We start from the raw sequence: 72,089 nt of genomic DNA on the forward strand, positions 1-72,089 counted from the left end.
CAACCTGACATCACCCTACCGAAAAAGCCATTGCCACGCTGGGTGAAGCAGCTCTATGACCACAATAATCCTATGCCTGCATCTGTTGAGGAGAAGCCAGATGGACCAAGGAGGTCTCAGAGAATAGAGGAGCAAAGGAGGGATTCTGCTCACATAGTCAATATGGCCTTGATGGTTGATATTAGGAGAGAAGTAAAGGAGCCAACTGACTTAGAAGAAGCACTTGCAGATCCATCATGGAAGGCTGTTATGCAAGCGGAGTATGACAACATAATGAAGAATGACACTTGGGAGCTAGTGGATTGACCAGGAAAGCGGAAGGTTATTGGCACCAACTCGATCTGGAAGGTAAAGTACAAGGCTAATGGTACCTTAGAAAAGTACAAAGCTAGACTGGTTGCCCAAGGATTTTCACAAGTTGAAGGGTTTGATTTTCAAGAGTCATTTGCCCCAACTGCCAGAATGACCACTATTTGCACGGTACTTGGAGTGGCTGCCACAAGAAGTGGCCAGTGTACCAAATGGATGTTAAGTCAGCGTTCTTAAATGGTGACCTCAAGGAGGAGGTGTACATGGCTCAGCCACCAGGGTTTGAGGCCCCCCATTCTGAGAACAAAGTGTGTAAGCTGAAGAAGGCATTGTATGGGCTGAAACAAGCCCCCAGAGCATGGTACCAACGGATAGAGAGGTTCTTTTTAAACCTAAACTTCAAAAGATGTGCCTCAGATGCTAACTTGTATGTTTACAGGGATGGTAAAAGTCTGTAGTGATTGTCCTATATGTGGACGACCTTCTTATTACAGGTGACTATGAAGATATGATCAACCAAACTCGAAAGGCTTTGAGTTCTGAGTTTGAAATGACAGACTTGGGCTTGCTGCACTATTGTTTGGGGATTGAAGTCTAGTAAGAGCCAGGAAAGATCTTCATCTCTCAGAAGAAGTATGCATGGGAGATCTTGAAGGCATTTGGCATGACTGAGTGCAAGGAGATAGCTACACCTATGGATGTGAATGCAAAGTTATCCGTCGAGGATACATCAGCACTAGTAGACATTGGGAGGTATAGGAGGTGATCTACTTGTGTAACACCAGACCAGATATATTAGTTTTGCTATTGGTGTATTGAGCAGGTTCTCAAACAAACCTCATGAGAGTCATTGGAAGGCTAGGATGGGGGTGCTCAGATACTTGAAGGAAACTCTTGACTATGGTATCACATACAGTTTCGGAACTTTTCTTGTGGGGAACTGTGACTCAGATTGGGCAGGAGATAGTGATTCCAGGAAGTCAGTTTCTGGTTATTGTTTCTCTTTGGGTTCAGGAATTTTCTCTTGAATTAGTAAGAAGCAGCCAACAGTGGCATTGTCTTCTACCGAAGCAGAGTACAAGGCAGCTTGTTTTGCTGCATGTGAAGCAGTATGGTTGAGAAGGATTCTATGGCATATGGGAGTGCAGGATGAAGAACCAACCATGTTGAGATGTGACAATCAGAGTTGCATCGCCATTGCCAAAAATCCAGTGTTTCATGCAGCACCAAACATATAGAGATCCAATATCACTATGTGCGTGATTTGATGGAGGATGGGATAGTGGAACTGGTCTACTGTCCAACAGAGGAGAATGGAGCAGATATCTTCACCAAAGCACTTACGAAGGATCTGCTTCAAGTTCATCTTCAGAGACTCGGCATTGGGCCTAGGAGATAGTTCACCTATGGGTGGACATTGAGGGGGGGTGTTAGATATGATCAATGCCCCACCCTCATTAGGTGCCACCAATGATCCATGGTGCTCAAAGTTGTAAGGCCCCCATTATGAGGAGAAGCCAAATGTGAGCCCAGACATTGGTTGAGTCCTGACTTGTATATCAGATGAGGTCTATGTGACTGGGTGGCAAAAAGGTGACCGTTGTGGGTCTAATCTTTGGGTTAGATGGAGTGGTTAAGCTGCCTGATGGTAAAGGGAATATTCCCTAGAATATTCCTTGACCGACTAGTGAAGGCTTATATGGTAGGTCGGTCAGGCCGACTTAACGGCCTGCGCGGGCTATAAAAGCTAAACCCCTTCACAGCCATTCATCATTTCATCTTTCACCCAGTCAGAGTTGTTGTTCTAGCTAGCCTTAAGCTCTTCACCTATCTTCTGTCTAGATCACCATCTAAGCTTCACATAGTGGAAGCGCACGGGTGGACAGAGCCATCTTTGTATCAGTTGTTTGGAGCTAAAGAATTTACTGATTCTCCTCTTATCTATTGTGTACTCTCTATCTCTTTCTCAGATTCTGCTCGCTGCGCTGTGTAATTTTTTACATGGCTTCCACATTCTCGCCTTTCTCATCAAATTCTCGAGGTTTGACTTGCTTCAAAATATTCCTTTTCTCTTGGGCTTCATTGGGAATTATTATGGGTGCAAACTTCTGGGAAAATTTCAACAATTCCCAAGTTAAAGTTTACAAAATTTATATAGTGTTAATATTAGAGTTTGATACTCAAATTATTTCTCGCTTAATTTATTGAAACCATTTCAAATAAAACTCTTTTCCCATTGCTAAAGTTAAACTGCAATTTTAGAGATTCTAAGGGAAAATGAGATTCCATTATTTCCCTGATTGATAAAGTCTCAATCAATCTTTATTACAACGGAATTACAAGGTAATTAGATAGCTCGCAGGTTCATCTTTTTTTTTTCAGAAAAGGATTCCCTACTACAATCTAAGTATGACATTCTAATACATTCTTTATGTAGTAACTTCGATTTTGAGAGTAGATATCTAGGAATCTATATTTTTGAGGGAGTTTAGAAAAAGTATTTTTTTAGTTGGTCAATTTATCGTTGTCTTCCTATTTCTATTGCCGATCTAGAAAAGCTCCCAGTGAACTAGGAACACCCTATCGTTGGATGGACTTGTCGTGGCTTACACCCACCCTCTTTTCTTTGATGACATAATGATCTTTAGTTTTTTAATTACCTGCAACACATTTATTGGAACATATATAACTAGCTTCCTTAATTAGTCCAGGTTCTTTCACATAATTTATCTCACAGATACACATACAATTCAAACAACCCTTGAGTAAAACACATTTCTTTATTATATTAGAAGTTTATTACATTTTTCATCTTTTCGACCCTGTGGAAGGTATACACAATTCCACGAGGGTATTCTGCCCACCAAGATTCCACCCTTGTAATTAGTATTTAGGGTTCCAGGATCCCATCCTAGGTCACGAAGGGGCTTGTCAGATTCTAGAAGTAATGCAGAATTTATGGCCAGATCCCATCTTAGCACCCACATTTCCTACTGCTACATGAGGCTATCCCTACCGACAGAACTTTCACTATATGGAGCTGGTCTAAGCCTCTCAAAGCGATAACCATGACCCCTGTTGAGATGGCAAGCTCAACACATGTGGACATGGATGATGGACCGCCTGGTTAGATGGGTCCACACGTCTACACTTAGCACGTCGGTGGTCATTATGACTCTCACATGGCCACTGACTCATTACTTATTATATTCAGGTTGTTACACCTATTTACAGCTGGCATAGTTATAGCGCCAGTCGACTAGTGTAGTCGGTTATGCATTGTTTGACTTAGTAGGCCACTTTCCTTTTATGTTGTATCTTATCTATACTTTGTGTACATTGTAAAGAGTGTGAAAGAAGAAGAAGAAATCAGCAAGAAAACGTTTTGGCCTCCATCTCTCTTCTTGTCTCTTGAGTGAGCTTCTCCTTGTGCATTCTGTGTGTGTTCGGCGCAGCATCTTGAGCAACCCCCTCCACCACGCGATTCTTGACATGGTATCAGAGCCGGCCATTGAGAGAGGCTGATTTCGAAGGTTGAAGCAAAGGAGAAGAAGCAAAGTTCGAGCAAGCAAGCTACGGGTAAGAATCTCTCCCATTCTTCCACTCCTTCTCTTGGATAGTGCCTGTGGAGGCACTGGAAGCAGGACAGAGCAAAAATCTCAGATTGCAGTGAGATTTGGTGTGCGCGAAGAGCGCTGTATATTCTGCAAAAAAACCCTTTAGGGCTATTCCGCAGTGATTTTGGCCATTTGAGGCCGTTTCAGGGCCCGTTTTAGAGCCGCAAGGTTGCGGACAGCAATTTCGGGGTACACTGTGACTTCGACTGTATTGACCGAACGTGGGTGCGCAGGTTACAGATTTCAGATCTGTAAGTTCAAAAGTGTTTACCAGTGAATAAACACAAGGTTTATCTGCAAAAAAAGTTGCAGATTGCATGTATTGTTGAGCAGACAGTTAAAAAGGCTGTCTGGTGTATTGCTGTGCACTACAGGTCCAGGGTTGCAGAAGATTTACTTGCTGTTGGTATTAATTTTGTGATAATGGCAGAGAATAGTGGAAGCCCTATCATTGAGAAGCTCGATAAGAACAACTACCCTTCATGGAAGTTCCGTGTCACGAACTTCCTTATTGGAAAAGGCCTCTACGAGTTTGTTTCAGGTGAAGAAAAGGAACCGGAGATGAGTGATCCTCCAACTGCAGAAGAGACAAAGGCACGGAAGGAATGGAATGCAAAGGATAAAAAGGTCATGTATTGGTTGTCTGCAGTAATTGACAATAATATGCTGGGACACATTAGAAATGCAAAGAATTCATATGCAGCTTGGACCATACTTGAAAGTATGTTTTCTGTAAATACAAAGGCACGAAAGATTCAACTCAAGCAAGAGTTGAATACATTGAAGAAAGGGAAGATGTCTATCAATGAGTATGCACTGAAGGTAAGAAGCATTGCAGATGCATTGGCAGCGATTGATGCAATGCCCGATGATGATGATTTGGTGTCGTCTACCTTGGGTGGACTTAACAATGACAAGGCTTGGAAGTCTTTTGTAACTTCTGTATATGTCAGAAAGCCATTTCCAGATTTCGATGAGTTGGTCTCCCTTATGATCACTGAAGAGATCAACATGCAGAGTGAGACACCTGAAAGAAGTGGTGAACAGGTCCAAGCTTTCTACTCCAGTTCAGGAAGGGGACGTGGCAGGTTCTCTTCAAGAGGCCGTGGTACAGGACGTGGTAGTGACAACCAGCAAAACAGATTGAATCAGCAATTTGGCGATATGCAGGTTTCAGGAGGTCGTGGTAACTTTAGAGGCAGGGGGAGCTTTAGAGGAAGAGGTGGATGGCAGAATAGAGGTTCTAACAACTCTGGTATTGTGTGCCACTACTGTGGCAAAACAGGTCATATTGCAGCCCAATGTTATGCTAAGAGAGATGATATCCGCAGTGGTAAGTTGCAGCAAGGAAACTATGCATCGTCTTCACGACAGAATGAAGATAAAAATGAACGTTTGTTCGTTATGCAGCATATGCTGAATGCTGTTACAGGAAAGGGAACACATGAAGATGTTTGGTATGTTGATTCAGGTGCATCCAATCATATGACTAGCCATGCAGAATGGTTTGGGGAGATGCAGGATTTGCAGAATGCAGGCTATGTGCAGACGGGTGATGACTCATGCCACCCAATTTCACACATTGGAAAAGTTCCCTTGTCCTTGCATGATGGTAAGACAAAGAGTCTTTCAGATGTATTGCATGTGCCATCTATTACAAAGAACTTGGTGTCAGTCGGTCAAATGGTAGAGCAAGGGCTGCAAGTCAGATTTAATGCAAAGGGTTGCTTTGTAGAAGACTTCAATGACAAGTGCAGGTTGGTAGCAAAGGGAAGTAGAGTTGGACGTATGTTCACTCTAGATGCTGGAATTCCTACTATGAATGCTGCTATGTATGCCAAAGGAAAAGGTGTTGTTGCAAACATTGAAATTTGGCACAAACGCATTGGACATGCAAATGTACAAAGGCTGAAATTAATGCAGTCCAAAGGGTTGGTTACAGGTTTGCCTACATTTAAAGTTGCAGAATTTCAGAAGGTATGTGAAGCATGTCAGTTTGGTAAGCAGGCAAGACAACCCTTTTCACATGACAGAGATGTAAGCAGAAATATCCTTGATGTTGTGCATACAGACATTTGGGGGCCTACACAAAATGTATCTCTTGGAGGCAGTTCATACTTTGTCACATTCATTGATGATTGTTCTAGAAAGCTGTGGGTATATTTTATGAAGGAAAAGAGTGAAGCTTTTGAGCACTTTAGAACTTTCAAGGCTGCAGTTGAAAGAGAAACAGGCTTGAAAGTAAAGTGCCTGAGGTCAGATGGAGGGGGAGAGTACCTCTCAAATGAGTTCAGTGATTTTCTGAGGTCTCATGGGATAAAGAGACAGTTCACATGCAGGTATACCCCATAGCAAAATGGGGTTGCAGAAAGGAAAAACAGGCATATTGCAGAAGTTGCACGCGCCTTGATGGCTGAAAAGAATATGCCTAAGCATTTTTGGTCTGAGGCTGTTCATACTGCTGTTTATATTATGAACAGAACTCCCACAGCTGCAGTTCATGGTATGACCCCCGAAGAATGTTTTACAGGTAAGAAGCCTGATGTTTCACACTTGAAAGTATTTGGCTGCATTGCGTATGTTCATGTGCCAGATGAGTTGCGGAAGAAACTGGATCCAAAGGCTGAAAAGTGTATCTTTATTGGATACTCTTTAGAGCAAAAAGGGTATCGCTGTTACAACCCTGTCACATGTAAGTTCAGAGTGAGCAGGGATGTCATCTTTGATGAAATGAGCAGTTGGTATGCATCTAGTGGTGATGCATTGGATGTTGATGATGATCATGACACTCATGTGCAGGCTGAAAGGCAAGAATCACGGACTCTTAGTGGACCAGAGACATCATCTGGTAGTCCTTGGTCTGGGAGACTAAGGAGTACCTCTACATCTTCGAGTACATCTAGTAGCACTACAGGTAAAGACAAAGGAAAGAATAAAGTGTCAGAAGGCATTGATGCAGTTCTTGATGGAGACTCCAGTGGCTCAGAGAGCTTGGATGATGAGCTTGGCATTCCTTCAGTGAGAACTCCAGGTGTGCAGAGAGCACGTGTTAATGCAAAGACTCCATTGAGTGATCCAGTGGTACGCAGGTCTAGCAGGGTGAGATACCCTGTTAAAAGATTTGATTTTGAGGGTTATGCAGCTCACCATTATGCTTATATGGTGAAACTAGTTGAGGATGTTGAGCCCACATGTTTTGAGGAGGCTGTTGGTCATGCTCATTGGGATGCAGCAATGGATGAGGAGATGGCTGCATTAGAGGCCAATAAGACTTGGGATCTAGTATCATTGCCAAAGGGAAAGAAAGCTATTGGATGTAAGTGGGTTTATAAGATTAAGCACAATGCAGATGGTTCTATTAGCAGGTACAAAGCTAGACTGGTTGCAAAAGGCTATGCCCAAACATATGGCATAGATTATGATGAAACCTTCAGTCCAGTTGCTAGGATGGCAACTGTCAGATGTGTGATTGCTTTGGCAGCAGCCAAAGGTTGGAGGTTGCAGCAAATGGATGTAAAGAATGCCTTCTTGCATGGTGATTTGCAGGAAGAAGTGTATATGGATCAGCCAGCAGGTTATGAAGATTTAGAGCATCCCACGTATGTGTGCAGGTTGAAGAAGGCACTCTATGGGCTCAAGCAAGCACCAAGAGCATGGTCTGACACGATCAGAGAGTATCTTGTCAATATTGGCTTTTATGTTTCTGATGTTGATCACTCACTTTATGTGAGAAAGGGAGATGCAGGTTTGGTCATCATAGTCATCTATGTGGATGACTTGATTATTACAGGTGATAGTGATAGTGGGATTGCTGAAGTCAAGGGCTATTTGAAGATGAAGTTTGAGATGAAGGATTTAGGTGAGCTAAGGTACTTCCTTGGCATTGAGGTGATCAGATGTGATGATGATATATGGCTGTTCCAAAGACAGTATGGCTTGGATATGTTGTCCAAGTATGGTATGACTGCATGCAAACCACTTTCAGTCCCGTTGGAGCAGAATGTAAAGATGAGTGCTGATGTTGGGGATGAGATAGAAGACCCTACTATGTTCAGGAGGATAGTGGGGAGTTTGATCTACATGACCATTACAAGGCCAGACTTGAGCTATGCTGTTGGTCTTGTGAGTCAGTTTATGCAAGTACCTAGAAAGCCACATTTGGATGCAGTCAGACGCATATTGAGATATGTGAAGTCCACATTACATTATGGACTTTTCTATGAGGCAGGTACAGATGTACAGGTGTTTGGATACACAGATGCAGATTGGGCTGATAGTATGTCTGATAGAAGATCTACCAGCGGATACATGTTCTCTCTTGGTAGTGCAACAGTTGCATGGAGCAGCAAAAAGCAATCTACAGTTGCTTTGTCGAGCACAGAGGCTGAGTATAGAGGTGCTGCTGTTGCAGCATGTGAGGTAGTATGGCTGCAAAAGCTATTGGCTGATTTGGATGTCCAGGTGGAAGGTCCAGTTGTCATTTATTGTGACAACATGAGCAGTATACAGTTGGCTAGGAACCCTGTGTTCCATGCCAGGACAAAACATATTGAGGTACACTACCACTTTGTGAGAGAGAAGGTACTAGCAGGTGAGATTGACTTGGTGTATGTCAGCACACAGGATCAGATAGCTGATATCTTCACGAAGGCATTGGGTACAGAGAAGCTTCAAAAGTTTCGAAGCTTACTTGGAGTTGCAGAGATGCAGTTGAGCTTGAGGGGGAGTGTTGAGATGGCAAGCTCAACACATGTGGACATGGATGATGGACCGCCTGGTTAGATGGGTCCACACGTCTACACTTAGCACGTCGGTGGTCATTATGACTCACATGGCCACTGACTCATTACTTATTATATTCAGGTTGTTACACCTATTTACAGCTGGCATAGTTATAGCGCCAGTCGACTAGTGTAGTCGGTTATGCATTGTTTGACTTAGTAGGCCACTTTCCTTTTATGTTGTATCTTATCTATAGTTTGTGTACATTGTAAAGAGTGTGAAAGAAGAAGAAGAAATCAGCAAGAAAACGTTTTGGCCTCCATCTCTCTTCTTGTCTCTTGAGTGAGCTTCTCCTTGTGCATTCTGTGTGTGTTCGGCGCAGCATCTTGAGCAACCCCCTCCACCACGCGATTCTTGACAACCCCCTTGGAGTAGGGTCTTGCAACTAGCTCGGGGGTAGCCTAGCGTGATCTTTTCTTTTATCCTATTTGTCAATGTTTTTAATCAGAGATCTAGATTCTAGCAAACATAAACAATCCTTTCAAATAATGAAATCACACCATCGTGTAGCTCACAGCTTCCATAGCCAAGGTAGACCTTATCCTAAGGTAACCTTACATTCTAATGAGGATTATCCTCCCCATAAAGAACTGTTGAGTACATCTCTTACAACATGTTAAGCTAGACATGAATTTTCTGTTTGGGGCTAACTTACCCAACATAAGCGAATTTCCTTTAGAAAATATTGCGACAATAATTTAAGGAGATGATTTACAAGACCCTTAAATAGACATTCACTTTTCATAGCAAGCGTCAATCAACCTTAACCTTGTTGCATTGACAATATATCAAGTTATTTTATTAATCTTGAGTGAGCATATAATCTTTTACTCATTTTGTGCAATATCCTCTTGCAAGAATTTCCATCATGATCTTACGAATTATAATCTTGATTAATCTAACTACAAATCATAGGTAGCAGCTAACCATTTATGCATGTATTAATACACTCTCTAGATAAAATTGTCAATTTGTGTAAGTGAAAAATATAAAAATGATTTTTTTTTGTACTTAATTCTTATATGGATGCTGTCCATACAATCTAACAAGTAGATCTTGTACCATTTAATGCAAAAGCTAACATTTTATGTAAAATTTTGGTAAAAATCTTATTATTTTATGTGACGATATGAAAATAATAGCTTGAATAACCTGGTTTGGCACGATGACATTGGGAATTTTGTCTCTGCTTGCACTTGTGTTCGCCACACCTGATGTTCTGTTGGTAGTGGCAACTCCACCAACCTCGAGCACTCTCGTATCTTTGAAAATACGTATTCTTTGATTGGTTGTGGTGGTTCTCATGGTCTTTTCACCTCTTCGCTTTGGAGCCATTGTTCGCAAGTGGATTCGAGAGATAAAGAACAAGGAATGAATTTGGGATAGGAGAGTGTAAGAGAAGATGGCTTAGTTGAAGACCGAGACATGGGGAGGTAGCTAACTCTCTCCCTCTCGTAGCCTCTTGGGTCTTGGGATAACTCCTCTCTCTCTCTCTCTCTCTTTGTGTGTAGCTCTGTCTCGTAGCCTCTTGGAGGGGTATTCTTCTACCTCCCTCTCTCTACCTCCCTCTCGTAGCCTCTCAAGGTCTCCTTATTCTCTCTAAACTGCTCCCCATGCCTCTTATTTATAGTTGAATCTGTAAGGTGTCTGCTAGTCTCAATCCATGTTACACCTTTTAGTAGTCCATCAGTATGTTTTCCGTAAATGATGTCACCCGTTTTTCCCTTGGAACATCACGGCATTTGTCACTTAGGCCCTACCAAGTCTACTTCGTAACGGGAGAGTTTCGACCGAACCCACTAGGATCGACCTCAAGATTTGGGTTCCTAAAATTGGATGGGTCTCCTAGTAGCTAGCTAGAGTCAGTAATTTCGAGTCCCACTTTTAGAGGATTACCCGATCTGAAGCGGACTTGCCATTGCACTTGGTTGTAACATTTCTTCGCCCCCCCTTCGTGACCCTGTGCCCTTTCCCATTGGAACTCACCCCCCTTTTCTCTAAATTTTTTTAAATTTTCTTTCCTTTCCCTCCCCCCCAACAATATGTTGGGGATAGAGGGAGAGGAGTGATGTGGAAGAAGGGGAGGGGCATGCCGCCCAGGTGGTGGCATTCAACAATGCCCCCCTCCCCCCTTTAAAAGGCCCCCCCTCCATCGTCTGGAAAAAATCCCTCGGTGCTGCAGTTTCCCCCCCTCCTCCGTTGCTGCTGAAGTCCCCCCCCCTCCAACGCCTGTGTAGGAGCCGCCCCACCTGGCGTGACATCAGAAATCCCCCCCCCCAATGAGCAGAAAGGAGGTGAAGAGAAGGAAGAGGGAGAGTAAGGAGGTGAAGAGAAGGAAGGGAAGGAGAGGAGAATGAAAGAAAGGAGAAGAGAAGAGGGAGAGGGAGAAGAAGAGAAGAAGGAGAGAAGAGGGAGAGAAGAGAAGGAGAGAAGAGAAAGAAGGAAGAGAGAGAAGAGGAGGAAGAGAGAAGGAGAAGAAGAAGAGAGAAGGATAAGAAGAAGAAGGAGAAGAGGGAAGAGAGAGAAGTAGTGGAAGAGAAGGAGAGAAGAGAAAGAAGGAAGAGAGAGAAGAGGAGGAAGAGAGAGAGAAGAGGAGGAGAGAAGGAGAAGGGAAGAAAGAGAGGGAAAGAGAAGAGAAAGTAGTGGAAGAGAAGGAGAGAAGAGAAAGAAGGAAGATAGAGAAGAGGAGGAAGAGAGAGAGAGAAGAGGAGGAGAGAAGGAGAAAGGAAGGAGAAGGAGAGGGAAAGAGAAGAGAGAGTAGTTGAAGAAGGAGAGAAGAGGAGGAGGAGAGAGTGAGAAGAGGAGGAGAAGAAAGGGAGTTAGTGAAAGAAGAAGAAGAAGAGATTTGAAGGTTAAGACCATCCAAGTGAAGGGGCCAACACACCAAATGTCCCTCTATCCCCAAATTAAAACCAAGTTTTTTTAAGGATCTAGGCTCTATGCTTACATATTTTAAGATCTTACATTCATTTAAGGAAACATGAGAGTAGACTTACATGATAGGGTATTGATAAGCTTGCATGCATGAAATAATGAGAAATGGATTTTGGCATGGGTCTACACACATGAAATGATAGGTTTTTACAATATTTCACATAAAATAATAGGCTTCCACCCAATCTAGTACATGAACAGTTATCTAGGATTCATGGTTCGCGCTTGTGATTAGAATAAACACATGAAATGATAGTTCCCGTTCTTAGCATGCAAATGTACAAATGCATTGAAATTTAGGCTTTCATGTACTTAAGCCACACAGATACATGCATATTAGGATTAAAAAATCATTGACTAAATGTGAAGGAAGTTAAGGATCGTAGATTGTGTCACTTTATTAAACGACCCTTCTGCACGGGAGATGAGTTTGATGGCAAAATTCTACATTGCATCGCGCTAAGAAAGGATGGAAAGAATGTAAGACAAGTCTTGCAATATATTTAATGTGTCTTAAAGATTACCAAGTATGTTAAAAGACATGCAAGGAATCGAGGATTCACAACTTGGAACCCTAAGATAAAACCCAAGGGGAAGAGAGATTCAAAAGAAGTTGAGTCATTAAACACACATGCTTGTGAGTTGTTTTTAATGATCTTGTCTTAGAATATTGAAAGTGGATATCCTCCTAGTTTAAGCTAGGCTAGTAAGCTGACTCTAAATGGAATGTTGATCAAGGCTTATGCTTGGTTGTTTTGAAAGGGATATTTCTAAGTGAATTGGCTGGTTGCCTTGGTAAGAGGAGATTCTACTAAGGACAAGTGGTTTATAAGCAAAGTGATTGCTTGATGTAGAAAATGATATTTCCTTGATTGGAAATGATAGGCTCGTTTTGCCTTAGTTGTGATGGATTCATAAAAGGATTAATTGAGGAAGGGTGGCACTAGCTACCCCCCGCGAACCGCCAAACCCTAACCAAGGGGGTTGTGAATCCATGAAAATTACTTGGTGTAGGAGGACGCTTGGGTGCCAGTGGGGGCTCTGGCCAAAAATCCCAATGCCTTCGGGCCCTACACAAGTGTTCTACATGACTCGAGATGGGATCTCGAGGCCTTGATACTAGTTACAAGGCCGAACCTTGGAAGGATGAATCTTCGAGTTTTATTACCAGAAGATGGAAGGATTTTCTACAAAGGCAGAAAGGAGCACTTAGTTCTCCTGTATGGGCAGGAGACACACATTAATTTGAAGATAAGTTAAGGAAGTGTTTGATCTTATTTTAACCTGTCTTCGTGTTTGTGGCCTAAATTACGTAAAGGAACTTGTGACTAACGGGTTAATTAAGGAAGCTGCTTTTATATATCAAGCATAACGTGGTAGGTAATTAGATAAATAAAACAACCCTTGAGGAAAGTGTGGTGGATGTGACCAATAGGTCTATCCTACGGAAGGGTGGTCTCGGTTAGCCGAGAGCTTTCCTCAAAGGAAACGTTAACGAGAAATGTAAGGAAAAGTCAATCTATGACCTTAGACAATGTTGGCTAGGAACCCGGACTTTAGGTTGATCTCAGTGGGAATGGCCGGATAAGTTCCGTTGCGAGGAAGACTCAAGAGGCCCTAGTTGACAAACCCCATGTCATTCCTTGGGAGTGTCAGGTGGCGTCCTCTAGATTAATCTCTCAATGGGCTGCTAAGACGTGTCCCGCAATTTGAGGGGCAGGCACGTTACATTGGTTCAAAGAGAATGGGAGACGGAGGGGAGTGCAGTACATCAACCCTTCCTATTTCTATTTCCGATTTAGAAAAGCTCCCAGCTAACCGGGACCACCCTACCATTGGACGGACCCGTCGGGGGTTACACCCACCTGCTTTCCTTTGATGATGGGTCATCTTTAGTTTTTTAATTACCTACAACACATTTATTGGAACATATACAACCAGCTTCCTTAATTAGTCCATTAAGTCACAGGTTCCTTCACATAATTTATCTCACCAACACGCATACAATTCGAATAGTAAAGCAAACTTATTTATTATATTGGAAGTTTATTACAATTTCCATCATTCCATCCCAGCCGAAGATACACAGAATTTTATAAGGATATTCTGTCCACCAAGATTCCACCCTCATAACTAGTATTTAGGGTTCCAGGATTCCATCCTGGGTTACGAAGGGGCTTGTCAGATTCTTGGAACAATGGAGGATTTACAGCTAGAGCCCCCTCTGGCACCTACAATTCCTACTGTCCGAGGCTATCCCTACTGACAGACTCCAAGACACTTGCTTAGAAAGCTCTCAGTTCACTCCTTTTTCTTTTCTTTGTTCAAAGTGATGTCTATTGCCTCTAGACTGCGATCGCGGCGCGCTCGATTTCGCCCATCACTTTTCTTTATTTTTCTTTTTATAAAATCTTCAAACTAACTAACACATCACTTGTTTTTTCTTTTAAATGACATCTAGTTCTAGAAATCTCCATATCTTTTTAAAAAAAAGGATAGTATCTAAAATATCTAAAATATTCTAGTCTTGTCTAAAAGTCTAATATTCTTGGACCATCCTTACTGTGCACATTAACATTAATGATTAATATAGCTCATATCTCTTGTTCACGTTATAACTTCCATGAAGGGTGGCTACGGTCCTTGTTAATTCATAAGAAATATCGAGTTACAACTCTCGGTTTATTTATTTATTTTTAATGTTAGTTAGTTATTAATGTTAGTTAATTTTTTACTTTAGTTAGTAACCTTACTAACTTATTAATTGAATAACTAACTTTTGAACTAACCAACTAACTTTTATTGCCTGAGAATAGTATAGAATCAGAGAAGAAGGGTTATGGCTAAGAAGAAGAGCTCTTTATGGAGGGGATCTCGGCAAAATTAGCAATTTGAAGCTTTCAAGATGCAATCTGATGCTCAAATAACAAATTTGATGGTTTTGTTGGCTTCAAAAGGGGGTAAAAACCCAAGATGCATGATAAAAAATCTTCTAGATCACTCCTTTTTCTCCCTGTTTAGAGTATTGTTTGCTGCTTCTAAATTGCGATTGGGACGCACGCAATTTCACTAATCCTTATTTTTGCATTAAATCTCCAAAAATGGCTGAAAAAGCCACTTGCTTTTTTTACATGACACCCTGCTCTAGAAGTTTACATAGATTTTTAGGATATTTATAATAAATAATATATAAAATATAAAAAATATGCTAGCTTTTGTCCAAAAATTTAGTATTTTTTGGACCATCCATACTATAGACACTAACACTAATGACTAATATGGTTCATAACTCTCGTTCATGTGGTAGCTTCCATGTGTTGAGATATCGAGCTCCACTCGTGATATGCCAAGGTGACCGTTGTGCATTTATGTCACCGACTTGTCAGTTGTGCAGATGCGGTTGGTTTACCGCCCATGAATAACAGCTAGATGATAGCTATCCTTATCTACTCTAGTTCGTGGCTCAGTTAGTATGCCACCTTAGTTAGTTGAGTTTGGTTTGAGACCCATATATAGGGTTCTTCTATTTTTATGTACTAGAGTTCTTTTTGGCTTACACAACTAAGAAGAGGAAAACTGTTTTCAGCCTCTACCCTTGTGTGTATTCCCTCATTGTGCAAGCAAGAAAGCTACAAGTGAGACTCCTTCCTTCTCTCCCACAATCTTGACATGGTATTAGAGCCTTGTTCGTGGTAAGGAGCTCAAGAAAGCAAGCCAAGCTCGTGGCGTTCTGGTAAGAGGAGCAGTGTTGCTTTCATTTTCTGTTTTGGGAGCGGATCTTTGTAGGTAGCACAGCCGAAAATTGCAAGAGTGCATTGTCTCAGGTTGAGACGCCCTTCGCGGTAAAGCAAGAGGCCAGTATATGCTGTTCTGGAGGCGGAAGTTTTCTGCACGCACTCAAAAAAAGGCCCAGTTTTATGCTGTGCAACCAATGTTCTACAGGTCGGTGAAAAGTTACTGTAGAAATTGCATCGTACGCCTGTGCACAGAGACATTGGGAGTTACAGAATCATCCTTGGTTCTTGTTTATGCAAAATCATCACTAGGAAGTGACTGTGTGGTCAAATACCACTTTCGCCAGTTTTGCAGATTTGCCCTTGTGAGGGTGAAGATGTGTTTTTTGCAGTGACAGAATTTTTTGCAGTGTTCTGTAATGGCGTCTGATTCTCTTTCACAGATTGTAACTGAAAAGCTTAACAAGAACAACTTCCAGGAATGGAAGTTTAGAATGACGAATTTCCTTATGGGAAAAGGATATTGGGAATTTGTTGCAGGAAATGAAGAAGAACCAGTTCTTCCTGATATTCCCAATCAACAGCAAATGCAGGCATTTAAAGCATGGCATGAGAGACCCAGGAAAGTTATGTACTGGCTGTCTATCAGTATTTCAGACTCTATGATTGTGCATATTCAGGATGCAAGTACGCCAAAGGAGGCATGGGATACTTTGTCAAAAATGTATAGCACAAATACGCAAGCCAGGAAAATGTAGCTCAAGCAAGAGTTGCATAATATGCAAAGAGAAAGTATGAGCATCAATGATTACCACATGAAGGTGAAGAAGATTGCAGATGCACTTGCTTCCATTGGGTCGCCAGTGGAAGATGATGATTTAGTTTCCGTGACCTTGAATGGTTTAGGAAAGGATTATGCACAGTTCCGAACATCCATTTCTGTCCGTGAAAGATTTTCTGATTTTGAGGAGTTGATTGCTCTTCTAATTTCTGAGGAGCAGAGAAATGGTGGTGCATCTTCTTCAGGAGGAACTTCAAAAGAAGCTGTCTTCTACTCAAATGCTGGAAGAGGTAGAGGCAGAGGTAGAGGAGGCCGATCTGGAGGCCGTGGTAGAAATCAGAATATGTAGCAGACTCAAAAAAACTAGTCCTATGGAGGAGGACGTGGTAACTCTAGAGGCAGGGGGAGCCAAAGAGGTCGTGGTGGATGGCAAAGAGGGCAAAATGCAAACAGCAATGTTGAATGCTACTACTGTGGTAAAATGGGTCATATGGCTAAAGACTGCTATAAAAAGTAGAATGACATCATGAATGGAAAATTGCAACAAGGGAATTATTCATCTTCTAGTAGACAGGGTGATGACAGAAATGAGCATTTGTTTATGGTGCAGCACTTGAACAATTCTGTGACAAGTGCAGAAGAAAGCAACGATGTATGGTATGTTGACTCAGGTGCATCAAACCACATGACAGGTCATGCAGAATGGATGGAGGATGCAAGAAAAATGGAAAAACCAGGATTTGTGGAGACTGGTGATGATACTATACATCCTATTGTGCAGATTGGAAAAATTCATTGTCTATGCAGGATGGGAAAAAGAAATACCTGTCAGATGTATTTCATGTCCCGAATATCACCAAGAATCTAGTTTCTGTTGGTCAAATGGTTGAGCAAGGCTTGCAGGTCAGATTTAATCCTCATGGATGCTTTGTTGAGGATATGAAAAATAAAGGTCGCTTGATAGCAAAAGGAAAGAAGAAGGGCAGAATGTTTACATTGGATGCAAACATGCCTGAATTGAGTGTAGCAATGTTTGCACATGGGACCGGTGTAGTTGCAGATATTGATATCTGGCATAAACTCATTGGTCATGTTAATGTACAGCGACTTAAATCAATGCAGGCCCAAAATATTGTTGCAGGATTGCCTAAATTCAAGGTTGCAGAAATGCATAAGATATGTGAAGCCTGTCAGTTTGGAAAACAGGCAAGAAAACCATTTCCTAGACATGTTCAAGAGAGTAAGAAGCCATTGGAATTAATCCACTCTGATGTGTGGACTACTAAAGCTGCATCTCTTGGAGGCTGTCATTATTTTGTCACTTTTATCGATGACTATAGCAGAAAAGTTTGGGTGTATTTTATGAAAAAGAAAAGTGAAGTTTTTGGGCATTTCAAAACTCTTAAAGCTATGGTTGAAAAAGAAACAGGCCTGCAAATAAAATGCCTAAGGTCAGATGGAGGGGGAGAGTACCTCTCAAATGAGTTTGCAAGGTTCCTGCAAGAGCATGGTATAAAGCAGCAATATTCATGCAGTCATACCCCACAACAAAATGGAATTGCAGAAAGGAAAACTAGGCATATTGGAGAGGTATCTCGTGCCATGCTCAATGAAAAAGACCTGCCAGATTTCTATTGGGCTGAGGCAGTTGCTACAACAGTCTACATAATGAACAGGACTCCCACTGCAACAATACATGAGATGACTCCAGAGGAGAGGTATACTGGTAAGAAACCAGATATTTCTCATTTGAAGATTTTTGGTTGCATTGCCTATGTTCATGTGCCAGATGAGTTGAGATCCAAGTTGGATCCAAAAGCTGAGAAGTGCATCTTTATTGGTTACTCTCTGCAGAAAGGGTATAGATGCTATAACCCTTCTACTCGTAAGTTTACAGTGAGCAGAGATGTTGTTTTTGATGAGATGAGTAGCTGGTATAAACCAGTAAATGTGATTGATGATGTAGATGCACAAAATGGTAATGCTGCACAGAATTCATAGCAGCAGTCACAAAATATTAGTGGACCTGGAGTATCCTCTAGCAGTGGTTCATATTCTTTGCCATGGATAGGCAGATTGAGATCAGGAGAATCTCCTCAAAACAATGCAGATAGTGATATGCAGGTTTCACGAAAAGGAAAAGAGAAGGTAGATCAGCCCATGTTTGATATGAATGCAGGTCACTCTTATGTGGATGGTGAATCCAGTGGCTCAGAACAGAGTATTGATGATGAGTTGGGTATTCCTTCTATTGTTATACCTGGAGTAAGGAAGACCAGGGATGTTTTGAGAGCACCTGGGAGTGAACCTACTTTGCGCAGGTCTATCAGAGCTAAGTATCCTGTGGATAGGCTGAAATATGATGGATTTACAGCCATTCACTATGCATATATGGTCAAAGTGATACAGGAACCAGAACCCACTTCTTTTGAGCAAGCCATGGGAAAAGAAAAATGGGAGAAAGCCATGGATGAAGAAATGGATGCCTTGGAAGCAAATGCTACATGGGAATTGGTACCTTTGCCTAAAGGTAAGAATGCAATTGGCTGTAAGTGGGTTTATAAGGTAAAGCACAATGTAGATGGTTCTGTGAACAGATACAAGGCAAGATTAGTAGTCAAAGGGTATACACAAACATATGGCATTGACTATGAAGAAACATTTAGTCCGGTTGCAAGGATGGCAACCGTAAGAGCAGTCATTGCTATGGCTGCATCAAAGGAATGGTCTTTACATCAAATGGATGTAAAGAATGCCTTCTTGCATGGTGATTTGCAAGAAGAGGTATATATGGAGCAGCCACCATGTTATGTGCATGCTGTTCATCCTGAGTTTGTTTGCAGGTTGAAGAAAGCCTTGTATGGCTTGAAGCAAGCACCTAGAGCATGGTTTGACAAGATAGGACAGTATCTTGTCACTATTGGCTTTCAGATTTCCAAGGCAGATTTCTCACTTTATGTGAGAAAAATAGAGAAAGGTATTATGCTACTTGTCATTTATGTTGATGATTTGATTATGACAGGTGACAGTGATGAAATTATCCTTCATGTGAAAATGCTATTGAAGCAGAAGTTTGAGATGAAGGATTTGGGAGAGCTGCATTATTTCTTGGGCATTGAGGTGATTAGATCACCAAGTGGGATACAGCTCTTGCAGAGGCAGTATAGATTGGACATGCTGTCCAAATATGGGATGACAGGCTGTAAGCCTATTTCACTTCCTTTGGAGCAGAATGCGAAGTTGAGCGCAGATGCAGGTGAGCTTCTCGAAGACCCTACTATGTACAGATGCATAGTAGGAAGTTTGATTTATATGACTATTACCAGGCCAGATTTAAGCTATGCTATTGGATTGTTATGTCAGTTTATGCAGGCTCCACGGAAACCGCATTTGGATGCGGCTAGACGCATACTCAGATATGTGAAGTCCACATTGCAGTATGGACTATTTTATGAGACTAGGGTTCAGATACAGTTGCATGGATACACTGATGCTGATTGGGCTGGTAGTATTTCTGATAGACGATCTACCAGTGGATATGTGTTCTCTTTTGGAAGTGCTGCAGTCACTTGGAGCAGCAAGAAACAACCTACAGTTGCCTTGTCGAGCACAGAGGCTAAGTACAGGGGTGCAGCAATGGCTGCATGTGAGGTAGCTTGGTTGCATAAGCTACTTTATGATATGCATCAGCCTACAGATGGATCAGTTGTTATTTATTGTGACAACATGAGTAGTATACACTTGGCAAATAACCCAGTTTATCATGCTAGAACAAAGCACATTGAGGTGCATTATCACTATGTGCGGGAGAGGGTTTTACTAGGTCTTATTGATCTAGTTTATGTCAGCACAGAGGATCAGGTAGCTGACATATTCACGAAGGCATTGGGCGCAGAGAAGCTGCGCAAGTTCAGAGACCTACTTGGTGTGCAAGAATTGGGATTGAGCTCGAGGGGGAGTGTTGAGATATCGAGCTCCACTCGTGATATGCCAGGGTGACCGTTGTGCATTTATGTCACCGACTTGTCAGTTGCAGATGCGGTTGGTACACCGCCCATGAATAATAGCTAGATGACAGCTATCCTTATCTACTCTAGTTTGTGGCTCAGTTAGTATGCCACCTTAGTTAGTTGAGTTTGGTTTGAGACCCATATATAGGGTTCTTCTATTTCTATGTACTAGAGTTCTTTTTGGCTTACACAACTAAGAAGAGGAAAACTGTTTTCAGCCTCCACCCTTGTGTGTATTCCCCCATTGTGCAAGCAAGAAAGCTACAAGTGAGACTCCTTCCTTCTCTCCCACAATCTTGACACCGTGATGGGCAGCTACAGTTTTTGTTAATCTTGAAAAAATGTCGGGTTACATTCCTTGGTTTTTTTTTCTCAAGATCTTCTCTATTTAATGATTTTAGAGTTCTTCAAGTCCATTTTGTGAGAAGTCGGGAAGATTTTAAATTAAAGTCAGGATATTACACATAAGGAAAGGCATGGCATTTCCTAGACAAATAGCATTCAGCCTTGTTATGATAATAGTGATATCTATGAGAAAACTAAGTTAAAAGAGTGCTCAACTTAGTTAAACAACATCTCAAACCAATGACATGTGATCCCCCAGGTATCCTGCAACAAAACATAGGTATACGGGCATCCTAGGAAGCATATATACGCTCCAAACATTGAACATATGCTTGTTTCTATTTTATGATAGCATGTTGCCCTGTTTGTATACTTAATAGAGCTGAAGCTCAATGACTCAAAAGCAATGCCCAATATTAATGGTCAATGCCAAGAGGAGTGGTAAATAATGCCAAAGTTTTTGTTCAATGCCGGGGAGTGGTTGCGCTTGAAAATGGCCATAGTTGAAAATACGTTTTTGTATTTCTAGCCCTCAATACTAAGCTGAATACTCCTTGAAATAAGCTCAATATGGGCTCAATAATGCCTTGAGATAGCCCCAATAGGTCCTGAGAAGTCCTAGAGCAATGAGAACTCAATATGAACCTCAAAAGCTAGAGCTATGGCTGCCAATGGTGAAACCCTACTATAGGTAACTCAAATGAGAGCTGAAGTAATGCTAGAGTGAGCTTGAGATCATGGAGAAGAAGGCTCTAATACCAATTGAAGGGAGAAGCCCAAGTGGAAGCACGAACAAGTGAAAACAAGAGAGGTGTCAGCTATGGTGGATGGAGTAAGAGAGCAAGAGAGAGAGACTCAGGATATGGGAACTCCATTGCAACGTGTGACCGGCCTTCCTTTATTCAAATGAAACCAAAAGAATAAAGAACGAAGTGACACTGATGGGTGCCTATTTCCTATAGTGTGTAGGTGGGGGTATTGTCAATGTAGTAATACACATGTGACTTGAGGTTGTTTAATGTGCAACCTATGTATTTAAAAAGTTTCTCACTAAGGCTTTGTAGTCTATCATTTCATATGAGACTTGGCATCATAAAGGGCCATTTGTGGCTCACTTAAATGTTTTTAGTTGCTTGCCTTATGCTTTGTTACAGTGCTATGGTATAAGAAGTTGGATGACAAGAATGCGAAATACATTTTTGTCGGGTATAGTAATGAAAGTAAAGGTTAGAAGTTATACCATCCACAAGGTAACCATATCTTGGTCAATCATGATGTTATCTTTGTGGAAGATGCTCTTCAGCCATTTCCTTCATGTACAAAAGAGAGAGATGTACATTGATAGGATATCTATGATAAATTGTTGTCTCTTTTTAGTAGTGTGTGGTCACATGTAGTGCCAAATGAGGTAGTTTTTAGCCTATGTAGGTTTCTCACGATACAAAAAGTTAACCTATTTTGGATGTAGGAATGAATGATACACTCCTTGATGATGTGATGAGGATGAGTCTGTCTTTTAAAGAGGCATAAAGTTTAGAAAATTAGATAGCTCATATGAAATTTGAATATGATGCTATTGTCAAAAATGGTACTTGGTTCTTGTATGATTCCCTGGGCCATGCACCTATAAAAAAACATCTGTATAATGTGCGTTCAAATGCTATTAAGAAATATCTTTCTTTACATGCTATAAGGCCATAAAATGATTCAAATTACTTTACTAAACTTATGAATTTTTTTCAAATGATAATTTAGAAACCCCTTTTTAAATGTATTCTTTTAAATTTTACTAAACAAAATACCCTTTCCTTTGAGCTCATGTGGTATCTTACATGTTATATGGGGTGGAGTCCCTGGGTATGATTCTTTCTCTCAACAAGAAGGCCATTAGCACCAAGTAGGTTTTCAAGTTAAAGCATAAGTTATATGATAGTGTTCAATTGCTACAAAGCTAGACTTGTGGCAAAGGGTCACACTTAGTAGGAGGCCATTGATTTTGATAAGAGACTATTGCTCTTGCTCTTGCCATATGACAACTATTTGTATCATTTCTACTTTAGCAGCTCATAATGATTGGAATCACATCTATTGGTCATAAAAACTACATTTCTAAATGGTAATATGCATGAGGAAGTGTATGTTTTTCAACCTCATGGTTTTGTGAAAAAACGACAAGAAAAAAATTTACAAAAACTAGAAATGGCTTTATATGGTCTAAAGCAAGTACCTCATGATTGGTATGAGAAGATATATGCATACTTAATTGCATATGGTTTTTAGAATAGTCCAACTGAGAGCATATTAGATGTTAGACATAAGGGTAATATGCCTATGATCATTGTAGTTCATGTTAATAACATGGTACTCACTAGTCCTAATGAGATGCATATTGTTACTTTTAAGACTAAGTTGAATTCGGCTTTTGACATGTTGAATTTGGGCTTATTGTATCATTATTTGAGAATCCAATTCAAGTGATGTGGTGAAGGTATTGCTTTGTGTGAAACAAAGTATGCTAAGATATTATTGCAAAGATTTGTTCTTGAAAACTACAAGCCTATTGTTACTCTTTTGGAGACATGTTTGAAGTTGAGCCTCTATACTATTGGAGTTTGTTTTAATGTCTTTCTCTATCAACAAACTACAAGCCTATTGTTACTCTTTTGGAGACATGTTTGAAGTTGAGCCTCTATACTATTGGAGTTTTTTTTAATGTCTTTCTCTATCAACAAACTATTGGATGTTTGATTTATGTATGCATTACAATGCTTGACATTCAGTTTGTAGTCTCACAGATGAGTAGGTTTTTACATAGCCCAAGCACTAAGCATTGGCAAAGCAATGAAGCAGATCATTTCCTACTTGAGTGATACTTAACACCTAACATTAAATTTTTTGCACTCTCATAAAGAATAGGTTTATGCATAGCCCAGGACTAAGCATTAGGTAGTGAAATATATCTTTTGCAACTTGAATGGTACTCAACACCTTGGGCTATTTTATCCCAAGAGGGAATTATTACTGCCAAATTTACATGATTTTTATGTTCTAACTAGATTGGTTGTTACAACACTTGTGTATCCATAAGTAGATTTTGCTTCATGCTTGGTGTTGGGGTAAAAGGCCCTTGGACCTGCTCGTGTATAGTGACCACCCATATTCTTTATTCATATATATATGAAAGTGCAATAAGGCTATTAGAACAATTGTTGACAGCACCTACATTGTGTGTGCTCTTCTCTCCCGCGTCTGCTACATCCCTTTCAACTGGTATCAGAGTAGGTCCTTCGCGAGTGCTTCTCGGCCTTCCCCAGCATCTACACAAGGTATGAGAGCTTGCTTCTCACTCAATTCTCAGCCATTCTTTGACATGAACAAGAGGGTTTCATGAAGAGGCAACCATAACTTCTATCATTGAAGCTTGTTCTCTTTACCTCTTGCTTGGACTTGTCCTAGGCTTGTGTAGGCCTATGTAGACCTATTATAGGCCTTCATTGGGCTCTTGCTTATCCCCTACCCACCTTGATTTGGCCCCTCAAGTGCAACATCATGCTCACGTTTTATTTGTGCATGTTTGTAAAAATGGCTCAAAAATCACTCTTTTTGTCATATCTCAGGCATTCGAAACCCGATTCAGGCAAGGTAAGAGTCTAAGTTGGGATTTTGGCATGCTTCGGATGTGATGCTGATGTCGGATTTTCCAAATTATGATGATAGAATATTCTACAACAGATTTCAGGTCTGAGACAGCATGTATTTGTATGCCTATGGCTTATGTGATGCTTCTACTGATGTCTATTGATACTGGATCACTTGTGGATGTTATGCCTCTTATGTGAGATGCATTTGAAGCTAATTTAGCTCAGCCATTGACTGTTTTGAATAGTCCAAGATCTGTCCAAAATAGGGCAGCCACCTGTTACTTCAATTTTATGCTTACAGGTCTTAGCACTTGATGCCTGATTATGCCCGGTTGGTGCCTATACATACGGGAATGTATGCCTATGGATTTGAGCTTGGATTGAGCACTGATTTGCTCAGTGTATAGAGGTTATATGTTGTTGGAAACTTTAGGGTTGAAGCTATTTAATAATTTTCCAGGTTATGCGTATTGCATACAGGGTGCTCCCGGCTACTCGGTATGATGTCATGATGTATTTGGACTATGCCACATGTCTTGTTTATGCTGCGGAATGCTTTTGAGTTGAGATTAGAGCTCGATTTGGGTTTGGCTGTCACTTCTTTACAGCTGGCATTTCATCTATGACATGGTTTATGCCTAGGCTATCCAGTACGGGTTATGATGTCTTGGTGAATGCTTTATGCTTTAGCTGTGGATGGCAGTTGTTTGAGCTCGTCTCGACATTCATTTGAGTATTCCCTTGAGTAGTTGGACATTGACTCGGCTTTTTCCGTTACAACTTGGCTTTTTTTGTTATGACCTTGGATGCTATATGGTATTTGATGCTCCGATTATGGATCTTGGCTATTACTTGGATGAACTTATAGGTATTGTGCAATGATTGCTCCCTTGTTTTGGCAGTTGCCTATTGAGCTGTGATTACTCGTTTGCATTTGATATGCGGGATATTTACTGATCAGTGGACTTCGATAGTGCTTGGGATTTACAATTATGGTCGCCTTGCTTCTCTATTGTATGGCATCTATGCTATTTGGGCTGCTATTGCCCATGTATGTCAAGGAGCACCTGGTTTGCTGCTATGTATTTTGTAGAGCCTCTTACCTAGATGCTTTTACACAGATATTTGGGCTTTTATTGGAGCTTGATTCTTGCAGGTTTATTTGCCACTTGCCATTCTTGGCTGGACATGTATGTTAGTACAAGGTATGAGACACTGCAAAGTTATGCATACTCTGTTTTGGGGACGCTTATGCATTTATGGCTCTGAGGCATGCTTATGATTTTATGGCTACGAGCTACAGTGGGATATGTCATGCTTTTGTCTGCTAGGCTTGTCCATGTGGGAGCTTTTGCATCTGTGGTTGATGCCTTTGTGTTCTCCCCTTGTGGTTTGGATGAGTCCCCTTTACAGTATGCTATGGCGACTTCCAGCTCTTCTAGTCATGCAAAAAGTCCTCTTGATGAGTCTGTTCTCTCTGATGAGAGTTCCCTTGATTATTTGAGCTCCTTGGATGTATTAGATAGCCCTACTTATGCTATTATAGAGCAGTTTTCCTCTTCTACAGGTTTTACAGGTTCTGTTTGCTTTCATTGTGGAAAGACAGGGCATGTGAAGCGTAAATGCTTCAAGTGGATTAGAGAGCAGAAAATATTGCGCGGCACTAGACATGAGAGTAGAGTCAGTGATATAGTAGGTGAGACCACTGTTGATAGTGGTATGGTGCATGTAGTTACCCATGATGATGCAGTTGAGCCTAGACTCATGGCATCATGTTACCTTGCAGATTACAGTGATATAGCCTATACCTTTGATTGGCTTTTAGACAGTATGGAATCTTGTCATGTTACTCCGCATAGAGCTTGGTTCTCTTTTTACATGGAGGTTGACGGATGTATTTCTTTGGGCCTTAAGCAGGATTGTCATGTTATTGGTATAGGGGATATACACTTGGCTTTGCCAAATGGGTCTTCTCTTATGCTCCGTGATGTCTTGCATATACCTACGCTCAGTAAGAGCATGATCTCTGTTAGTCAACTGCATGGTGCAAGATGTTATGTCTCTCTTGGGGATACTTAATGAAAAATCCATCGTGGTTGCTTGACATTGGCCAAAGGTGCTAGATATGGCAATGATTATGTAGTGCATGTCTCTCATGTGGGAGATTCTATGGTTGCTGTTATGCAAATACCACATGCATTGTTATGGCATTGTCTCCTAGGCCATGTACAACACATTGAGATGGATGCTTTATGTGATATGGGCTTATTGCCTGCTCTTCCCCATGCTACTTGCCCTCATTGTACTCATGGTCTATGTAGAGCCTCTTTGGCTTATGGCGCTCGTGCGAGGCATGCTCCTCTAGATCTAGTCCATGTTGTAGTATATGGACCTATGTCTTCCCAGTCACTTGGTGGAGCGTCATATTTTGTGACCTTCATGGATCATGCTACCCATCGTGTTTGGGCTTACCCTTTGGTATGGATTGAGGATGTTGTTACTATGCTTGACGGTATTATGGGATTGCTCATGGCATGTATTATGGGATTTCTTATGCCCACAGTATTATGGGATTGCTCATGGCATGTATTATGGGATTTCTTATGCCCACGGTATTATGGGATTGCTCATGGCATGTGCCTGACTTTACAAGCAAAGGTTGCTTCTATGCTTACCACAACTAGGTTGTCTTATGGCTTTTGGGCTGAGGCCCTTATGATGGAAATCTACTTGGTTAATCGGACGTCATGTTTCTCTTTGGACATTATTACTCCGCATGAGGCATGGAGTAGCATTAGAGCCTCCTATGATCACTTGAGGATGTTTGACTGACAGGCATCTATCAGTATGCCACATGAGCCTATGTCACGCAGATGCATACTCCTTGGTTATGGAGATGGTGACTTTACAGCTTACAGGTTTTGGGATTTAGATGCCCAGCAGGTCCTACGCAGCCGTCATGCTATCTTTTATGAGACACAAACACCTCTCAGGCCTCTTGACGTGCATTCAGTGTGCTTTATGGCTGATTCTACAGCCGTATGTCAGTCTTCCGCTTTGCTGAGGCCACATACTGTCTTGAGGCCCCATTTGACTTGTGTCCGGGATGCTGGCCCTCTTTCGATGATTGACCTTGGAGAGTCTATATGCTCTCCACTGATGCTATGCACAACTCTGATGCTTTACAGCTGTGCACTTATGAGTTGTGTTGCTTGCTTCATGGGAAGCAGCCATGGATTTCTCTATTGTCTAGAGCTATGGGATTTCTTATCTCTTGGATGTCATGGACTCAGGGATGCTTGACTCTTCTTGTGAGGAGGTTCCCGCCACTTATTGCACATCTCACTTTTCGATTGGGCGTTGGGTGAGATGCCATGATTCCTCACAATGTCTCTTTTCTTTTGTTTTGTTTTTTCACTTCCTGGCCCATTGGCCTTTTAGTGGGAGGTTGTTGGGGTAAAAGGCCCTTACGCCTGCCCGTGTACAGGGACCACCCATATTCTTTATTCATATATATATGAAAGTGCAATAAGGCTATCAGAACAATTGTTGACAGCACCTACATTGTGTGTGCTCTTCTCTCCCGCGTCTTCTGCATCCCTTTCACTTGGTAACTCATACATATCATGGTTGAGTAAGAAGCAACCCTGTATGGCCACTTCTGTGAAGCTAAGTATGCACATCTTTTATAGCTATGATGCCTCTTGGCTAATTGGGTATTGGACAATCATCTACCACAACCATCTTTACTAATATTTAGATTGCATTGGTAGTTGTATGGAATCGAGTGTTCCATGCATGTATTAAGCACATTGAGGTGCACTATTATTATGTCAAAAGTTAAAGACTCTTTGTAGGAGAGATTAGCTTCACATTTGTGCCAATACAAGATGACCTTGTAAATCTTTTCACAAAGGCTTTACCTCATCAAAATTTCAAAGCTTTAGATTTACTCCCGTTGGTGGATTGATCTAGTGTATCACACATTGCACTTTTCTATATATGAATGCCACCTCTTGTTCATTGCATCACTCTCCTAGGGGGGTTTTGTTGCCATAATTTGGTAGTGATGCATGTGAAAACACTTAGGATTGTTGGGGCACACTTTTCCCTCTCTACGAGGTTTTTTTCCCTCAATCTTATACATATGCCTATTCACTTTTAGGGCATACTTAGTCTGGTAAATCTTTTCTATTAGTACCTCTCAATACATTAAATTGTGCTTTCTCAAGCTTCTTCTTCTCCAAGCTATGTATTTGCATTCTTGCAACCCTAAATCCAACACATATTGCTATTAGGAAAAATTCTAATTGGGGGAATGAGGATATTGGCTTGGATATGCTCCAATATTGTCATTTCTTATGTTTCCTTGAATCAAGGAAGATATGAATTGAAGGAACTTTGTGGAGATTTAAGGCCTCCACCAACCATAGGTTTGTGAAATAAAGAGAGCCACTCAAGAAGTGATGAGATAAGGCTCATTTAATCCTAACTAATCATGCTTGAAAAGTGCTAATCATGGTGATCAAGGATAATGTAAGTTGAGGAAGAGAGGTGGCTCTAATACCATGTGAAAAATCTCACCATAGCATTAAGAGAGCAAGAGTGAAGTGTGCGCAATACAAGAGAGCCACATTATTAAAAAATGAATTCTTACTTATTAAGTTGCTTAGAGATTTTCAACTTAGTGCTCTTGGCTCTTCACAAAGAGAGCACCTTCATGCCCCAATAAAAGATCCATTAGGATAGGATAAGGATAAAACATCAGATGGCCACGTGTCACATTTTAAGCTTTTTCATATAGTCACACCCTCATCTATCCTTTTTTACATGCCTCTTTCTTGATAGGAAAAGTATAATAAACTTGCAAAAGTCATAGACTAGCATTCACATCTTCAAGTTTGATGATAATGGTGTTGTAATCTACAAATGTTTGAGAGGAGAAGCATCCACTTCTTGGCACCAAGATACATCTTAGCTATCCATGTTTTAGAATGCCATAAATCACTCTTACTAGAGCACTCAGCAGAGCACCTCCTATATGCCATATATCTCCCACTGCAATAAGCTCACTCTTGAAGGAAGGTTACTTGAGTTTGATGGGTAGGGACACATTTCCTGTTGAGATTGAGGTTAGAATCTTGTAGCACAAGAACTATGGTCTGAATGCAAAGTTTCCAAGAGAACCCTAAGGATGGTGGACCCAGGCACCAACCAATAGCCTTATCCACTTATATATATATCCTATCAAGATGGGCAATCCTTCAATTCGGTCATTGGTACTTATTATGCCAAGAGTATAGAGTCTCATAATCTTTCAAAAATCACACAGTTCATGTTGCATCCCAACTAATCAATCAATTTGACGTATGCAACCTATTAGGCACTCTGTCAGTCATACTCTAATGCCTTATTAGGATGGTGTGATTAGAATTAAATTTGCTTCTAGGATGATTAACTTTTTTGTTTGCATATGTGATGCATTTGCAACATAGATTGATATCATATCAATATATTCCCCATCTATTGGGATTCAAATGGATAAGATAGAATTGTAGTCATCTACCAATGACAAAATTTTAGATCCAACTCAGCCAAGATTAGGATATCACAACTCCCCCAATGATGTATTAAAATAAATTCATTGAATATTTTAGTTAAGACTTATTTGCACTTTAAGGCCTCATGTTAATTTCTTAAAGAGAAAGAATATCTAGTTTGTTTTGTCTCAATACGTTGTGGCATAATACTTCTTCTTCATGCTTCAAAACTCTTTTATGTTCTAGGAAATGGTATTGAGCTTAATTAACATCCTTTCACAATTGTGCATCATAATTTCCCAAATTGTCATCAAATCCTTCATCTAGCAAGGCATAGATTTCTCTTTTAATGAAAGGATTTCAAACCATCTATTTGATTGCTTCTTTAATTCAACCATTTGGTTGGTTAGCAATCCTTAGACACCTTGGATGTTCAAGTTCTCCTTTGCCACTTGCATAATTGCCTTTCCTTTGCAGCCCCAATTTCCTCCCATTGAAGAGTTTGTAGCTTTTTTGGCCACCACTTATCAGCATTGGATTGGCTAGAGCACATGTGAGGAGGGGGGAGTCTTTGGGGCACGTGCTTGCCCATATCCTTTGTTTGGTATGTCTTTATTTTCCTACTCACCTCCTAGATATTGATAGCTTATTTTTCTCTTCTCCTCCATTCCTTTCCTAGTAGGGAGGCTTTACTCAAGTAGCATGATGCTTTGACAAGTAGCAAGCATCTAGAAAGATTGGAATTTTGACCCTGTAGAGGATTTCAAGCCCATTCGCATCAAAATATCTAGAAGCTTTGAAGGATCCTTCATGTGATCCTATGAAATGCAAGCTTATTTTATACCATAGAGTGCTTGACCCATAGTGCATAGAACACCTTGCCAAATACTTTTACAAGAGCTCCAACCTCCCCCTCCAACCATGCATACATAGAGAGGAGAAGGGTTAGGACAAGCTCTTATGCCATCAATATATGAATGGAATAGTAAGATGCTTGTATAGGTATTAGTCATGGTCTAAGAAAACCTTTTTGGAGTGATACATATACATACATAAAGAGGGAGTGTGTCTATATGTGTGAGAGAGTCCTCACCCACACATACACACATACTCTCTCCAAATATGTGTACATATGTTGACCCTAGTGCAAGAAAGGAAAAAAAAAAAAAGGAAGAAAAAGAAAATTTTATAATACAGGGCAAAGTGGAAAAAGGCAGCTTGATAGCAGAAATAAGAGGAAAAAGAGCCAAAAGTGCAAAGACACCATAAAAAACCAAGGCGAGTGCGAAAATGGAAGAGGCACATTTTAAAGTGCAAAGGTCTCCCTAAATCTTTGTAAAAGAGCACCAGGCTCCCTCTTGTGCAATTTGTAAAAAGTAGACGGGCATGGGTGAAGCCACAATGTAAATATAAGGGAATAGGAAAAGAAAACCTAGGCTAAATGGTCGGTCATGTAAAAAAGGGGTGGTGCCCAAAAGGGATTAGGGCATGCATAAAAGCAAAAAAGTGAATAGAGAAGCTCATTCTTGTGTGTGGCCCAGAAGGAGCTCTCCTCCTCTCTTCTTCTCCTTCTTCTTCTTACTCTTTTTTGCTTGTGCTTGTGCTTGGGAGACGGAGTGAGTGTGTGAAGGTGAGGGACCGTGGTGGAGAAGCTCTCCATCTTCTCCTCTCTTCTTTTTCTTCTTCTCTTCTTTTCTCTTGTCTCATGTGTGGAAAATGGAGCATGGAACTTGGAGCTTGAGGATTGAGCTTGTTTTAGCTTGCGCCTTGGATCATGGAGCTACCAGAGTGCTTGAGGGAGGAGGCAACTAGATCGAGCATGGAGGTAAGCTCACTACACTCGTAGGTGCGAGAGTGTGTACGACTATGTGAGAGATAGCCATTGCACTTGTCTTGAAATACTTGAAACAATAAGCAGTCCATGCATCTTGGTGGTCGAGTGTGAGCTCCCACATTTTGGTTCCATTTTCAAGACCAACGGATTCAAGGTTTGGGTGCTTGTGCGCTCCAAATCGAGCATTGAAGTAGGGTTTTCCCCAAACTGGTGCTTGAGGTAGATAGGTAGGAAGCGAGGGAGTTTCAAGAGGTACTCAATCTCCTTGGCAATTAAGTTTTATGATTTTTGAATCTAGATGAGTCAATAAAATTAGTGTGGGCATTTGGTTGTGATTTGAATGCATTAGGATAAAGGAAAAACAAGAAAACGAATGTTATACACAGTAGGATTTTTGTTGTTGTAAACATGCCAAATAGGGAAAAAGGGAGAGAAAAAGAGCTTTAATGTGTAATGCATCAAAAGGAAGAAAGGGGGAAGATCATAAATGAGTAGAGAAGGGCTTTAATAGGCTAGGAACACGTGGGAGAGTTCACTTTCTCATTTGAGACACACACACACACACACACACACACACACACACACATTTTTTGGTAATATCCAGTGTAGTATATGTGCTCACAAATTTACAAGCTGGGGAAACCCAAAAAAGGGGGCTATCCCAAACTATCAGAAACATAAAAAGAAAATCTCTATGCAGGAAGTGTCCATGTTACCCTCATAGCTGGCATCATATAGAGATTGCCGCAGTGAGGCTCAGAAGGATTCATATTGCTGGTGATTTTGGAGACCCAAGTATGCCAAATTATGATCACTCCAGATTGTCCAAAGAGCCCAATATCTCACCCAAAAAAGAAAGAGTGAGTATTGAGACAAAGAACACATAAATCGGCCAAAGAGCCAGAAATGTTTCCCAAAGCTATGACTCAGGAAACGAAGCCGAAGCGAATCTGAAATTCTCCTGAGGAGGATCCTAGAACAAGGACAATGCCAAAATAAATGAGGGACAGTCTCTGAGGAAGCCAAACATCTCAGACATGTGGATGATGCAATGTGACATTTAGCAAGTGCGACCCCCACTGACAGTGTGCTTGTTAAACATCTCCAAAGAAAAAGCCTTTGTTTCAGTGGCATTTTACACTTCTAGAGCATCCTAAGATTCTTCTGCCACCACCATGTAAGAGACTTCATTAAGTGCCACAGAGAATTAGCATGCTGATGAATCCATGGGGCAGGCTAAAGAAGCTTGTATACTTTGATTGAAGTTAAGGCAGAAAGAGAGACATGACGAATGCATGTAGCAGATGGCTGTAATTGCCAATCCATAAGCCTGTCTGTATCAAGCATAGGTGGAATTGGTAGAAAGGGATGCAGTAAATCAACAATTTTCTTCCATATAAACCTATGATGCATTCCCAATGCATAAGAGGTCATGGCCTGGGGAAAGGATAAAGTATATCCCCGATCATCCACCACATCCTGTATGTACCTAATTCCCAGTTTCATAAGATTGTATGCCCGAACAGGTTCCTGTAAAGCAAGAGGAATGTCAAAAATGGCACTCCAATGAATGCTTTCTTTTCGCATGGAGTTTGTCCCCAAACAACTATTAGAAGCCCATTTGACCTTAGAGAGAACCTATTTCCAATCAAGTATCAAAGTAGTAGAGAAAGGACAGCCAGGGTATTTTGCCCACAAATCTGCCAATGACAACCTTCCAGAAATCCGTAATCCAATGACCATATGCAGAAGTGTTCACGCTGGCACACATGCATGCTAGCATACAAGTCCACGGCTGTTGCTGACGGAAGAAAGTATGTAACATGGTAGCCTTCCTTGCAAGGGCATGATATCTTATATTGAGGATATTTAGTCCACCATGCATCCTTGGAGAGCACACCATTTCTATCCTCATGAGTCTCAATGCTTTCACAGCAGCTTTTGTCTTCCATAGCATCTCCATAGCTTGAGACATAAAAGCGAAGATATCCCTGGATGACCAATGCAGTAAAGGCAAATAGAACTGGACATAAGACATCACAATGGATTGTACTATTCTGAGCCTGACATGAAGGGGCCAAGTAGAAATCTTCCAGTATTCCAGTTTATGTTGTAGTCTTTGGAAAATCCATTTCAATTGCATTTTCCTAGTGATATGCCATCCTATGGGGTATCCCAGATGCTTGACAATATCTGTGGAAAGCACCACCTAACCAGGACATAGAATAGAGTGTCAGTCACATTGTTTGAGGGGAAGCAATTTAGATTTGTCAAAATTAACATGTAATCCCGCTGCCAGACCATATAGTGAAAGAGTGGCCATAAGCATGCAAAGGTCCCTTGGAGAATTCTGTGGCATGAAAAAAGAATCATCAGCATACACTTGTGCCAAAAATGATGTAGCCCCTGGGATTTGAAGACCAGTCATCTGCCCTGTGTTTGTTAAGTGATCAAGATATACCAGAAGAGGATGGGTCACAATTGCATAGAAAAGAGCACTAAGAGGACAGCCTTGCCTGATTGATCGACCCAATATCCATGAGTGAGACAAATGCCCCCCCAAAATGAACTGAGCAGTAGAGTTAGAGTAAAGCCAGTAAACAACATTTGCCATCTTGGGACCAAAGCCCAACTTAGTCATGATCTGAAAAATAAAATCCCATTGGACATTATCAAAGACATTAGCAATATCCACCTGCAATATAAGTACGTCTTGATGCGAGTATTTATCATATTCAATTGCAATCAAGGCATTGGATATATTGTCATGGATTTGTCTTCTCGGCACAAACCCATACTGATGAGGATGAAGTCCTGCATGCAGTATCCCCTGTAGCCTATGCATAATCATTTTGGCAATAAGTTTGTAAAGCACAGGCATCAAGGTAATGGGCCTCCAATATGATATATGATCACTGAGATGTTTTTTGGGCACAAGCTTGACTAAGCCATGATTCCAAGAGTGCAATAGCTGATTTTCTTGCCAAGCAACATTAATCATCTGCAAGAGGACCTCTTTTAAGTCATCCCAAAAGGAAATATAAAATTCCACTGTTAGGCCATCCCATCCAGGAGACTTATGTTTACAGAGGTGTAGCAATGCATCATCCAGTTCTGTATCAATAAAAGGCCTCTCTAAGGTAAGAGCATAATCCTGCCGAACTATTCCAGAGACATATTGGAGAAATTCATTCCTGGCATCAATCACTGGATTTGACGGGAAACCAGGTGCAGAAAACAATTTCTGGAAATAATTGTGGCATTCATCTTGGAGATTAGAGAAAGAGTGAGTCCAAGTGCCATCCAGCTTCCTAAGCCTCAGACATGAGTTTTTCTTTCGAGTAGCATGCAAACTCTGGAAAAAGGCTTTTGATGAGCAGCCCTTGTCCATGAGGGGCTTCATTCTTGCCCTTATCTGTCATTTATGCAATTTCCTTTGATCATTGACAGCAAGCTTAGATTGGGCATGTGAGAGGGAATCTTTTTCCAAATCAGAAAGTGACCTTGACTGAGAGATTTCAGTCAATAGTTGTGCTATCCTTTTTGCATCTTTAACCTCATTCCTCCATTCTGCCATATGCCATTTCCCGTATTGCGTAATGACATTCTGCACACGGGAGACAAAACTATCCCAGGCATAATTCATATCCTCCTATGCATGTAATGACAAGGGATGAATGGCCAATCTGATCATTTGCTGAAAATGATGATGCTGAAAATACGCCCGGTTAACATGCAATAATCTTCTTGAGAAGAGTGGTAGATCATCCAGAGGCATGCCAAGTTTCAAATTCATCCACAATGGAGCATGATCTGACAAACCGAATGAAAAATCTATAAGGAGATGGGGGCTGAAATCTGCAAATTGTTGTGGATGAAAGAGATACCATCTGTCAAGCCTTGCCCAATATGTGGTAAATGCATTATGGTGAAATGTATATCCAGGGACTGACCCTTGGAGAAGTATCCATAAGTCTTCAGCTTGCACAGAAAGTAACATATCATTCCGTTTCTGCCTTTCCAATGATAACATATGAGATCGGGAAGTAGTATTATCTCTAGACAGGGGGAGTTATTAAAATCTCCACAGATAAATGCATTGGATCTCCATGGATATCTGCCTATAAAATCCCAGGAGGAACCCCTCATGGCAGAATTCTGAGAGGCATGTACCGATGCAAAATCAAAAATATCACCATTGACATTGCATTGTATAACTATCCATCTGCCACACTGCTGTCATTAAAGGCCAGTTGAGGTTCCACTCGTGTCTTACCAGTATGCATACACCTGAATAGGTAGCAGTACCATCATATTATATATCATAGCCACAGAAAAAAACATGTTGTCCAGCCATAGAGTGTTGATTGTGCTCTTGCAAACAAACTATATTAGGCTACATTTTATGTACATAATTCCATAAAAGCCTCCACTTCAGAACATTGCAGAGGCTCTGTACATTGTATGTAAAGCACTTGAGTGTTTGAAACATAAAATAGGTATGTACAATAGAGCATATAAGATGAAAAACAAAACATGAGAGGCTAGGCCTCTGCCTACATAGGTTGCATGCCTTCAGAGATAGCATTTTCCCCCTCCCCTGAGTCACATATGGGGATGCCCTTCTTCAGAACCCCTACCCAATTTTGAAGAACAGGGGCAGGGGCAGGGGCTGAAGTAGAAGTTTGTCCTGGCAAAGGGGTAGAAGCATCCCAATGATGAGATTCGAGGGGCTGTTGCTTCAGTACAACCACCTTCTTGGTTTGTTGAAAGCCATCTTGATCAATCCCCACTGATTCTTTCATCTTCTCTTTCCCTTTATCTTTCCCTTTTGCCACAAGTGAGTGCACTTGATTGGTTGATTTTGCATTCTTTGCCCCACTTGCATTTGTTGTCTTAGCTTGCAAGCTATCATTCTTTTCCCTTGTCTGGGGTGGCAAAGCATTTGGGGGGGGGAGGTTTGATGCAGAACCACAGGGCATTCAGAGGCCAGATGCCCAAATTTGTGACAAGTGAAACAAGCACCTGCAAACACACCCCACTTCAAGTCAAAATACTTTTTACCCAATTGTAATCCCTCCACTTCCACTGCAATCGAAGGAGGGGTAGGTATATCAGTGTCCCAAAGAATAGAGAACCTGTTACGGTTCCCCATGGGGCGAGGTGGACAAATGACCTGTCCCAAAGAAGCAACTAGACCAGGCAACTCCTCACGCATGTAGTCTGGGAAGTTTGCAACCTCAACCCATACTGGGCAATGATGGCATATAAGACTTTGATAGTCCTTATTTGGGGACTAGGGCATATCATGCACCATCTGCCTCCCATAAAATAGGGGAGAGAACTCAAGAAGCCTCTGCTTGCATGTGGCATCTATCAAATGCACTTCATAAAAACCTCTGGAGGCAAAGTACACTCCCTCCACAAAACATCCTCCAAGAATAGACTTAATCCACTGCGCAACATCGCTGGCCACAGGGATTCTGCCCGGAAAAAACATTATTATTGTAGTTTGAGACAGCTTCTTGAGGGGATTCACAAGGGACGGCAACTTCAATTTATAGGTAACCTCTGGAATTGGTTTGCCCTATTCCTGTCGTGATTGCTGAAAGTCATCCCTGAGGGTATCAAAGACATACTGAGCATCCATTGAGAATTCATCATCTTGTGTAGCAGGCTTTGAGTGACGACGCTTAGTTTCCATAGGCCTTTCTTTGCGGGCATATGTACAGAAATCTGAAACTCTCACTCAGACACAGAGCAGGGTGCCGCAGGAATGTTAGGTCACAGAGCAAGACTGTTCACAGTTCAAATCGATGATGGTTCACACGAGGACTCGGGTAGGGCTCAATCAAGGCAAAAACGGGCCCTACGCAAGAGAGTTGGGGGAACTCACGCAGCACGTGAGGCAGATTCAAACGTCTGCTGGTTAGGGAAAACACGAGCGCCGACTGTTCTCTCTCTCTCTCTCTCTCTCTACACACACACACACACACACACACACACACAAAAGCAAGTGGGGAGATTTCACTTGGTGATCCTTGTCTCAACACATTTTGGCCCTCTAGGTATTTTTTGGATGTTGTTTGATGCTTGTTGATTAGTGTCAACACCGTGGTTGCAATCATTAGCAAGGCATGTGTGGGATTTTCAAAGATATTTTTTCGTTCTATAACCTGTCGCCATAATCAAATGCTCGTCATAGGGTCCAATTGCTCTATCGGACCATTCGACTTCCATCCAGACACCCTTATTCATCTCAGTCTCACTAGACTCAGACACTCGGACCAATTGTCCACTGGGACACACTCATCCATTCGAGTCTCTAGACTCGGACCACCCTGATTGGAATATCTAACTTAGATGCAATTTGACGGACCCCAAGCACTCAGATGCCCAACAATCAGACACTTGGACTTGGATCGTCTAAGACCACTTGGACACACAGAGCCAAAATCGAAGAGTCTAATTCTAGGAATCAGATGACTAAGGCTTAGATAGCAAATACAAAACATGAGAGCTAACAAACCAAGATATACCCCAGACCAAGACAAAACCCAACCATTGAGCAACACCTCTGTGGGCCTCTAGACACCTCGGAAGGCTCATAGAGCCTCTAGAATCCAAAAATTGTGACTTAGTAGCCTTGGAAGTGACTCTGAACACAACCTCTCAGACTACCCATTCGAAGCATCTTAAAGGACCCAAATGAACATGTTAGAGTGACCACCACCGCTTGCAAGGGCACACTAGAAAACCGTGCGTTGCACCACATTGTTTTCATCACTATCACACATTGGTAACTGCATAAATATTTGTGTGAAGTGCATCTAGAAAGCTTAAAGCCTAATTTCGTGCCACGCATGGAAGGAAGCACCCCATAAGCACTTGAGTGCACTTAAAATTGAGAACTATAAGAAATAACAAGGAACACACATGCAAGATAAGCAAAACTGAATGAACCTACTAATAGGAGAAGACCCTCAGATCTTGAAGGTGCGACTAAGGATATTAAGCCTTAGAGAAAGCCTCTTGGAGAGCAAAAGGAGTTGACATGATTAGGGACTCAAACTTACCTGAGTTGATCATCTTGATCGACACTATAGTATCCTAAGAGACTGATGAAATGTTAGGATTCAATACTAATCTAAAAAATGATGAGCTTGACTTGGGAGACTTTCCACTCGACATCCATCAAATGATAAATCGGTAAAATTTGCATACCAAAATGGAGCATCATGTTAGACCAGTCGAGGATGTCATAGCGGACCTCAAGGAAGAGTAGAGACTGGCAAAGAAATCACTGCAAGGCATAGCTGCAACGAGCTTAGAGGTTGAGGCAAGAGATAGAAATACGAGAGATCCAATGAGTTTTAGGGCTTGCCAATAGAAACAAGGCAGGATCCAATGCTGAGAGGGAAAGAGCACTTGAAGCTGACCTCATGTGGGGCGAGCTTCTCACAAATTGATTCATAAATAGCAGGATGTGGAGCAAAGGGGAGCAGCCCTAGCAACTTCATTGCTAGCATGACTAGGTATTACTTCAAATTCAAAAAGCTAAACGAAGATGCCCATAGTTGCCAAGCAACTCGAAAAGTATTAGCCTGCGATAACAGCCCATATAGTTTTATAGAGCAGCTTTAGTAGGTATGCAAAGCAAATAGCCTAATGGACCTTGTTCAACTCAACAAGCTTTTGGTCTTTGCCTTGGGGATAAATGATAGATGTGGTACACTAGTTTGAACAGAATAATTTCAACAATCTCAAGAGTCTCTTCATCAAGAGATTCTTTGAGGTAGGGTACTCGAATAACCTTATTGTTCAACTAATGAATGCCAATCAAAAGGACAAAGAGAATATCCAAGACTATGTCATCATGCGTGGAGTCTCTTTAAGAGAATCCTAGCCACCATAGAGTGACATAGCAAATGAGCAGGTGCACTGTGTTCATAAGTGGAATTAGGGGTGAAGAGACTTACAAGGCCTTGGTGAGAAACTTGAAACTGCAAAGGGATGTGCTAGCTAGGGTCTTTGAAGAAGCCATATGAGTGGACAACGTACTCGAAGAGAGAGCCTCAAGGACCACAAGCCGAGATAGTGCAACCTCTAGAACCTCAGAGAGGGCTACGACCACTTGCAAGAGATCGAGCCTGAATACCCAAGAGAAAGGAAATAATGTCAATTAGAGCCAATAATTGGCGGACATGAAGCTATTTGGATAAGCTTCAAGAGATGATGAGAAGGCTTGCAAGACCTCATGTGCAATGCAAGCATTGTGGAGGAAACCATCTTCTGGCCAAGTGCATGGATCCTAGATCCAACGCATGTGCCAATTGCAGTAGGTTTAGCCATGATGCAATGCATTGCCGATTGCCAAGGTGGTTGCCATACCCATAGCCATACAATTAGCCTTACTACCTACAGAATAGACTACCACCTTATGGAAGGGGAGTTTGTCATGAAGGAAAATACAACATTAATATTTGCACCTTGGATTAATTCCAGCCTTTGTAAATTTAGCCCTAGCCTATGTGTACATGTGTGAACAGCCCTTAAGTTTGGAAAGAGGGTTAGAATAAAAAGGGACTAGAGGCCAAAGACAAGACATCTTTTGATCATTCAATAATCTTGGCTTTACCATTTTCTTAGAACTAGCTTCTTCTTAGCCTATGAAGCACTCAGCCATGGCCGTCATGTATTCTTGAATCCCCAACCATTAATACATGATGAGGATGTCTTGGTGCAATAGATTTGTTAAATTCTTTGTTGTAGCTTAGTTAATTTTCAATTTCAGTTAGATTTCATTCCATGGTTGATTGCTTTCATTACATTGGTATCAGAGCAGTAGCTTAGATCCTTGCAGAAGTCATTTTCAAGTACTAGATTCAGTTTCCTAGGCTAGGGAGAGCAAACCATAGTTAGGAATTTGAGTGACAGGACTTGATAGGACATGAAGGCTTCAAACCGGAGTTACATGTGAAAGTCTGCTACAAACAGGGATGAAGATGGTGATTCTTGGCATTACTAATGGAAGAAATGGAGGGCTCCAGCCAAAATAGCAGGACGTGATCAAGATTTGAGCCAAAAATTGGGGTAAGTGGACAAACTAATGGTTACAGGACACTTTAACTGTGGTTACTTTTGAGAAGGAAGGGTTTCTTCTTCTCTTTCCTCATCCCTTCAAGCTTCCCTACATACTGAAATGGACATTTCTTCTCAGATCTTCTTCCCATGACCTCTAGTGCTCAAATGGCTTATGTAAGAATTTTGTATGGGTCTCAAGCTACCTACTGAATACCTATATGCTTCATATCCATATCGTTTTCATCACGTGCTGTAAGAGGATATATTGCAGCAGTTTGCGCTGTTTTTACAGCCCCCCCTCTTGATCAACAAAATGTGATGCATTGGGAGGTTATACTCTTCATAGGATGATCAAATGGAGTGCAACTATGGAGTATACATCATCTTCTACTTGATCTTCCACTCTTTTTGAAGATGGGAGCTTTCTCAAACCCTAGGTATGGAGCTTTATGACAGTTTTGGACAGCACTAAAATTTCTCAAATTTCTTCATCAAGATCAAAGGGTTTTTGCTCTATTATACTCCCTGAGGCTTCTACATACATCCTAGTACCAACATTGATTGATCTTGAAGCTTGAAGCTTTGATGGAGCATGGATATGGAGATTGCAAACCCTATGCATAACAGTTTGGGACAGCATCAAAGATTCCTGAAATTTTTAAAGCAAATCATGGGGCTTTTGTGGGCAAAGCATCTCTGAAGCTTCCTCAACCATTTGCCCTCAAGAATCCATCAACATTGGACCGACATTGAAGGAGATTGAAGCCAATGGAGGTCTAGGTATTCAATGGACAGCATGAAGCTTTTATGCCATTAAATTTTGGCATTCCCTCTCAAATTTTGGGATCTCTTGGACACATTGAAGCCCTCTCTATTACCTATTGCAACCTACTTCAAGTAGAGAAGGTAATCGGTCTTCATCAACCCTCATTTGGAGCATTCATGGAGTCATGGAGCTTTCATGGGATTAATGAAGCTGAAGCTTACCAAGGAAGGGATTATTCTTGAAGATTGAAGATCTCTTGGACTGATTTTAGAAGGATTATCAAGCTCAACTCACCTATGTCAAGCATTATGGATTGAAGGTCATTCCATCAACAATGCTCTTCTCCAATAAATTAAATGAGGTACTCTAATCACTCTTAATTTCTCTTTACATCCAATTGCTGATCTCATTTCCAATTGTTGAAGAGAAATAAGAGGATTAATGAAGCTTTCATTCATAGCTTAATGCATTACATGAAGCCTATAGGTTATGTCAGTCATTGTCTTTACTAAACCTCTTCAATTTACTGAAATGGCCATCTCTAAATGTCTCAAACTCTTCCTTAAAGAATGAGCATTACCCATCTACTTTCATTCACTGAAATCAGTAATTTCTTGAGCTTCATTACTCAATCTTTATTGCCTAACCCTGACATGAAATTGATTGCCTATTTTGCCTCTTGATCATAAGAAAATCATTACCCAATTGGTAAGTGAGAAAAGCTTTGTAAGTAGTGAGTCACTGCTCAGGTAAATACCTCTCCATTTCTCATTTACATTTCAACCTTTTCAATTCCAATCTTGCATACCATGAAAGGGCAAATGAAAGGCAATTGTATTTCCTTTCTATTCCATGCATATCATACTGATTTTTAGAGCTAGAATTCACTTGCCATGTACATGCCCACGAGGAAAAGTGGATGCCGGGCGAGTCGGTAGGACAAAAGAGAGGTGACCCTCCCCTACCGACGAGGACCCTGAAGGGGAGCGCAACCCGGCTCGAGAGGGAACTTTGCAAACCCCTCGGGTCTCGGATCCCATGCATTTTCAAATTTAGGTGCAGGTACAAATCTCAAAGGCACTTGAAATCAGCCTACAGCATGAGTTTATGGGCAGTGAGTTCTTGAGATATTGGCAAATGTATGGTACTCATGAATGTATGGCAAATGTATGAAGACAAATGGCTACAGTAAAATGTATGCATCCTATGGTAAAGACACTATGGTTCAGCATTAAAGTTTGGGACAGATATGGGCAAATGTATGAGACTTTCCTACAGGGTTATGAAGTTGATACATGCTGGGTATTGATGGTACAAGTCATTAATTGAATAGAACAGGGTATTCACTGCCTGCAGGAATTTTCAGACAGCAACAAAAAATCCCTTACAGAAATTTCTGTACTCATCCATTTACTGCACTTGATAGCTCCTTGGATAGAGGACTCTTCAAACTTCGAACAGAGCCAAAGACCTCGTAATTTGGAGCTCTAGAAGTGAAGATAATCAAGTTTTTCTACTGCAGGAAATTCAGGACAGAAATCGACCCATGGCTAGGAATAAGAAGAGAGACCTTGTTTTGGATACTATCAATGAAGAATTGAAGGAATATCATCAGGAAAGGGGTGAACATCAACAGGAAAGAGGTGAACATGACGCTTCTCAAGATGCCATTTACCGAATGCATTATGAGAATGAAGAGGTCGATGCAAGTTCCACCCACTCCCCTACCAATCAACCCATAGAGATGTCTCATATCTCAATGAATTCAAACAGTTTTCAACAATTGTCAAATGACATAAAGGATATGAAATCAGGTTTCGAGGGTATGAGGTTGGGTATTGACAAGCTTGTAGCACTTCTTGGTGAGAAAATGTTGCCTACAGCTGGTCTTAATGTCCCACATCCTCATAGGGATGAAGAACCACCTAAACCACCTACTCCTAAGGTGGTAGGTCAATTTGAAGTTGGAGAGTCATCTAAAGCTAAGGATTTTGTTCAGCCCACTTCACTTCAGCCACAATTCCATCAACAAAAGGGTCACTTTCAGCCACATGGGCAGGATCCTCAAGAGAGAGTGCAAACAAACTCAAAGCATGATGAAGACATCCATGGGTGCAACTCTTTCTACAAGCAATTTTACCCTCAAGAAAATGTTGGTGGCTATGAGCAAGGGCATGTTAATTCAGCCCCAAACTCTTATGGGCAGCCACATGGACATGTGAATTCAGCCCCAAATGCTTTTGGACAGCCACAACATAATTTCTCTACTCAACTGCAGCCCAATAGGCCAAGTCCCATGTCAAATCATGGTTGGAATTACACATACTTTCAGCCTCAAGGACATTATTTCCAGCCACAAAGTCATGGTATGCATTATGGACAACAAACTCCTTATGCACAAGGGCATGGAAATAATGAATATCTTAGGCAAGGACCTTTTGGCAATTCTTTTGGGCCACAACACCATAGTGGGCAGCAGCACCATAATGGACAACCTCCTCAATACGAGAGAGAGTACAAGGAGAAAATAATTGTCTCAAACTTCAAGGGAGAGAACCCTTCACCCACGGAGTTGGAGGAGTGGTTTGACAAGTTAGAGATGTATTTTTCCCTTTACCCAAGGCCCGAGAATGCCAAAGTAAAATTTGCAGCCCTTCATCTAGAAGGCTATGCTCACACTTAGTGGAGATATATGGCAAGGATGGGACATGACTTCTTGTCTTGGGATGCATTGAAAAATGCTATGATTGAAGTCTTTGTTTCCCCTATTGAAAAAGAGCGGTTAGAGAAGAAGTGGTATGCACTTGAGCAACGTGGTCTCTCGGTTAGAGAGTACTCAAATCAGTTTTTGAACCTTTCGATGTATGTTCATGGGGTCTCCGATAGTGCCAAGTTGAATAAATACATATTTGGTTTGGAACCTATTCTTTCTTCCGAAGTTGGAGCCATGAATCCTACATCCCTACAAGCTGCCATTCAATTGGCTGAACGTTATAGGCAGAAATACAAGGGTTTTCAGCCAAAAACAGGGCATTCTTTTCAGCCTACGCAGCTTCCAAGGACATCAGGCCATTATGGGCATGCTAAAACTGATTTTCAGCATATTGGGAAGCCATCAAATACTTTCAGCAATACCTACAGCAAGATACCCACTTTTCCTACTGTTTTTGGGTCAAAACAAAGTAGTAATTTCAAACCTAATGCTGAAAATAGATTTGATGGAAAGAGGACTGATATAAGTGCCAAAACTTCAGCCCCTACTCAAGGCAAACATGTATCGAATGACAAGCTCAAAGATATGTATGCTAAAGGACTATGCTACAAATGTGGAGAGAAATGGTCACCCGATCATAAGTCCAAATGCAAGGCCAAAAATATGAAGATTAGGATGATCATCGAGGATGATTCCGATGTTGAATCTATTGAAGGAAGCTTGGCTCAGCTTGATGTCACAACAACTCAAGAAGAGGCACATGAAAATGAAGAGAATGTCCATGATGAGTTCTATGATCCGATGGATGGGTTTCCTTTCGACCCGGGCGGTCATTATTTGGATGATTCATGGACTGATTTACATCCATCGCTATGTGCCATATCAAGTGATGCATGGAGTGGTTCAAGAGGGGATAATACCCTACGCCTTAAAGGTCAAATCAAGGGAAGGACCGCTCATATACTCATTGATACGGGAAGTACACATAGCTTCATTAATGCTAAGTCACTCAATGGGCTGAAATTGGATACTCATGAAATGCCTACATCACTCAAAATCCAAGTGGCAAATGGAAATTTTGAGAAGAGCAATCAATGCTGTACAAATGTACCTATCACCCTTTCCCCATTGTGCACTACATCGGTGAGCCTAATTGCATTAGAAATGGGTCCCATTGATATAATACTTGGCTGCAACTGGCTGAAATCTTTGGGCAGATTTACCATGGATCTCAACAACATGGAAATGGAGTTTAAATGGTGTGGACAACAAGTAACACTACATGGAGTTGAAAAGAAAAGAATGGAGATGATCAGCCCCAAGAAGGTTAAGAAAGAGATAAATGCAAAGGCATGTATGTTCACCATTCTTCTTTCCAAGATTGAAGAGGATCAGCCCTCTTCTCCTACCAACAATTTCGACCCATGTCTTTGTAAATTGCTGAAAGAATATGATGATATTTTTCAGCCACCTACCTCTCTTCCTCCCAAAAGAGAAGTGGATCATCCCATTGACTTGCTGCCCAATACAAAGCCCATCAACAAACCACCATATCGCCTCTCCAAAGTGGAAAGAGAAGAGGTAGAACGCCAAGTCAAAGAGCTTTTGGAAATGGGTCTCATTAAGGCAAGCCAATCACCTTTTGCTTCTCCAGTCCTTCTTGTGAAGAAGAAAGATGGCTCCTTTCGAATGTGCATTGATTACCGCGATCTCAACAAGGTCACTATCAAGAATAGGTATCCAATACCTAGAATAGATGATCTCTTAGATGAATTGAAGGATGCCAAGGTGTTCTCTAAAATTGACTTGAGATCGGGATATCATCAAATACGCATGAAGGAAGGGGATGAATTTAAAACAGCCTTCAGGACGAAGAGGGGTCTTTATCAGTTTATGGTTATGCCTTTTGGGTTATCAAATGCTCCAGCCACATTCCAGTCTCTCATGAATAAGATACTTCAGCCATTGCTCTTTAAAACAGTTTTGGTATTCTTTGATGACATTTTGATCTATAGCAAGAATAAAGAAGACCATTCGCAGCATGTAAAAGAGGTCTTTGACATATTGAGGATACACAAACTGTTTGCCAAGGCCACTAAATGCTCTTTTATGACAAAGGAAGTTGAGTACTTGGGTCATATAGTGGGAGAAGATGGAATCAAAGTAGATCCTAAGAAGGTTCAGTGCGTCAAAGAATGGCCTACACCAACCAATGCCACTTCATTAAGAGGTTTCCTTGGTTTGTCATCCTTTTACCGACGGTTTATGAAGAACTATGCTCATGTTGCAGCTCCTCTTACCGATCGGCTGAAAAAGGAGGCCTTCTTTTGGGATGAGATCGCTGACAAGAGCTTTAATGAGCTGAAGCAATTGCTTGTTTCAGCACCCATACTAGTTTGCCCTGACTTCTCCAAGACTTTTACCATTTATGCAGATGCCAGTGGTAGAGGTTTGGGAGCAGTTTTGGTACAGGAGCATGGTGTCATTGCATTTGAGAGTAAAAAAATTGATGACAAAGAGAGAGAGATGCATGTTTATGAGCAGGAGATGCTTGCTATCTTACATGCAATCAAGAAATGGCACCACTACCTCTATGGGACACACTTCAAAGTCAAAAGCGATCATAGGGTCTTGAGATATTTTCTCTCGCAGCCCAATCTTTCTCCCAAGCAAAAGAGATGGTTGGCCACTTTGCAATCATATGATTTTGAAATATCATACATGGCTGGCAAGGATAATGTGGTGGCTGATGCGTTATCAAGAATGTGGGCATGCAGTCTATCTACTGTGTCTACCATCTATAAGGATTGGATTGAAGACATTCAAGAGGAATATGTGCTTGATGAGCATGCTGCCCATATTTTACAGAAATTACAGCAAGGGTGTGATGCTGAATTTCCTAATTTTAAAGTGCATAATGTCCTCTTATGGTTTAAGGGTAAAGTGTACTTGATTCCCAGCAGTAAATTCAAGCTGAAGGTGCTTCAAGAGATGCATTCATTGCCAATGGCTGGTCACTTGGGCCTTTTCAAGACGTTTGATAGAGTTCATCAAAGCTTCTATTGGAAAGGTCTATGGAAAGATGTTAAAGAGTATGTATCTCAGTGCTTGGAGTGTCAGCAAAATAAGGATTCCACTCTATTACCAGCCGGCTTACTTCAGCCTTTACCCATACCTACGGGCAAATGGACAGATATTTCCATGGATTTCATAATGGGATTGCCTACTACCAGTCATGGATGGAACAATATCTATGTGGTAGTTGATAGATTGACCAAATCAGCCCACTTTATCCCAATTAAAGTCCAATATTCAGCAAGGCAAGTCACCGAGCAATTTATGGAAGGTGTGTTCAAACTACATGGTATGCCTATGAGAATAGTATCAGACCGTGATTCGAAGTTTATGGGCAACTTCTGGAAAAGTCTATTCTCCTCTATGGGTACTTTCCTCACTCCTAGCACGGCCTATCACCCTCAGACTGATGGGCAAACGGAGAGAGTCAATCATTGGGTGGAAGTGTACCTTAGGCATTATTGTCATGACACACAAGCTTCATGGGATCGTTGGATCCACCTTGCTGAATTTTGCTATAATAACAAGCATCACATGAGCATTGGGATGTCTCCGTTTGAAGCTCTTTATGGGTATAAAGTCCAACTTCCATCAGTTTTATTCCATGAAGACATCAACCCACAAGCAAAGGAAGAGTTGGAAAGAATGGAGTTGCTCATGAGGCAATGAAAGGACAGCATAAGGAAAGCACAAGAGGTAATGAAGGTCTATGCAGATGAGAAAAGAAGACATTTAGACTTCAAGGTTGGAGATTGGGTATTTCTCAAAGTGCCCAAGACGCATTATGCTTCATTAAAGGGTGGGAACAATAAGCTTGCTCATAGATTTTATGGGCCATACTTGATCTTGGACAAAATTGGAGAGCTTGCTTATAAACTTCAGCTACCATCTTCCACTAGAATACATGATGTATTCCATGTTTCATAGCTGAAGAAGTATGTTGGGCCCGATGTACAAGTATTGGAAGAGTTACCACCATTGGATGAGGCAGGACTGATCATATATGAACCTGAAAGCATTATTGGAAAGAGAGAGAAAGTTCTCAGAAATCGTACTCTCATTGAGTATCTCATTAAGTGGAAGAATTTTCCCATTGAAGAGTCTTCTTGGCAACCATCCACTTATGTCAGTAACTTTCCTTGGTTATTACAGGATGATATTTGATGCAGTATGCAGTGACTGTGCAGAGACAGCTTGCTGTATGAAATTTCTACAGACAATAAAACTGTCCTAACTTCATCAAAATTTGATTCTGATGTTATGGGGTGATGCTTGGGAGTGTATACTTCATTTCTACACCTCATACGCCTCATTTGGACCAATATATCAAAAGTTATGGCAGTTTTAGTGAATCAGCCCTGTTTGGACAGCAGCTAGTTTTCTCACAGTTTGGCATGCAAAAAGGTCTTCTTTTCATGGACAGTGCTTTCTTATCACTTGGAAGATGAATGGGCATGATTACTATCATCCTTGACTTGGATTTAGTCCATTACTTCTTGGTTTTGAGGACAAAACCATCTTCAGGACGGGATGGTTTGTCATGAAGGAAAATACAACATTAATATTTGCACCTTGGATTAATTCCAGCCTTTGTAAATTTAGCCCTAGCCTATGTGTACATGTGTGAACAGCCCTTAAGTTTGGAAAGAGGGTTAGAATAAAAAGGGACTAGAGGCCAAAGGCAAGACATCTTTTGATCATTCAATAATCTTGGCTTTACCATTTTCTTGGAACTAGCTTCTTCTTAGCCTATGAAGCACTCAGCCATGGCCGTCATGTATTCTTGAATCCCCAACCATTAATACATGATGAGGATGTCTTGGTGCAATAGATTTGTTAAATTCTTTGTTGTAGCTTAGTTAATTTTCAATTTCAGTTAGATTTCATTCCATGGTTGATTGCTTTCATTACAGAGTTCCATTAGCTTTTCTAGCACTTAATGATTCAAGGCCAATTATCCCTAGGATGGACATCAACCCCATAGGGATACCTAGACCACCTTGACCCTTTGTAGCCCATCCACCAAGCAACACTCTAGTGCATTATGTCGAGGATCCAAATGAGAAAGAGGCATATTTAAACCCTTACGTCTCCTATGATGAAGAGGGTAATCCTATTCTAATGGATTTTAGACTAGTACCAATGATGGTGTTAGGTCGGGAAAGGGGTAGAGGCTTAGAAGGTCAAAACTAAGAACCTATCGTATGCTGGACTTGTGGCCACCCAGGACACATCTCATCTCATTTCTTTGAATGAGAGCAAGCTAATTGAGAAAATATTGACTTGAGATGCCCTAAGTATGGAATCCACTCATTTGTATGCTGAGTGCCCTAGGCTAAAACCATCCACTAGTTTAGCTATGGTGCCATCCGTACCTTTGGGGCTATTCGGAGTTGAGACACTTGATGGCAAGGCCACTCCCATCTTATTGAATGTCATGACTAGGGGATAGACGAGGCAAGTCAGTATCTCATTACTTGGGCCTAACAACCTTGATGTAGCCTCCCTAGGAAGAGTTGTAGGAGAAGAAAAAAGAGAGTCGAGACAAAATTGCTCGAGGAAGTTACTATATCTATATCCTCTACATCACGTGCATTCATGGCCTATTTATAAATATCCTTATTTATGAATTTTTTCTAAATAAAACATAACCCTTTTCTATTCAATATATAAATAACCCCATTATATTACACCCTTCTGTATGTAAAAAAATGTATAAAAATGGTGTTTTAAAAATACCTTATTTTGAACCCACATGATGCACACATATATTCATGAGTAACTTACCCGAGAAAAATTGCACTGAAAACTAATAGTTCCACTACACTATCAAAAGGTAAGAAAGTCATGGATGTCGAAGCGGAAACATTTGCTCCTCAGACAGTGGAGAAGAAGAGTGCCAAGGTTGAGGAATATCCTAATCAGAGGAGTGGACTTATGAAGGGAGTGGACTATGACGTTTTGCTAGGTCGATCCTTGATGCAAAATGCACGAATGATCGAATACTAGGGTAATGGCCTTATATTCCTAAATAATAGGTCAGAGGTAGTAAGAGTCGAGATGGATACCTAGAAGACCATGCTAGTCAACTTGGATGCCATTATATTCACAAGCTAGGAATTCCTGTGGGCCATTAACAAAGTATATTCCATGTCATCCTAAAGAGTAGCGAGAATGGATGCATGTGCTAGCCACAATCGATTTGTCATTTTTAGACAAAGAAGAGGATTATAAGCAGGCTATAAGGATAGTAGGTGCGACTTGCAAAGCCACCACATCCCAACTACCGAAAGGTAAGACCCCACCTTCATCGCCACTTTGCATGATGGCCAGAAGCCCTAACAAACAACAAACTTTTGCCTGTTCCCATATTCCTTCTAACAGACTTGAGCTCCAAGGAATTCTTGAGTACTTAATAAGGGAGCTAGCACGGTTGCCAATCTCAAGCCACTTTAAGACCTCATGGATGGGCTGAAATGGCAATGGACCAAGGTGCACGGCCTAAACCTTATGTACAATTGGGCACTAATCACAGATGAAAAAAAGGTTGAGAATAGAGACCTAGATAATGATGAGTAGTCAAAATGTAGTGGTTCGAACAACGAGTAAGAGGACTGCTACTTCGTGAATGAGGAAAGGGAAGAAGAGACTAAGATGATAGAGTACAACAGAGATGGCCAACTAATCAAACAAATAAGAGTAGACTCTAAGCTATTGTAGAAAGCCAACACTTTTAGAATTGAGAGAGGAGTCTTCAGAATTGAATGTGATTGCACTTGGTTGGATCACTTAGGCATGATAGACTATGAGCAAGTAGGGCTAGTCTAGCCTAGTGCCAAACCTCTCTTCAGAACAGAATCAGCCTCAGAGCTGCGACTGCCAGGGGAGACTACATCCTGTAGCAAGACTTGAAAGTTTAACTTGGAATCAAAAGTAAGCTCTAAGAGTGATCTAGAGATACCTGACCACCTAAAAACAAATGCACCAAGGGGGACTTGTTGTCCATCTAAGGTGTAGATGGTTGAAGGAGTAAAAGAGAGGCGACCAAAGGGGCTGGAGGGGCTGAACAACAAAGAAAGCCCCAAAACCTACCAAAGCACTTCACTAAGCTCAAGAAGTGAGATAGGGTAGTAATCTTGTTAGGAGCAAAGAGGCAGCGACATGCAAGTGAACCGATAGAAGGGCTTGCCAAATTCAAGGAAGTCAACTTAGCAGGAGAAGGGGAGAAGCCTTGACCTGTGTTTATAGCTGATGACCTGACCAAGCGAGAGGAGGCTGATCTCGTTGCTCTCTTCTAAGAGTACATAGACGTGTTTGCTTGGTCCTTAGATGAATTCAAAGGAGTCAATTCGAGAGTGGTAACGCATAACATTCAAATGACTCCGGATGCAACACCAATAAAGTAGTGACCTTACATGATGAATCTGAAGCATGTTTACGCCATCAAGGAAGAGATCAATAAACTATTGAAGGCCAGATTCATATATGAGATTGAGCACATAGACTAGGTATCACCCATCATGGTTGTCCTAAAAAAGAGAAAAAAATCTAAGTGTGCATGAACTACAAAAAATTCAATGCCGCAACCAAGAGAGACTATCCATTGCCCTATACGGAGCACATGCTCAAGAAAGTAGTGCATGTGTTATAATATTGCTTGAGATAAAGAGTCAAGCGGGCATCCCTATTTTGGTCATAAGTCTCCTCTTATATTGGTTTTTTATGTATACACTTAGTCATAGAAGGTAGTGTAATCAAATGCCTAAAGGTATTCAAGTTGCCTAGGATTCAGTTTATGGTGGTGGTCCACATGCTAATGGACCTCCCAAAATGTTCCTTTCACTATTTGATTGCCAAGCAACTTGTTATCATTACTCGATTTCTCTTGAGGTGTGGTTTCAGGGGATGCAATGTTGAATGGTGGCAAAGCGATTTGGCTTGGCTCTTAAAAAGATAGCTTTCCGAATCAAGTTAGAGGGATGAAAAACATACTACATAAAAATGCTAACTTCTAATCATACTTATAGATGAAGAGGATTTCAAACCCTTGATATTCAAAAGAATACATCGATTTTCAAGACCAACTCTTTAACTTGCTCAGACATCCATCCATTTTTTGGCAAGATTATGAGACATCAATAATCAATGAGCACAGGTTTTTGTAAATTACATGCAACAAAAAAGAAAAACAAATAGGTCATATTGGTTGGGATGGGGGATAATTGATTTCCTTTTTTTCTCATCACATCTATTTTGGATAACATTGGTTAATAGATTCCTTTTTTTAAAGCTCAACTATCTTTTTTTGCTTGTGTAAAGATAATCACTATGTTATGCTTTATTAAATAGAACAACTAACATAAGGATTTCAGTGGAAACTAAACTATAGGAATCCCTTCTAGCAAGTAGCTAAATGTCTTGGAAAACCTTAAAACCTCTAGCAAAGCTTTGACAATGTAGGGCTCCACTTAATCTTTTCCATTGGCCATATGGTCAACCAAAATTAATTACAACTATTGATTCCAATTAGGGAAAAAAGTTTAAATTGCAGCTTGCCAGCTTATGATCTTTTGTCTTGACATAGGCTATAGCCTAAATTACCAAGAGCTACAAAAGCATGTTGACTTAATGTCATTTCCATTTTTTGTTACTTTAAATAATACATTTAAATTATTGTAGTTTTTAAAGTAGAAATAAAAGGAATATCAGCTAAAGCTTAGCATTGCATTGCTTAATAGTTTTAAGTTATCATTTAATGTAATCTACATTAAGTTTGTAATAAAGCAAAACATCAATGATGACATTGCATTGTGGGATAATAAAGAGGATCTCTGTGATCAAGAAGAATGATTCGTAATAGCTTAAGTTTACTAGAATGACTTTACATGAGTTTGCAAGGGTGAGATAGAAATGTAAAGCTCACATTTGAAATAACGAACTGATAAGCCTCAAAAGTAGATGCGTCACTTATGGCTTCTATAGTGAAAAAATGGATTTGAATCCTCAACCTCAACCTTGGCAAGGCTATACTTTATTTTGGCAAGTTCAGACTACCAATCTTAGGAAAGGGAAAATTTTATATACAAAACCACGTAAAATTTTTCGCCTTTCTTATCCCTATGAGAATCAAACTCATGTTTTTGACATGAAAAGACAAAAGGGACTCATAGGCAAGCATTTGACCTTATATTTCATTATAAAAATCCTAGCTAAGGATTCCTTAGTTGCTAATCTTTAAATAGTTCTAAGATTTGATAGTAAATAAGTATGCTAAGGCATTTGCTTTATTACTTTTGTATTTTTTTGGACATGTGTTTATTTGTTTACTAGCTATTCTCAGTATGTGTGAAATTGTTGTTGATTTATTAAACCATCTAAGAAGGACACCATTAAGAACCAAATCAGCCTCATTTAGCATATCATGAGCATTCAATATGGAATTGATAATTATATGTTATTGTACCTTTAGTAACTCTATCCATATTAGATATTCTATTTTATCATCTGAAGCATGATAATCAATTGTTTTGCCGTCAAAGTCCTTGAAACAAGTACTTCACCTATGTCGGCAAAGTGTTGGCAAGTCATATCCTAATTCTTTAGGTAAGAACTGAATATTTAAAGCCATAAAACGCAAAACTAAATGCCATAGAAAGCAAGAACTTACCTTTTTTAAAAAACAAGGTATTAGTGAAAATGCCATAAAACACGTTAATGGCAAAGTGTTGACATATCATATCCTATTTGAAACTAAATAACTTTAGTCTAAAGAATAAAGTGGTTAAAGTTATAAAATACAAGGTACTAATGAGCCACAGAATGGCCAAGTATTGACGAGAAATATCCATTTTTATAGGTAAAAATTTAATATTTAAAGCTAGAACATGCAATAACTAAACATTGTCAAAAATGCCATAAAATGCATTAAATTGAAATGTTTTTAAGGGAATTATGCACATTTTTAAAGGAACTGGCTACTCTTAAAGCACTAATATGGATTTATAGGACCAGTGTATATGTAATAAGCTAGTTACATATTAATTTTCTTCATATATCTTTTAATTTATCCAATTCCCAAAAAATCATTTTAATTAAAAAAATTTTATTTTCAAAGGAAAAAGGAATTGAAACCGATGTATTGTGACTTTAAGATCATTTACCTTTGTTTGCTATTCATTTTGTCCTCTTTTATCTTTATTCACTTTATGATTATCACGTAGGGTATGTTTATCAAATAACATAATTTGAAACAAAAGAGATTCAAACCCTTTATGGCATGGTTTGTATCCATGTGTTTTAATCCACTAGGGAGAGGTGAGGAAGTGAAATGAATGAGGATAAAAACCTGTCCTTTAGTAGGCCTGACATTGCCGCTAGGTGATCTAAGTGAATTGTCTATCTTGCCTTAACATACCAGGCTAGACAATCTAACAAGTTAATGAACCAAGGCAAAGCAATTCCATCAAGAGGTGTGCCAACTTATATAACTTTAATAGTAAACAACAAGCACTACAAGGATATAGGGGCATAGTGACGGGCATTTGCAAGGCATATTAGTGGTGACACAAATAGCGACGGTACTTAGAGAAAAAAAGCGAGTGAAACTCGAGCATGGTATTTTGCTGCAAAGAGTGAAAGAGAGAGCAAAAGAGATCATGCCTTTGGGAGGGAGAGGGAGAGGAAGAGAGAAAGAGAGAGAATGAAATCTTCTCACTGCCACCGCCGCCACTATCATCATTCGCGAAGAAGAGGAGGAAGTGCATGAAGGAAGAAGAGGAGCCGTCACAAAGAGAAGACGAAGAATCCATCCTTGAGCCTTTGCGGTGAGTACATTTCCCCCTCTTGGTTTGTTCTTGTTCATTTGTTTGTTTTTGTTGAGAATGAGGTGCATTGAGGGTGAAAGAGAGGAGATGAGAGAGGAAATAATAAAGGGAGAAGAAAAAAGGAAAATGAAAAGAGTATGAGAGAGAGAGAGAGAGAGAATAAACATGAAAGATAACAAAGAATGTAAGAAAGAGAGAGAGGGAGGGAGGGAGGGAGGAGAATGAGTGAAAAAACACAAGGGGGTGGAGAGAAATAAAGAGAGGGTTTGTCACCAAGAGGAGATGAACAATCCATCCTCCTCTTGGTTTGTTCTTGTTCTTTCTTCTATTTTTTTATTTGTCTTTTTTATCAAGCATAGTGAAGATGGCATCCAAACCCCCATGTTTTTGACTAAATCTGAGGTCAAAGTGTGAATAGATCAATGCTCATAAGAGGGTCTAACATAGCCTATGAGAGGTTGGGGTTTGACTGTAGATAATTCAGCAATTGATGCCTGGTGTGTGGATTTCTCAATAGAGTACTCATCAGCAATTCGTGTGAGAGGCTTGTCTTAGGGCTTTGAGGTTGCCCACTACTTCCTACTTGTGGCATGGCAAGGACATTGGAAGTGTTGAGTTGTATCAATTTAGGTGTTGTAGGCTACAGTTTTGGTCGATAGACTTGTTGAGGCTTTATAGATCTGGTAGCTTTTAGTTCATCAGGCAATTTCTCAGTTCTAGGCACCTTAGAAGGTTTTAGAGATGGGCTAGGAGTTGACAGCTAAGGGGTATGCATGCCATCATGATCTTAGGAAACCAAATCCAGTTGTTGCCTTCATAATAGCCTTGAGCACACAACAAGGCTTTAGATACCCATCGCGGCTTGGTCATTCTTTTGGTTCTATACTGCCAAGTTTGTCTCCTAGGCTCAGGGCAATGTTTGGGAATCATGGGTCTATGAAGGATGGATTTTAGGTGGCCGCGATTATCATTTAGGAACCCATTTGAATCATGACTCAATGGGTCATGTCTTCTAGGGGTTGTGGTTAGTTTGTCCTGGTGGGGTGGGATGAGTCGTGAGCCCCCTCCTTAGATTTTGCACTATGTTCCCCAATTGGTGGCTCTAAGGGCTTAGATGGAGCCACGCTACCCTTGTTGAATGTTGTTACTATGCAAACACTGCCAACAATAAGGTGAATACATTGTGAATCATAGTCAACATTGCAATGGGCTTGCTTCTTGAATGTGCGACCCAACAAGGATTCCCTACCAATGGCCTTAGTGTTTGATAACACATAGAATGTAATAGGGAGGCTCCTAGACTTGAAAGAGACCACTACTTTGCACTTTCCCAGTAGTAGTGGGTAGGACTATCCCCCAAACAGGTTGAGCTTAGCATTCATGGGCTGTAATTGGGGCTGACCAATGAGAGTCCAATGCTCATGGGAAAGGATGTTGAAGTCAGCTCCCTCATCGATAAGTGCGTTGAATGTGTGTATTTTTTGAGCAATGACTGTTACTCGCAAGTAAGCAGGTGCTACTACTTCCTTGTATGTGTCCTCGATTTCTATGATAGTGGCCACTCTTACATTTATAGGGGTTGTAGCATTGGCAACTCATGCAATGAATGGGTTGGAGGGTAGTACTTCTTGAGGTAACTATCATTAAAGAAGCCTATGCCCTCGCCCTCTAAGGTCTCGAGCTCGACATTGCCGATTTGACTAATGTTGTGGACTTTGAAGGGCCCTAATCCTTTGAATTTATTTTTTTAAATGGCCTTTCAGATAGTAATACAAGGTCACCTGAAAGGCACGCTGTTTGACACACTTGTCAAACCAACTCTTGCGTTGTTCTTTTTTACATATTAGTGCATGGGTAGCTAAGAACCGGGTCTCAAAAGACGTTCTAGCTCTACTAGGCATTCCATCCATACCTTCTTTCCATCCCATCCCTCTTGTACTACTACTCTCAAGCTTGAGATGAAAAACTCTACTAGCAAGATTGCCTCAGTCCCATAGGTTAACTTGAAGGGTTTTTTTCCCCACTACCATCTTATAGGTTTTCCTATAGGCCCATAATGTTGTCATGAGCATGTTATCTGAATCATTGTGCAAGGCAAAGACCAATTTAGTCAAGACATTCACTTGGATTTTGTTTGTGGATTCTGCCGCTTGACCATTGTCTTGAGGGTAGTAAGGTGATTATTTCCTATAGATGATTAGGAATGTTGATAGCAAATGAGCAATCACTTCATCAATGAAGTGCATGCCTTGGTTCCTAACTAGCTCGATGGGGTAGTGGAATTGTGAGATCACCTGCTCGCAAAGGAACTTAGCCATAGTCCTAGCATCGTTCTTCCTGGTGGCGCAAGCTTTGGCCCATTTCATGAGATAGTCACTAGCTCTACTGTGATGTACTTGGCCTAAGAGAGTATTGTGGTTGCGGGCCTAATTGTCCCAATGAAGTCGATTTCCCATTTATTCAAAGGGTTTTTGTACTATGATCAGGGTCAAATCCATCTTATCTTTACGAATAGGGACCTTGGTCCTTTGGCACTCATCACAATGCTTTACAAATTTGGCAGCATCACAAAATAGGGTGGGCCACCATAATTGAGATTGTATCACCTTGTGGGCTATGGTATCTTTGTTAAAGTGCCCTTTCACGATTCCAACATGTGCTCCAGTCAGCACATCATGCATTTTGTGCTCGCACATGCATCTTCACAATGAGCCATCCTATCCCAATCTATAAACCTGGTCGACAATTAACTGACATGGCTGAATCTTAAGGATAAGGCGCTTTAGCCTGGCATTTTTTATAGGTCTCTCAGGTAATATGTGCTCTAAGATCTGGACTATGTCATCTACCCAATATGGTGTTAAGTCTACCTTGAACAAGTCTTTTTTGTTGGACATGCTAAACAGATGCACATCAGGTAGGTCATCTACAATGTTGCTTTCCCTTGCATACAACCACAGAAAAGTCAAATTCCAAAAGCAGAAGTAGCCATCTAGCTATGCATCCTATAGAGTAGGGTTCATTTACAAGATAAAGCAAAGCTTGATAGTCCACAAAGAAGGTGAAAGGCTTAGCCAAAACATAATGCCAAAAATTCTTTACAGCAAATACCACGGCTAGGCCTTCTCTCTCCATCATGGAGTAGTTCATCTCTATATTTGTGAGTTGTCTACTAGCAAAGCTTACCGGATAGTCAAGATTTTGTTCACTAGACTGGCACAAAACAGCTCCCAAACAAGAAACTTTGATGCATCAATGTGCACATGGAATGTCATGCTCCAATCTACGGCTCGTAGAATTGGTGTGGTAGTGAGAGCCTTCTTCAATTCCTCATAAGTGTGTTGGTACTCCTTGGTCCCCACTCAAATACAATCAACAGCTTGTAAAGTGGTCTAGCAATCAATGCATAGTTCAAGACAAAGCGTTGATAGTACCTTGTGTGTCCTAGGAAGCACTAAACTCCCTTATAGTTTGTTCGTAATGGCAAGTTGACAATAACCCTGATTTTAGAGAAGTTAATGGCAATACCATTTTTGGACACCACACGTGCCTTAGGATACATCCCTGTTTTACCCACAAAACTAGCACTTTAAGGGGCTTAAAGAGAGACTATACAATCTACACCATTCAAAGATTGTGCAAAGCTTATTTAGGTGTTTTTCCCAACTAGAATATATGCATAGGTCATCAACAAATACCTCTAGATTTTGTCTAAGCATGTCCTTGTGAATATGGTGCACATTAGATGCTAAAAGGTGGCATGTGCATTAGTCAACCCAAATGGCATGACTGTGTAAGAAAATACGCCCTATTCCATGGCAAATGCCATCTTTTTTTCGATCCTTTATGCCATTGAAAAATTCCAAATATTGGGTCCATAAAAAGAAAAGTTACCTCTTACTTGGCTAGTCATAGTTCCTTCAGTCCCTATCACCCATTACTCTTTGTAATTGTGGGCGCTAGCCCCACTTACTTGGCTACATCGTATGAATATGGATTGAATAATCCATCAGGTATAAACTCCAAAGTAGATAAGATTTCTTCTTATCCCCCTTTCCACATCACACTTCATCACCTAAATTACAAGATGAAGTGTTGCTCTAATTTAGGGGTGTGATCATCTCTTCTAGGAAGCTATGCATGCCCTCATCGATAGCATATGTGGGCAACTATGTCAATAACAAACCTTAGAAACAAAAAAGTCATCTTTGTTGTGCAATTTTATGGGAATCTAGATTGAGGGTTGTGGGTCCATCTTTTTTGTTACACCAATGTGGATTATTGAGTGATTCATAATTTGACCTCTCACTTGCAATTTGGTCATCCCATAAGGCAACAAAATCGACGGAGTGACATAGATTAGGTATTCAAGTGAACTTTTTGATGTGCCATTCACATGCATCCATTGGTTTGTGATCTGGGGACTATCCATGTATCAAAGTGGCTCGTTATCCTAATTTATTTTATCCAATATGATCAGGTTCTTACGCTAACCCAAGATATGCTTTTCAATATTCACTCATTAACTATTGGGAAGGATTTCTAAAGCTTGAAATTGAAAGTCCTTTTGCTTGCAAGTCACAAGTTTTCACGGCCAAACAATTGAAACAAAATAATTATCATAAGAAATTGTGGCTTCAATGGAAGACAAACCCATATTCAATGGGTCCAAAGAATCGTGAAGTTTGTTTCATTTTCTAACATTAAGTGGCTATTTGGATAGCATGTCCAGCTCCAATAAAGATTAGGAAAAAGAAACAACCATTTAATAACTCATAGGGGTAGAATTCATAGACATGGCACCTCTTAGGAGTGCCAAGTGTAGGCAAGTAGTAGAATCAATTGAACCACTTTGTCTTTGCAAGGTACCTTGAAACGTTTTACTAACTAGATATTTCTGTTTTTTTCCTATTAAAGGAAGTCAAGAAACCTCAGTCTCATATTGGCAAGAACTAGGATAGAGAAATCAATTTCAATGCTAAAAGATGCAAAATGAAATAACGATCTTTAGTGATAACATAATAATTGATAATCATTTCCTTTATGGTTTAGATAGCTCATTTAGTTAGAGCAAAGGGCTTAAAATCCTTGGGTTAGTGGTTCAAATCTACTTCTAAATATAGCAAATTATTAGATTTAAATCTCTAGACAATTATATACTTAATGCAATTAAACCCATAGCTTATGAGTCGTAGTTAAAGATACACAACTCTCTATTTCTTAACATTAATATTATTTTGATATTATTTGCAAACAATGCCAAAAATCATTTCATTTTATTGCATGTCTTGGACCTTACACTAAGTAGGTCCTTAACCCTTCCACCTTGAATAGAGGCCTTTTGTGATGAAATGTTTCGAGTATAAGTTAGTGGAGATGTGGGAAGAATTGCTTAATATGCATTAAATCTTGAATGTTTATGGCATTGAAGAAGAGAGAAACACAAATCAAAGAAAAAAAGAGATTTTTGAAAGCTAGAACAACAAAATAACAATCGTGGAAACAAGAATTACCAACTATTATACTAAATTGTCAATGGATGAGACTGGTTGAGTGATATCGGTCAAGGATGGAACTACATATGTTTATGGATTGAACAAAACTTAAGCATTTGAAGCAATATACTTTTCTTACAGTGTCAAAGCAATGGCTTTGGACTGGGTTCAAATCCTATAAATAAATCATAGTTGTGCTTTGTTTGCTATTTGGATTCACCTTACCTACTTATGCCTTTATATCACAAGATTTTACCACACACTTTATACCCATCACCAATATATTGTTGGGTTTATCACGGTAGGGGGACATATTCTTAATTAGGGATTATGATTCAAAACCAAAAAAAGACAATGTATTGTCAAGAATGTTGGAGCATAAAGAAGCAAAAATATCCCATTTAAGTTGGACTACCTTGTTTCTAGGTTTACATGCTTTGGGCCTTTACGTACATAATGATGGCATGCTAGCATTTGGAACTCCAAAAAAATAAATTCTTATTGAGCCCATTTTTGCACAATGGATACAATCCACTCATGGCGAAGTCTTGTATAGTTTTGACATACTTCTATGCTTGACAAATAGCCCAGCAAACATTAAAAGCAAGTTAGAGCTTATGGTTACACAATTTTTTTTCTTGTATTTGCATTATTAAAAAGAAAAATGGTTACACATGACAAAGTTGGATCTTTCTTAACTTTACAAAATACTTTAACCACCTTTTAAGCATCTGTTAGGTTTTAAATAGTTATTTCATTTAGAAATCAACCTCATGTTATAGTAAAAAATCTAGAATATAAGTGGCGATCTCTTGAAAAAATTAGATTGGTCTACCATACCGGCCAACTATAATGCCTAAAAATGGCACGCTATAAGAAAAAAAAATGCTAGTTATAATAGAAAGAATGCCTATTGGCAAGAATCAAGACAGAGAGATTAGATTCAATGCTAAAATATGGATTGAACTGAGCTTTAAGGGCTTTCCCTTACTTTGTTTCCAAAGTACAATAGCTAAAGAGTGCAGTATTTGACTATTTTTTAGGCATTTCCTTCAATCGAAAAAGTGGCCATTGGTTCACGATATGAATACTATTCACTGGGATGTCACTACTAGTTTCTGCTAGACAAAAGTATTGTTTTGAAAGGGCTGCTGGCTCAACAGCAACTCCTAGTACTATAGATGTGGGAACAATGGTTTTGTACTCATTGTTGTGACTGAGCCTAGGGGTTTTCTTTCAAAAAAATAGCAAGTTCATAACTAATAGGTGCAAATAGGGTTGTGTTTCTACAAGTTCAACAAAAAAGGAAAAGCAATGGATCCTTTGGTTTCGGTAGATGGAAGTTCTACATGAGTGATACAAGATTTCTTGCATAATAGGAATCGATTAATAAGAACCGTTTCTTTTCTCCAATCCAAATGGTGCCATAGCAATGTTTTTTGTAAAATTTTTTTCACTCTAAATCGTGCTTGATTGCTAGTAGTTTAATTTTTAAATACAAAATTTTCTATGAGACTTGAATCACTTCAATAGAATCTTAACATCCAATATCAGCATTAGGTACTTTTGTTTAGGAAGATGATAGCTTAGAGTTGGAAGATTTGACAATGAAATTGTCTTAATATGTATGCCAAATAATATGAGAAATCAACAGATAGGGGATCAATATTGAGATTTTGTCCATGACGTGATAGGTAACTTTTTGAAGGTTGTTTGTGTTAAGATTACATATTGTCTCGATGATTTTGTTTTCAAGCTAGGTGTTAGATTTTATGGCCAATCCAAAGGCACATATTTTCATGCTCTCAGCATAGACATTGCAGATGTTTAAGATGTAATGGAGCTAGAGAATGTGAAACAACTTATATGGTTGTGCATAAGAATTTATTTAGTGATTACTAATTATCTATACGGTTATTTCTCTCAAGAAAAAACCTTGAAATGGTAACCTAACTAAATGTTTTCATGATTGATTAATGGCCATAGAATAGTGTTTGATTAGCAAAAGTTTTATCACATTACTATCCAAGCATAAGAAACTACCCATTTTCACCTTGAACCTTCAAAAGAGATAGGTTGCCTTAGCCTTTTTTAAAGCCTTCTAGGGCCTTGAAGACATTAAGTAGAATCCACACAATGGCACTTTGATAAGTCTTCAAAGCCACCAGGGCATTGCCTTTTAGGAAAGAATAGACTTTAATCTTTGCCAAACAAAGCCTTTGGGCCATATACATATTTGTTTTACTCATGCAAATGCAATCATAGTCTAAGTGTGACATAGGCAAAGATGATAAGCCTATAATATAAGGTGCTCAACAAGTTCAATTCCTACAATATTTAAAAAATGGATTGAATGGATGCGTGGGCATTGGAAAGGAAGGACACCTGCAACACAAAAAAAGGACATGCCAGTGAGATGTTGTTTAGAATCCATGGATCTCTGTTCAACATCATTATAGTTAAAGAAAAGGAAAACAATTGAGACTCCATTAGTAGGAGTAAGTGACATGGATTAGGTATAGAAAATGGACAATTTGTTTTCTCAAACCCCTAAAAGAAAAGTGAAAGCTTGCAAAAAAGGAAGCATAAGCACCTACCTGTTAGGATTTCAAAAGGATTTGAAGATCTAGCCAAAGGGGGTGATAGCCCCATAGATTTCTATTATAAGTCTAATTATTAAAATGTGGAAAAGGACGACCACCCTGTGACATAAGTATTCCTCAACAATGATCGATAGTGTGCTACAAGTACTGTGGGGGAAAGGTGAAAATACCCCCGTCATATAGCAAGCGTGCAATAGAAAACTTAAAATTCGATGCAAACAATCAATCGAATGAGCGAGGAGGAGAGAGTAGATAGCTTTCTCTAGTGAAGCCACTAGTATTCAATAGAACGCATATCCTAGATTTTTTTAATGCAGTTACTAGGATTCGATAGAACTCTTGAGCAGAGCTTAACATTGTCAGCTTTTTCTTAGCATAGTTATGACTTTAATGGCATACCCTTTTGCATAATGGGTGAAGGAATCAATGGAAACAATGGCTTGAGCCATTAGGAGCAAGAAAAAGAAGACAAAGTTCCCATGTTGTTTTTATTGGACCCAAAACTGATCAATCTAGCCATGAGTAGGTCCAATTGAGCTCTCCACAAATGCCTTAGAGGATTGAACCCACCTATGTGGCAAAACATGGGGATGATCTGTGGCTAGGGATGAACTAAACAATTGTAAGTCTATTGAGGGCCTATGATTAGGCATATGTATGCCTTTTAAGTCTTTTTCCTCATAAGTGTTCGAACGCTTCTTCAATAACTAGCTCATAATGATGGAACCAATGAGCATTTTTGAAGAGGAATGGCCATACTGTGGGAAGTCATAAGGGCTCTTTTTCTTTTACAATTGAGTACCTCAGCTAATAAAATAGATGGAGGGATGTAGGATTTGTTTTCATCTTATTTTATGTTCTTTCAATGGAAAGTGATGAACTTTTGGCTAGCATGAGGGATTTGATTTGAGTATCTTGTGGGATTGAAAACTAACATGTCCCTTGTCATAAGGGTCCAAGGTACAACTAGCAAGGATCCCACAGCCTTATTTTGTACTCTAAAACTTCATTCCTAAAGAAACTCATATGTGGCTATGAGCTCATCGACCCCATAATGACTAATTTTAGATATTAAAGCATGTTTGTTAATGCATGTTAACACACCAGTTCCCATTTTGATCCCATTTGTTTTGAATTAAAGGTTCTTTGGACATATACACTAGCACATTGAAAGTTTATTCAGAAAAAATACTAAACTCTAGAACATATTGTTACTAAACCTAAAGGAAGCCCTTCATAAACAAAAGAAGCATAGATGTTTCTAATTGTCAAATCTCCATGAAAAATATTGTGAATTCTAGTGAAGGAAGGTGGCCTAACAAGGGTCACTTGTCAAACAAAATGATATAAAGCTTGTTTCTTGCTACCATAACACAAAAATGGGAATCATAACGAATGATTGGGTAAGACCTATGAGGACCAAGGAAGCTAAATGGTTACCAACTTGATTTTTTAATGCCTATTCAAGAACCTTTTGAAGCTAAGTCATGGAGAATTATAAGAAAAATACGAAACAATTGGTATATGGAGCAAAAGCAACCAATGAAAATATGTTGGTTTTTTACTCATGTAAATGAAATATTTCTTGGAAACTTATATAACTTTTTGAGAGTCTTATTTCACTTATGGTAGACCAATCATTTTCTTCTCTGACTGCCAATTCGGAACCACTCATGACGGTTTCCCATTGTATGGCTCCATGCATATGGGAAAAAATGACCAAATGCAAGCTCTTCTTTTCCCTTTCAAAAAAAGCAATGTCTATATAGAAATTGCCACCTATAGGTTATTTGATTGGTTTTGACTTGTTAATGGCATAAGTTAAGTTAATCTATTTCCACTCATAGTGTCCATTCACCGTAAAACAAAGAAACACTAAGCACATCATATACTATGCTTGGAGTTTGACCTAAAAAAGAGCTTTGGCCCTTTTCCCTATTCTAGAGATTTCATCTATCCACCAATATGACTCACTTATAAAGTTTAATGTTAGCCAAGGGATGGGAGATGGTTGAAGGGAGCTACAAGCTCAACCTTGAGACTTACGGACCGCTTATTGGTCAAGCGTTTCAAGCTGAGCGGCCATGGCTACCTCTCACATAGCCGATGCGCCCTCCCTACCTATGGGGTGTAGTGAGCTTACCTTGATGCCCAATCAAGTACCCTCCTCTCCCATGCATGCCGGTAGCTCCATGATCCTTGAGGCAAGCTCAAGCAACCTCAATCCCTCTCCAAAAAGCTCCATCCTCCATAGCTGCGTGAGACATGAGAAGAGTAGTGAAGAGAAGAAGATGAAGAGAGGAGATGGAGAGCTTCTTCTCCTTGGTCCCTCACTCTCACACTCCCTCACTCCCTCACACTCACTCACTCCCTCTCTCAAGCACAAGCAAGAAGGCAAGAAGAAGAGAAGAAGAAGAAGAAGATTTTTGCCACACACAAGAATGAGCTTCTCATTCACTTTTCAAGTTTATATACATGGCCTACTTCCCACAGGCCGTCATCCTCAATTTTTACATGGCCCGCCATGGCCTAGGCCCTTTTTCTCCATTCTTTCACTTCCTAGCTAGTCCTACCACCCTTCTAAGTTTATAATTTGCACAGGAGGGAGCTTGGCGCTCTTTTACAAGGATTTGAGAGCGCCTTTGCATTTAAAGGTGCGCTTTCTTGCTTTTAACTCCTCCAGACTTTAGTGGCTGTGCCTTGGACTTTTGGCAGTTGTTCCCATGCTTTTGGATTTTTTTCAGACTTATTATTCTTCTGGGCACCTTCTCCATGCCTGCCCTATGCCTTTTCCTGCTTCTTAAAATTTTCTATTTTCCCGCCTTTTTCCTATTGCTGGTGTTGTAGTAAACATTACCCCCTCCTAGCCGAGTGCCAGTCCCATGGCACTAATGGGTGGTAGCTTGGAAGGTGGTAGTGTTGGTGGCTGGGTGGCCTTTTGAGTTTGTATATATGTCCTAGTCGAGGATGGTGTTGGAGGGATTCATCCTTGAAATTGAAAATGGTGTTGAATTGAGTCCCTCTGGAAAGGTGTCTTGACAAAGATCTGCCCTTGAAATTGAAAATGGTGTTGGGGCGGATCCATTGGTTGATGTGCTTTCTCCTTGATACGGCTCGATCTTAACCTGCAAGGCAAATTTGTGCACTTCCTAAGGGGTGTGTCTGCTTCTCCATGGTACATGCAGTGCACGTGGTGGTGGAATTGAGAGTTGGGTTGAACCTTGGGCAAGCCCAAGGTGTTGTCCCACACTTGAGGACCCAGTTCATGCATCATCATGGGTGTGGTGCAAAGCTTAGGGTGTCAGGTCTAGTAGTCTTGCCCTTGATGTGCCCTAAGTGTGAGGTGGGGAAGGGGCTAGGTGGAAACCCTAGGTGCAGTGAATGTGGCACTCAAGATGTTTCATGGGGGGCTCAAACCTTTGCTTTTCTCTTTCTTGCACCTTTTTGTCCTCTAGTGCCCTCTTTCTTTTCATTCCTGGTACTGGCCTCTTTTCTTTTTCTTTTTTCTCTTTCTTTCTCTCTCTCTCTCTCTTTCATTTTGTCTTTTTTTTTCGATGACTTATTGATCATGGCTGCAAACTGGAATACAAAAGGAGTTCTTATGTTGTATTCCTATCATCCTTGGATGGTCCACGAGGTGGCCTCAAGCACTTAGTCAAAAATGTGCGACTTTGTAGATATTCTTTGATGCTAGCTCTTACCTTTAGAGGTGTTGATGACAAAAAGGGATGGTTGCACCTCGTGAAGCGAATATCACTCATGTCCTCTAGTATTTTCGTGCAAAAGGAGGGGAGTAAGGTTGCCCTCATCATGAGCCTAGCCATGGCGCGACTATCAATGCCTAAGTTGATATAAAAAAAGAGCGAGGGAAGGTGGGCTTCCTCAGCCACAAGATTTTGCTTAAGTAAGAACTTAATGAGCCTAAGGTAATTACAAGTTACTATAAATGCAGGTTCTTGTCATGGTCGACTCCATGTCTACAGGGGTAAGGCATGTAGATGGGGTCATTTTGCTCTTCAGGTAATGAGCTATAGAAAGTAGTCCAGGCATCAACGTTGGTATCCCAAATCCTCCTCCTCCACTTTGGCTGCACCTCACAGCCTTGGATGGTCTTGGGAACCCCCGTTCACCATGTCCTGCCAGTAATATACTGGTTCATGCCTCCATCTGGTAACTACAATGTTTCTCTCCTCTATCCATCTGTTGGCGAGGTCATTAGCCATTTTGTTGATTCTTGTCACCATCTCCAGGGGTAGAACACGATCCAAAGGTTGTGGATAAGAAAAGGACAACTCAAATGGTCGTGTCTGGAACTCCTGCTGTTGCCATATAGTCAGCTCTTGAGACCAGTTGACGGGATGGGGATCAACGCATATCGGTATGGGCTCTTCAAGGAGTTTCTGTGGCCGTGCTCTCGCTCTCCTCTGGGCTTGCTCTGCAAGCTCTTGCCTTCTTCTTCGAGCTGCTACCATGCGTTCAAGAATTTGTGCCCCTTCTAGCTCTTCTAGTGGCAATTCAAGCAGGGGCGGACTTGACTCTCTTTGTTGTTCTTCCTCAAATTCTTACTCAAAGTTTGGCCCCTCTTCCGTGGCATCCTACCTTTCTTGCTCTAGGACTTGGATCTCTTTTCGTGTTTTCCAAGTCATCTTTCAGCTCCTGTGTGCTTCTTCCTGTGGCATCCTACCTTTCTTGCTCTAGGACTTGGATCTCTCTTTCTAGTCTTCCTTGCTCCTCTATTTCATACCACAGCCAGAACACCAGGGCGTCCTCTTGCTCTTGATGTTGCTCTTCCGACTCTTGGCTTTCTTCCTACCACTGTTTCTCCAAGTGAGTGGTCCTTTCCATTAGCTCATCATACCATTGAATTAATATTTTTTGACTCTTTAGATGAACTAGTACATACTATTCTTCCTCCTCCAATCTTCACCTCAAATGATCCTCATTCTCTTGAGCTTCCTTGGTCTTGGCATCCAATTGCTCTTTTAGGGCCTTAAGCTCTTTTTGATAATCTGCGGCTTGCTTGGACACGTTGAGCCTCAAAGCTACCGAGGTTTCCTTTTCAATGTCTAGCTTTGCCAAGGCCGCTTTCTTTTCCTCTTTGGCCTTGCTCAACTGAGTGAGGAGTTCAGCCTCATATGTGTTGTAGTCTGCTGCTGGTGACACTGTGAGAGGGGCCATAGTGGTTGATGCTTTTAGCTTCTGTTGCTTAGGGTCTTGCCATGATTCTGCATCTGCTACGACTGGCCTTTTTGTTCCTGATTTGGGGGCAATATCTACCACTTTCTTAGCTAGGAGCTGTATCATTGCCATTAATTGAGCTGTGTCCAAAGCTAGCACCAACTCTTGTGTCATGGTGGGTGTGATTTTAGTGGGGAGTGGCACAAGGGAAGAGGGGAGGGGGTGCAGTGGGGCCTTTCCCTTTCCTGCAACCACCGGGGCTGTTTCTACACTGCCACCAACTCCAGCCTCATGATGCGGGCTTAGTGGGATCATCTCTCCCCCTCCATGGGTCTTCCACGGACCTGTGAGTTGCCTTTGCCAAATTTGCAGCTTCCTTCCTCCTCATTTCTTCAGCTTCATCTTCAGCTCTTCTCTTCCTCTCCTCCTCGGCTCTTCTTGACTCTTCTCTGATCCTTTCAAATTCTTCCTCTTCTTTTCTCCTTCATTCCTTCTCCATTCTCTTGGACTCTTCTTGTGCTCTTTCCAAATCAGCTTTTTCTTCCTTGCTTAACTTTTCCTTCTTCTGTTTTTGGATCTTGGTAGTCTTCACCTTTCCTTGTGCCCTAGCTTCGGCTTGAGTGGATGGTGCTTTAGGCTCTTCTCTATCCCACTAATGGTGCGTTCACTGGATCAGTCTTCCTCACGGTGCAGTGGCTGGGAGGGTGCTACTATCTCTTCAATTCCCCTTGCTTCCTTGGTGGCCTCGTAAATAATGGCCGTCAGTACACCACCGTATCTGATGGTAGAAGCCTTGACAGAGGACTTATTGCGGGCTGATCTCACTGTAGAGTCTGGGGACTCTCCTCCAGCTGCTGCTGCACCCGTAGCAAGGGCCTTTGCTGTTGTCTCAATGGTCTTTATGACAAAACCATTCCAATTTACTTCCTCAAGGGACCCTGCCGCTATGCTTTCCAACACTGGGACATTGATCCTGTTCATCAAAGCATTGTATCTCTGTCCTGAGAAGAGGGCGTGGACCATCTTTGCTTGCATCTTTACTTTCGGGTTTGGGATGTCTGCCAAACTTACTCTATCCACTGTGTGCACCTCACTCCTGTTCATCCCCAGCATGGCATATATGACTCTTCTATGATGCTTCACAGCCTTGCAGCCCAAGCCAAGGGCCTTCTCCACCACTTCAATGTTAAGTGGTACCTCCACCTGGTGGGCAACATCCCCTCTTCTTACTGTCACTGTGCCACGATTCCTATGAGCATCAAAACTCCTCGGGAACTCTGCGCAAGCACTGTAATCCACTGCTTGTCCCACTTTCTCCACATACTTATGAAGAGTACACTTGTCCACTAGCTGATTTATTGCTAGCTCTTCTAGGATGGCTTTGTCTAGGTTTAGAGTGTACTTGAAGGTGAACAGATTAAATCCTCGTGTCTCTACACCTATCCCGTACTTGGCTTGTTCTTCTTCCGTGAGGAACGGAAGCTTACTGCCTTTTTCCTGTCCTGCCATTGTGGGTACTTGCCATGCAATAGTACCCATAATTAGTATTGATGGGGTAGGCAAGACTAAATTATGACATTATGAAAGAATTGAACAATTAGAAAAGCTGCACGAGAATGTGAAATTTGAGAAATAACAAACTGAAAGAAAAGACATGAATTTTCCAAGTGCGCTTTGCTCTTAAGTTTTTATGCGTAGTTCAAATCTTCATTATGTTTTTCCTTTGTGTTATATTTTCCAGATCACCTTACCCCCTCCCCCTCGTCGAAAGATGAAAATCCTTCCTAGGATTGAATAGGATGAGGCAAGGGTGTTAAAGCACATCGTGGTGTGGTTAATTCGACAACATCCACGGGTAGAAATTTGGGTTGTATTCCAATTGGGCATGATGGTCAAGTTCATGCCGTCTGATGGATGCTTGTGTGATATACGTTAGGAGATCGTGTAGCACATTGCCAAATTTGAGGCGGCTAGCAACATGTAGCTCTTCTTCTATAATGACTTGGTCGATGTAAGGATAGTCCAATAAATGGTCGTCAAGCAGTTTGTTGCGCAGGATGGCCATAACCCTAAAAGAAGTAGGAGCTATGTTGAAGCCCCAAGAGAGACATCAAGGAAAAGGGGATTCTACAACAAGAAAATCTATATTGTAATATCAACAAGATTTTATTTCATTCTTTTGATGACCAAAACAAAGAAAACAACAAATCTTCACGTAACATCATGGTAGATATCTCCCACGGATTTGATAGAATCAACCATAATCTTCAACATCTTCATAGAATCCATCAATAGAACAAAGAACATAAATAATACACCATTTTTAAATGGAAATCAATCACATAGTATTCATCTTCAATGTCTTCATAGTTTTCTCTCTCAATCTCTCATATACAGATACATTGTTTTGATAGAATTGGCTATCTCTGGCTCTCTCTCTCTCTCTCTCTCAATAATATATCATCTCTTCACTACAATACTCAATAATGACTCTCACTAATCCTTCTTAGGTTGTGGATACACCTCCCAAGAGGTATGTTTGTGTCGAAGAGGCACCAAAGCCAGTACAGTAACCCTTCATATCTCACTTTTGTCTCTGTCACTTCAATCTACTCTTCAATCTTCAGTAGTTGCTTCTTCCATTTATTTTAGCTCTTTTGAACTTAGGTTCATCCTTTCCAAAAGTTAGAAAAATTTTCCAAAGTCACACATACATTCTATAGAACACTTACAGAAGATCAGCAGAACAGAACATAACAGGAACACAACAGAGATAAAGGCTCTACAGAAGGTTTACGGAGAGTTACAGAAGGTCATCAGAGAATAACAAATCCTCATAACTCATACTAAAACCATTCCAAACTATCAAAAATTATTCAATAAGCTTTCAAAATATTTCAACCTTCATCAATCATCAATCCATGCTTCATACAGAAGAAAATCAGAACAACACAGAAGGTATCAGAACCAATCAGAACCTATCAAACCATCACAAAGCTTCATATTTCCACTAAAAATCATCATGAAATTCCAAAACATAATCAATATCATCCAAAACACTCTCAAACACTTCCATTAACAACCGTACATCACTCTAAATCCATAAAAAATCAACCATTTAGACGTCAAAAATAACAAAAATTAGTCAAAAATTCAGTCTTTTTCCACTCTCAACATATCCCCACACTTAGAAAGGAAGTGTCCTCGCGACCTAAGGAAAAGAAGAATGTAAGTTCAATAAAGAGCTCAATTTGATCTTCTTTAGTATCTTCAACAATCACCCCAAACCACAACCCCAAATTATTACCTGTATATCTAGAAAATACTACAACAAAAGGAAAACACCCTTTTGGATATTATCTCCATTTATAAAAAAATTTGTTAGCAATCACAAAATCATAAAGCATATAGGAGTTTTTTTGAATCAGCATCATCTTCTGCTAGCTTGTAGTCCAACATCTTCTTCATCAATCCATCTTCAACTTCAACTCCATCCAACAAAGATAAACAATATATACATACCACATATACAACTCACACAGATACAACACCATGTAATCTGAATGGAACATGCCCCCAAAAAATTGAGAGCACAAAAAAAAATTTCCATTAAAGAAAAAGAACTGATACATCCAAAAAGAACTCCACTGCTAAGTAGGATGTAGATACTTCCTCTTAAACTACATGTTAGACTTGAGACACTGCAGAGTTTTACTCTCATTTACAAAATGCAAAGGCTTGGAGGAACTGTATATAACACATTCTTTCTAGCAAAATAAGAAATGTGGTAGGGAAAGCTTGTGTGAAGTAATAGAGAATATCCAT

At 40.5% G+C, this 72,089-nt stretch overlaps 2 pseudogenes; both read right to left on the minus strand.

Annotated features, from left to right (window-relative positions):
• Positions 1 to 32,196: 32,196 nt before the first annotated feature.
• Positions 32,197 to 33,490, minus strand: LOC148029368 (uncharacterized; annotated as a pseudogene).
• Positions 33,491 to 34,945: 1,455 nt separating this feature from the next.
• On the minus strand, positions 34,946 to 37,231 carry LOC148029369 (uncharacterized; annotated as a pseudogene).
• Between the last annotated feature and the right edge of the window lie 34,858 nt (positions 37,232 to 72,089).

The sequence above is a fragment of the Lygodium microphyllum genome, chromosome 11 (assembly GCF_053477565.2).
Source record: "Lygodium microphyllum isolate KBCC chromosome 11, Lygodium_microphyllum_v1.1.10, whole genome shotgun sequence".
In the NCBI taxonomy this organism is placed as follows: domain Eukaryota; kingdom Viridiplantae; phylum Streptophyta; class Polypodiopsida; order Schizaeales; family Lygodiaceae; genus Lygodium; species Lygodium microphyllum.